This window comes from Bombina bombina, chromosome 6, assembly GCF_027579735.1.
Source record: "Bombina bombina isolate aBomBom1 chromosome 6, aBomBom1.pri, whole genome shotgun sequence".
In the NCBI taxonomy this organism is placed as follows: domain Eukaryota; kingdom Metazoa; phylum Chordata; class Amphibia; order Anura; family Bombinatoridae; genus Bombina; species Bombina bombina.
The window spans coordinates 126081473-126153561 of record NC_069504.1 but is presented as its reverse complement, the minus strand read 5'-3'; positions in this window follow the sequence as shown (position 1 = coordinate 126153561).

Genomic DNA, 72089 nt, shown 5'->3' with positions numbered 1-72089 from the left:
TCAACAGGGTCGCAAGAAGCGTGTGGAAAAACCAAGGCGCAAAATAACTGCCCATGAACTGAGAAAAGTCAAGCGTGCAGCTGCCAAGATGCCACTTGCCACCAGTTTGGCCATATTTCAGAGCTGCAACATCACTGGAGTGTCCAAAAGCACAAGGTGTGCAATACTCAGAGACATGGCCAAGGTAAGAAAGGCTGAAAGACGACCACCACTGAACAAGACACACAAGCTGAAACGTCAAGACTGGGCCAAGAAATATCTCAAGACTGATTTTTCTAAGGTTTTATGGACTGATGAAATGAGAGTGAGTCTTGATGGGCCAGATGGATGGGCCCGTGGCTGGATTGGTAAAGGGCAGAGAGCTCCAGTCCGACTCAGACGCCAGCAAGGTGGAGGTGGAGTACTGGTTTGGGCTGGTATCATCAAAGATGAGCTTGTGGGGCCTTTTCGGGTTGAGGATGGAGTCAAGCTCAACTCCCAGTCCTACTGCCAGTTTCTGGAAGACACCTTCTTCAAGCAGTGATACAGGAAGAAGTCTGCATCCTTCAAGAAAAACATGATTTTCATGCAGGACAATGCTCCATCACACGCGTCCAAGTACTCCACAGCGTGGCTGGCAAGAAAGGGTATAAAAGAAGAAAATCTAATGACATGGCCTCCTTGTTCACCTGATCTGAACCCCATTGAGAACCTGTGGTCCATCATCAAATGTGAGATTTACAAGGAGGGAAAACATTACACCTCTCTGAACAGTGTCTGGGAGGCTGTGGTTGCTGCTGCACGCAATGTTGATAGTGAAAATATCAAAACACTGACAGAATCCATGGATGGCAGGCTTTTGAGTGTCCTTGCAAAGAAAGGTGGCTATATTGGTCACTGATTTGTTTTTGTTTTTGAATGCCAGAAATGTATATTTGTGAATGTTGAGATGTTATATTGGTTTCACTGGTAAAAATAAATAATTGAAATGGGTATATATTTGTTTTTTTGTTAAGTTGCCTAATAATTATGCACAGTAATTGTCACCTGCACACACAGATATCCCCCTAAAATAGCTATAACTAAAAACAAACTAAAAACTACTTCCAAAACTATTCAGCTTTGATATTAATGAGTTTTTTTGGTTCATTGAGAACATGGTTGTTGTTCAATAATAAAAGTAATCCTCAAAAATACAACTTGCCTAATAATTCTGCACTCCCTGTAATACTGCTGTACATAAAATATTAAACTATTCAGTTTCATTAATAAAATGAACAAGTTTGCATTTTTTATGACAAATAGAAATTTAATTTCATATCATGTTCGCTTTTTATTGTACTGAGAGTGCATTTTCCACAAAAACAATAGCCCTTGTTATTCTATTCAATTTTATTTTCTTGAAAATGGGAATTGATGTTTGTAACTATTAATAAATGTTATGTCAATAACAGGACCACCACTAGAAATTTTTAGGCCCCTGACTTAACCATTGATCAGGGCCCCCCCCCCCCCCCTCTTTTGACATGTGCAATTTTTGACCAAGTAACTAAAATATATATGCACTTTATTCTTAAGTGTCTATTTAAACTTGGAAATTTTGTAAAGGTAGTAACATACAAACACACAGACACACTCATACACTGAAACACACACACTCACACATAAGGATTCACATATAGACACTCTAGCAGACACACAAAGAAACACACAAACACACTCAGACACAGACACCCAAACAGACACTCAGCACTTGATTACATTGACCTGCCAAGTAATGAGGTAGACTACAGTTTTGTAAAAAAAAATGGAGATTTAGAAAACAAAATATGGAGTTCTGATTATATTTTTGTAAAGGAAGATGTCAACTAAATGATGACAACAGCATGTAGTAGCTGAAAGGAAGGGCCCTGAACTGCCTAAACAATTATTTATATGTTAAATCGTGGATTGGTGACTTTCGTAAAGGTCTCATTAGTCTCAAAGTCTGTAGAAAGATGTGAATAATCAGTAGTAAGGTCAAAATGTCATAAAAAGGAAGAGACAATGGACACACACACACATAAACTCAAATTTGCACATACACCTAAGGAAACACCGACAGAGACAGCCTCAGAAAACACACAAAGACATACACACAGAGAGAGACAACCACATAAAACACAGAAAGACATACATACACACACCCTCACTGAGACATCCACAGAAAACACACAAAGATATACGCACACCCTTACAGAGACACCCACAGAAAACACACACCCTCACAAAGACATCCACAGAAAACACAGACATACATACATACACACACACACACACTCACAGAGACATCCACAGAAAACACAGACATACACACCCACCCTCACAGAGGCATCCAGAGAAAATACACAAAGGCAAACATAGACACGCCCTTGCAGACACCCATAGAAAAAGCTCAAAGACATATGCACACACCCTCACAGACATCCACAGAAAATGCACAAAGACATACACACCCACCCTCACAGAGAGACCCACAGAAAAAAAATACATACACACTCATAGAGACATAAACCAAAGCACAAAGACATAAACACAAACACCTACAGAAACACTCACAGGAGGAAACATTTATGCACCTTGCATCCCCTAAATCAACAGTGTGTGACATGCATGATAAAAAAAATTGTAGAAATTAAGAGATCACTTTTTAAAGAAACATATTTGTAAATGTGTAAACAAAAAAAATTCTGTGTATTCAAAAGTGTACATTAATGATCTGGGTAGATGGGTAGATGAATAAAAGTACTTTTAAAAGGTTGACATATGTTTGTTTGTTTTTTCCCCATTTTCCCCAACCAAGAGCACCACTTCAAATATAGTGTACAAATGTTCCCATCTGTCAGCTGTACTTATGGATTTTGAAAATGCTGTACTCTATATGGTCTTGGTGGAACCATAAGCTGCGGTATTCATACCATTAGATCTGGTTAAATGCAGGATTTAGGCTTGTTGATATGTATTTCAAAATTAAAGGGACACTGAACCCAATGTTTTTCTTTTGTGATTCAGATAGAGCATGCAATTTAAAGCAACTTTCTAATTTACTCCTATTATCAAATTTTCTTCACTCTTGCTTTTTTTATTTGAAAAAGAAGGCATCTAAGCTATTTTTTTGTTCAGAACCATGGAAAGCACTTGCTTATTGGTGGGTGAATTTATCCACCAATCAGCAAGAACAACCCAGTTTGTTCACCAAAAATGGGCCGGCATCTAAACTTACATTCTTGAATTTCAAATAAAGATACCAAGAGAATAAAGACAATTTTATAATAGGAGTAATTAGAAAGTTGCTTAAAATTGCATGCTCTATCTGAATCACAAAAGAAAAAAATTGGGTTCAGTGTCCTTTTAAGTTAGCTGTAGTGTAAACTGAACAGTTTTAAATTAACCTGCCTCATTTCAAACACTGAGCAATCTTAGTCTGAGAAAAAATCCTATTGGCTGATGCAATCAGCCAATAGGATTGAGCTTGCATTCTATTAACTGTTCCAATCAGCCAATAGAATGCGAGCTCAATCCTATTGGGTGATTGGATCAGCCAATAGGATTGAACTTCAATCCTATTGGCTGACTGCATCAGCCAATAGGATTTTTTCTACCTTAGTTGGATGGGCTGATAGAATTCTATCAGCCAATCGGAATTGAAGGGACGCCATCTTGGATGACGTCACTTAAAGGTACCGTCATTTTTTACAGGTAAAAGAGCTGATTACTTTGGGGCAATGTCCCGCAAAAGGCCCTTTTAAGGGCTATTTGTAATTTAGCGTAGGGTTTTTTTTTTATTATTTTGGGGGGCTTTTTTATTTTATTAGGGGATTAGATTAGGTGTTTTAGTTTAAAATTCTTGTAATTATTTTATTATTTTCTGTAATTTAGTGTGTTTTTTTTCCGTACTTTAGTTTATTTAATTGTAATTAATTGTAGTTAATTTAGGTAATTTATTTAATTATAGTGTAGTGTTAGGCGTAATTGTAACTTAGGTTAGGGTTTATTTTACAGGTAAATTTGTACTTATTTTAACTAGGAAGTTATTAAATAGTTAATAACTATTTAATAACTATTGTACCTAGTTAAAATAAATACAAAGTTGCCTGTAAAATAAAAATTAACCCTGAGATTGCTACATTATAATTTTTAGTTATTTTGTAGCTAGCTTAGGGTTTATTTTACAGGTAAGTATTTAGTTTTAAATAGGAATAATTTATTTAATTGTAGTAATTTTTTTCCGATTATTTTAAATTATATTTAAGTTAGGGGGGGTTAGGGTTAGACTTAGGTTTAGGGGTTAATACATTTAATATAGTGGCGGCGACGTTGGGGGCGGCAGATTAGGGGTTAATAAATGTTGGTAGGTGTCGGCAATGTTAGGGATGGCAGATTAGGGGTTAATAAAATTTAACTAGTGTTTGCGATGCGGGAGTGCGGCGGTTTAGGGGTTAATATATTTATTACAGTGGCGGCGATGTCCGGTCAGCAGATTAGGGGTTAAAACATTTATTTAAGTGTTTGCGATGTGCAGGGGGCCTCGGTTTAGGGGTTAATAGGTAGTTTATGGGTGTTAGTGTACTTTTTATCACTTTAGTTAATAGTTTTATGTTACGGCGTTAGCCCATAAAACTCTTAACTACTGATTTTTAAATGCGGTAGGAGTCTTGACAGGAGAGGGTCTACCGCTCACTTTTTCCAAGACTCGTAATACCGGTGTTAGGAAAATCCCATTGAAAAGATAGGATACGCAATTGACGTAAGTGGATTTGCGGTATGTTAGAGTCGCGGAAAAAAAGTGTGCGGCACACCTGTACCTGCCAGACTCGTAATACCAGCGGGCAATAAAAAGCAGCATTGGGACCTCTCAACGCTGCTTTTTAAGGCTAACGCAAAACTCGTAATCTAGCCGTATGTGTATAAATGTTTGACACTTTGTATTGATCTTTAGTCTGAAGAAGGGGAAGCTTTCCCCGAAATGTCACTGCAAATAAATCTACTTTTGTATTTATGACCAGAGAGTGCTGTCTTCTGTATACTGTATATATATATATATATATATATATATATATATATATATATATATATATATATATATATATATATATATAAAAATAAAAATGCATATCTGCCAAAAGGGCATCTACTATTTGTGTATTGAGGAGGAAACCTTTCTGCAAGGTTTTAAATATAGAATTTCTAAAGCATTGTCAAATAATCATAAATACACTGCTGCTAAAAATTGTTTTTATGGACCCCTGGCCCCAGCATACAACTACTACCACACTGAAGTTACAATCCCAAATTGCACAAAGAAATAAAAAATATTTGCTAAGTAAGTCCTACCTCCTCTGCAAATGAAAGTTATCTGCCGTCTGACTCAGACACACACTGTACAAACAAAGTGCCAAGTCTGTCTCACACTGTGCATAGTGGTTTAGTGCACACTCAGAAATCCTCTCAAATGCTAATTCTTTACTCCTTGTAATAACATTTCCCATGCTCAATTAGCACTCTACCCACTGGTGGCTGCCAAAATAATTTTTTTTTTTTAGTTCTTGCTTCATGGCCCCCCCCTGGCCCATTGGGTTGCTGACATGAGTCACCCCTGTCACCCCCTGATGGCAGCCCTGGTCAACATGAAACACATGATCGCGATATAAACAAGATAATGACCTGTAGTCACACAAACACACAGAGACACACATAAAAAATAATACTACAATAAATAACAGAAAATTACACTATTTGTATTGAATAATCAAACATTTTTATTAGATAGATTTTTAACATATCAAAAAAAATACTTAATACTCGTTGATAATTCAGAAGGGGTTGGAGACTGTCTTATGGAGCAGGGTAGAGAGATCCAGAGCTGAGTATGTGATAACCCAAGCGCTATAGAGACGGCCTAAAGCTCACTACCAGATAAGTCCCCTAGCGGGATATAAAGGATATAAATGAAACAAGGAGGGAGTGAGCGCTAGAACAAGCTTAATAGGCTAAAAAGATGAATGTATGTAAGGAGAGAGTGGACACTAAAGTAGCTAGATGGGCTAAAACGATAAAATGCTGATCTCTACAGTAAAAGATATACAATTGAATAAAATTCATACAGACAAAAACAGGTATAAAACATAGATAGAGATAAAATACCTATCACTAGCATGGATCCATGCAATAGCTAAAATAAGGTATAACAATAGTTCAAATAAAAATAGTAATAAAAGCAATAATAAAACCAATCAGATAAGACTAATAGTCTTGAGAAAGGCCTTAAGATAGGCCGAAACGCGTTGACACAGACATACTGGTGAGCTTATTTTCTTATATTTTAAAGTGTAAAAACTTTATTGCACTATTGTTTGTTTTTGTTTCTTCACAGGTTTGGATCGTTTTTTATATTTTTTTTATATTTTTGTACCAGCTTTTTGTTTTTGTTTTTATTGTTTTCTTGCTGTTATCCACAATACATTTGATATGGAGGTTTTTTCTTTAGAGACGTTGGCCTCTAGTTATCAACGTGTCTACTTACCTGCCATGGCCGGCCCCAATACACCCGCCTAAGCTCGCCTACCATCGCCGCTGCTGACCTGAATACGCTCTCCAAAGTTATCAATAAAGCTGTCAAAAAGCTGCGCACCAAGTACGGGGCGATGAGCAGCGGACTGTGATAGTTATCACTCATCCAATCTCGCTGCTCTTTGGCTTTTTGACAGCTTTATTGACAAGCTATCACTAAGCAACCACACTAAACTACACTGTTCTACCCCCTATACCAGTGCCCCCGGAGCCCCCTGCAACAAAATAAAGTTATTAACCCCTAAACCGCCGCTCCCGGACACTGCCGCAACTATAATAAATGTATTAACCCCTAAACCGCCACTCCCGGAGCCCACCACCACCTACATTATACCTAGTAACCCCTATCCTGCCCCCCCTATACCGCCACCACCTATAATAAATTTATTAACCCCTATCCTGCCTATTGAAGACGCCGCCTGGATGATGACTCCAATCGGATGGAAGACTTCTTCAGCGCCCTTTGGATGATGACTTCTGCCGCTCCGGATGTCTTCTTCTGTTCCATCGGTGGTCGGCTGGCTGAAGACGGCTAAAGGTAGGATGATCTTCAGGGGGGTAGTGTTAGGTTTATTTAAGGGGGGTTTGGGTTAGAGTAGGGGTGTGTGGGTGGTGGGTTTTAATGTTGGGGGGTTGTATTTTTATTTTACAGGCAAAAGAGCTGAATTCTTTGGGGCATGCCCCGCAAAAGGCCCTTTTAAGGGCTGGTAAGGTAATAGAGCTGTTAACTTTTTAATGTAGAATAGGGTAGGGCCTTTTTTATTTTGGGGGGCTTTGTTATTTTATTAGGGGGCTTAGATTAGGTGTAAGTAGCTTAAAATTGTTGTAATATTTTTTAAATGTTTGTAATTTATTTTTTTTATTTTTTGTAACGTAGTTTTTTTTATTTTTTGTACTTTAGTTAGTTTATTGAATTGTATTTAATTGTAGTTATTTGTAGGTAATTTATTTAATTAATTTAATGATAGTGTAGTGTTAGGTTTAATTGTAACTTAGGTTAGGATTTATTTTACAGGTAATTTTGTATTTCTTTTAGCTAGGTAGTTATTAAATAGTTAATAACTATTTAATAACTATTCTAACTAGCTAAAATAAATACAAAGTTACCTGTAAAATAAATATAAATCCTAAAATAGCTACAATGTAATTATCAATTACATTGTAGCTATCTTAGGATTTATTTTACAGGTAAGTATTTAGTTTTAAATAGGAATAATTAATTTAAGTATAGTGTAGTGTTAGGTGTAATTGTAACTTAGGTTAGTTTTTATTTTACAGGTAAAATTCTCTTTATTTTAACTAGGTAGCTATTAAATAGTTAATAACTATTTAATAGCTATTGTACCTAGTTAAAATAAATTGAAAGTTGCCTGTAAAATAAAAATAAATCCTAAGATAGCTACAATATAATTATTATTTATATTGTAGCTATATTAGGGTTTATTTTAAAGGTAAATGTTTAGTTTTAAATAGGATTAATTTAGTTAATAAGAGTTATATTATTTAGATGTATTTAATTAATATTTAAGTTAGGGGGGTGTTAGGGTTAGACTTAGGTTTAGGGGTTAATAATTTTATTATAGTGGCGGCGGTATATGGGGGGCAGGATAGGGGTTAATAAATGTATTATAGGTGGCGACAGTGTAGGGGGGCAGATTAGGGGTTAATAAGTTTAATATAGGTGGCGGCAGGGTCCGGGAGCGGCGGTTTAGGGGTTAAACAATTGATTTTGTTGCGGCGGGGTCCGGTATAGGCAGGATAGGGGTTAATAAATTTATTATAGGTGGTGGCGGTATAGGGGGGGGGGCAGGATAGGGGTTACTAGGTATAATGTAGGTGGCGGCGGGGTCTGGGAGCGGCGGTTTAGGGGTCAACATATTTATTATAGTGGCGGCAGGGTCCGGGAGCGGCGGTTTCGGGGTTAATCAGTTTATTAGGTGGCGGTGGGCTCTGGGAGCGGCGGTTTAGGGGGTAATAACTTTATTTAGTTGCGGCGGTGTAGGGGGGGGGACAGATTAGGGGTGTTTAGACTCGGGGTACATGTTAGGGTGTTAGGTGCATACAGCTCCCATAGGAATCAATGGGATATCGGGCAGCAGCAAACATGAACTTTCGCTATGGTCAGACTCCCATTGATTCCTATGGGATCCGCCGCCTCCAGGTACGCTGGGCCGGAAAAGTGCCGAGCGTACCTGCTAGTTTTTTGATAACTAGCAAAAGTAGTCAGATTGTGCTGAACTTGTGTGCGGAACATCTGGAGTGACGTAAGAATCGATCTGTGTCGGACTGAGTCCGGCGGATCGAAGGTTACGTCACTAAATTCTACTTTTGCCGGTGTGTAGGGCTTGATAACTAAGGCGAATCAGCCTCGCCACAAATACGCTGCGGAATTCCAGCATATTTGAGGTTGACGGCTTGATAACTAGAGGCCTTTGAGTTCTAAATAGCTTGGACTTTATTTTTGAATCATCACCTGTAATTTTTTGGATCACAACTTGTATTTTTTGGATCACGACTTGTATTTTTGGATCGATTTTGTACTTATTTTTGGATCACACTGTATAAAACTATCCATTTTTTCTGCTTTATCACTATTGGATTTTATGTTTTGTTGATATATCACAGTTTATTCACATTTGGTCACTGTTTGTATTTCCACTTGCACTTTGAACTTTTACTCATATTTGGAACTATTTCTTACTTTTGCACTTTTTGGATTTTTATATTTTTGGATGCTTTAGAAATTGGACATTGCTATTATTACCAATTGTATTCATATTTTTTCACTTACTGTTTGGTACCTGTACACTCTTTTTATCGTTTTGACTGTGTATACATGCACCTACATTTGTACTAAGCAAGGGATCTCCTACTTAGTTTACAGAGGATCCCACAGACTTCTTATCTGATTGGTTTTATTATTGCTTTTATTACTATTTTTATTTAAACTATTGTTATACCTTATTTTAGCTATTGCATCGATCCATGCTAGTGATAGGTATTTTATCTCTATCTATGTTTTATACCTGTTTTTGTCTGTATGCATTATATTAAATTGTATATCTTTTACTGTAGAGATCAGCATTTTATCGTTTTAGCCCATCTAGCTACTTTAGTGTCCACTCCCTCCTTACATCCATTCATATTTTTAGCCTATTAAGCTTGTTTTAGTGCTCACTCCCTCCTTGTTTCGTTTAGAGAGATCCAGAGGACAGGAGCAGCACGTGCAAAGTCTTGAAGATGGGAGTGGGACGTAGAGATAACAGGAGTGGAGAGACGTAGATCAGAGGTTTATTGGGAATATTTCATGATGAGAGAGGAAACATAGTTGGGAGTTAGACTGTTGAGTGCTTTGTAAGTTAGGGTTAATACTTTAAATTGTATTCTGGAGTGTATGGGGAGCCAGTGTAGAGAGTGGAGCAGCTGATGTAGATCGGCGACGTAGGTGGATGAGTCGAGCAGAAGAATTCATAATAGATTGGAGGGAGGAGAGGCGGTGTTTTTGAAGGCCATTTAGAAGTATATTGTAATAATCAATGCATGACAAAATGAGGGAATGAATAAGTATTTTTGTTTGTTTTTTGAGTAAGGAAGGGATGAATTCTGGAAATGTTGCGTAGGTGTGAACGGCAGGATTTAGTAAGCACTTGTATATGTGGGTTGAATGTGAGTTCTTCATCAAGTGTAACCCCAAGACAGCGGACCTGGGGTGAGGTGTTGAGAAGAGTCTCCAACCATAATGAATAAGAAGCAGCTCAGTTTTGGACAGATTGAGTTGGAGGTAGTGTGAAGACATCCAAGAGGAAATTGCAGAGAGGCAGTTGGAAATCTGGTTGAGTAAAGAGAGAGAGATATCAGGAGAGGAAAGATAGATTTGGGTATCAGCATATAAGTGGTACTGGAATCCAAAGCAGGCTATACATTTTCCAAGGGAGGATGTATATATAGAGAAAAGCAAGGGACCCAAGACAGAGCCTTGCGGTACTACAACTGAGAGAGGCATAGGATCACAAGATATGTTGTTAAAGGAAACTGAAAACCAGTGTTTTGACAGATATGAGGCAAACCAGGAGAGGGATGTGTCTAGTATGCCAAATGAATGAAGTATTTTTAGGAGGAGAGGATGGTCAACTGTGTCAAAGGCAGCGGACAGGTCAAGAAGAATTAGTAAGAAGTAGTGGCCTTTTGCTTTAGCTGATAAAAGATCATTTGTTACTTTAGTAAGAGTGGTTTCTGTTGAGTGTTTAGGGTGGAAACCAGATTGCAGTGGATCAAGTAAGGAGTTAGTTGTGAGAAATTGAGTTAGCGAATTATAGACCAGTCGTTCCAATAATTTTGAAGCAAAGGGAGGTAAGGAGACCGGTTGATAGTTAGAAGGGGTGGAGGGGTCAAGCGAGGATTGGTAGGATTGACACATGCTTGAAGGTATCAGGAAATGTGCCAGCGGTGAGAGATTGGTTATAAAAATGAGTTAGAGTAGGGGTTAGTGAAGCAGAGAGAGATAGGAGAAATTGTGAAGGAATAGGGTCAAGTGGGCAGATTGTGAGATGAGCCAAGGATAGGAGTACAGAGACTGCCTTCCTCTGTTACAGGAGGGAAGTAGCTTCGAGTTTTGTTAATAGAAGGGGTGGGTAGGATTGCTGGGTTTGAGGAGTGTGAGGTGCAGATATCTTTTCTAATGGTGTCAATTTTATTTTTGAAGTGATCAGCAATAATCTGAGAAGTGAGGTTAGTAGTGGGCGGGGCTGCAGGCGGACGTAAAAGGGAGTCAAAGGTTGAGAATAATTTTCTGGGGTTGGATGTGTGAGATGATACAAGGGAGGAGAAATAGACTTGTTTGGCCAGGCTGAGCGCAGAGTTGTAGGACTTAAGGATGAATTTATAATGCTGGAAATCAACACAGGTACGTTATTTCCTCCACTGCCGTTCAGCAGCCCGTGAACATCGTTGAAAATATCTGGTCTGTTTGGTGTGCCACGGTTGCCGTTGAGTAATTGATGTATGTCAAAGAGTGGAGGGTGTATCTTTGTCAAGTGTTGATTTTAGTGCTGAATTATACTGTAAAGCCACGAGGTTTGGGCAAGAGAGGGATGAAATGTTGGAGAGCAGAGGATTCAGTTGAGTGGAAACGTCTGTGAGATCCAAGTCATTTAAATTACTGCAAGGTAGCAGTTTTTGGGGGGCTTGCAAAGATCTAGTAGCTAGAGTAAGAGAGAAAGTTAGTAGATTGTGGTCAGAGAGAGGAAAGGGGAAGTTAAGGAAGTTGTTAGAAAAAAGAGGGAGGTGGTGTGAGTGCTACCTACTTGGTATTAAGCTTAAGTCCCTATGTAGTCTAGATAATCTCAGAATAAAAACAAAAAAGGTGAAAACAGAGGATGGGACAAGGGCTCTAAAAGGAGCTAACCAAATAAACGGCTAGATTTCGGTAAAAAAATAATTTACAAACATTAGAAAAAGATTACAACAATTTTAAGCTAATTATACCTACTCTAAGCCCCCTAATAAAAAAACAAAGCCCCCCAAAATAAAAAAAATTCCCTACCCTATTCTAAAATAAAAATAGAAAAGCTCTTTTACCTTACCAGCCCTTAAAAGGCATGCCCCAAAGAATTTTGCTCTTTTGCCTGAAAAAAAAACATACAATACCCCCCCAACATTACAACCCACCACCCACATACCCCTAATCTAACCCAAACCCCCCTTAAATAAACCTAACACTACCCCCCTGAAGATCATCCAACCTTATCTTCACCATGCCGGGTGTCACCGATCGGTCCAGAAGAGCCTCCGAAGTCTTCATCCAAGCCCAAGCTGGGGCTGAAGAGGTCCATCATCGGGCTGAAGTCTTGATCCAAGCTGCGGCTGAAGAGGTCCATCATCGGGCAGAAGTCTTCATCCTATCTGGGCAGAAGAGGACATCCGGACCGGTAGACATCTTCATTCAAGCCGCATCTTCTATCTTCATCCATCCGGAGTGGAGCGGAGCCATCTTCTTCTAGCCGACGCGGATCAATCCTCTTCTACAGACGCCGACTCGCCAAATGACGGTTCCTTTAAATGACGTCATCCAAGATGGCGTCCCTAGAATTCCGATTGGCTGATTGGATTCTATCAGCCAATTGGAATTCGAGGGACGCCATCATGGATGACGTCATTTAAAGGAACAGTCATTCGGCGAGTAGGCGTCGGTAGAAGAGGATGTATCCGCGTTAGCTGGAAGAAGATGGCTCCGCTCCGGATGGATGAAGATAGAAAATGCAGCTTGGATGAAGATGTCTACCGGTCCGGATGTCCTTTTCTGCCCGGATAGGATGAAGACTTCAGCCCGATGATGGACCTCTTCAGCCCGATGATGTACCTCTTCAGCCCGATGATGGATCTCTTCAGCCCCCGCTTGGGCTTGGATGAAGACTTTGGAGGCTCTTCTGGACCGATTGGTGATACCCGGCGTGGTGAAGACAAGGTAGGAAGATCTTCAGGGGCTTAGTGTTAGGTTTATTTAAGGGGGGTTTGGGTTAGATTAGGGGTATGTGGGTAGTGGGTTGTAATGTTGTGGGGGTATTGTATGTTTTTTTTTCAGGCAAAAGAGCTGAATTCTTTGGGGCATGCCCCGCAAAAGGCCCTTTTAAGGGCTGGTAAGGTAAAAGAGCTTTTCTATTTGTATTTTAGAATAGGGTAGGGCATTTTTTTTATTTTGGGGGGCTTTGTTATTTTATTAGGGGGCTTAGAGTAGGTGTAATTAGCTTAAAATTGTTGTAATCTTTTTCTAATGTTTGTAAATTATTTTTTTATTTTTTGTAACTTAGTTCTTTTTTTATTTTTTGTACTTTAGTTAGTTTATTTAATTGTATTTATTTGTAGGTATTTTATTTAATTAATTTATTGATAGTGTAGTGTTAGGTTTAATTGTAGATAATTGTAGGTATTTTATTTAATTTATTTATTGAGAGTGTAGTGTTAGGTTTAATTGTAACTTAGGTTAGGATTTATTTTACAGGTAATTTGGTAATTATTTTAACTAGGTAGCTATTAAATAGTTATTAACTATTTAATAGCTATTGTACCTGGTTAAAATAAATACAAAGTTACCTGTAAAATAAATATTAATCCTAAAATAGCTACAATATAATTATAATTTATATTGTAGCTATATTAGGGTTTATTTTACAGGTAAGTATTTAGCTTTAAATAAGAATAATTTATTTAATAAGAGTTTATTTATTTCGTTAGATAAAAATTATATTTAACTTAGGGCGGTGTTAGTGTTAGGGTTAGACTTAGCTTTAGGGGTTAATAAATTTAATAGAGTAGCGGTAAGGTCCGGTCGGCAGATTAGGGGTTAATACTTGAAGTTAGGTGTCGGTGATGTTAGGGAGCGCAGATTAGGGGTTAATACTATTTATTATAGGGTTAGTGAGGCGGATTAGGGGTTAATAAATTTATTATAGTAGCGGCGAGGTCCGGTCGGCAGATTAGGGGTTAATAATTGTAGGTAGGTGACGGCGACGTTGGGGGCGGAAGATTAGGGGTTAATAAATAAAATATAGGGGTCGGCGATGTTAGGGCAGCAGATTAGGGGTACATAGGGATAACATAGGTTGCGGCGGTGTACGGAGCGGCAGATTAAGGGTTAAAAAATATATGCAGGGGTCAGCGATAGCGGGGGTGGCAGATTAGGGGTTAATAAGTGTAAGGTTAGGGGTGTTTAGACTCGGGGTAAATGTTAGGGTGTTAGGTGCAGACTTAGGAAGTGTTTCCCCATAGGAAACAATGGGGCTGCGTTAGGAGCTGAACGCTGCTTTTTTTTCAGCTCAAACGGCCCCATTGTTATACCTCCCTACACTTATGAACTAACACACTCCTTGTTATTACTCCCTACACTTATGAACTAACACACTCCTTGTTATACCTCCCTACACTTATGAACCAACACACTCCTTTTTATACCTCCCTACACACACTTATGAACTTACACACTCCTTGTTATTACTCCCTACACTTATGAACTAACACACTTCTTGTTATACCTCCCTACACTTATGAACTAACACACTCCTTGTTATACCTTCCTAAACTTATGAACTAACACACTCCTTGTTATACCTCCCTACACTTATGAACTAACACACTCCTTGTTATTACTCCCTACACTTATGAACTAACACACTCCTTTTTATACCTCCCTACACTTATAAACTAACACCCTCCTTGTTATACCTCCCTACACTTATAAACCAACACACTCCTTGTTATACCTCCCTACACTTATGAACTAACACACTCCTTGTTATTACTCCCTACACTTATAAACTAACACACTCCTTATTATAACTCCCTACACTTATGTACTAACACACTCCTTGTTATACCTCTCTACACTTATGAACCAACACACTCCTTGTTATACCTCCCTACACTTATAAACCAACACACTCCTTGTTATACCTCCCTACACTTATGAACTAACACACTCCTTGTTATACCTCCCTACACTTATAAACTAACACACTCCTTATTATAACTCCCTACACTTATGTACTAACACACTCCTTGTTATACCTCTCTACACTTATGAACCAACACACTCCTTGTTATACCTCCCTACACTTATGAACTAATACACTCCTTGTTATAACTCCCTACACTTATGAACTAACACACTCCGTGTAATACCTCCCTACACTTATGAACCAACACACTCCTTGTTATACCTCCCTACACTTATGAACTAAACCACTCCTTGTTATAACTCCCTACACTTATGAACTAACACAGCCATCTTCTTCTAGCCGACGCGGATCAATCCTCTTCTACAGACGCCGACTCGCCAAATGACGGTTCCTTTAAATGACGTCATCCAAGATGGCGTCCCTAGAATTCCGATTGGCTGATTGGATTCTATCAGCCAATTGGAATTCGAGGGACGCCATCATGGATGACGTCATTTAAAGGAACAGTCATTCGGCGAGTAGGCGTCGGTAGAAGAGGATGTATCCGCGTTAGCTGGAAGAAGATGGCTCCGCTCCGGATGGATGAAGATAGAAAATGCAGCTTGGATGAAGATGTCTACCGGTCCGGATGTCCTTTTCTGCCCGGATAGGATGAAGACTTCAGCCCGATGATGGACCTCTTCAGCCCGATGATGTACCTCTTCAGCCCGATGATGGATCTCTTCAGCCCCCGCTTGGGCTTGGATGAAGACTTTGGAGGCTCTTCTGGACCGATTGGTGATACCCGGCGTGGTGAAGACAAGGTAGGAAGATCTTCAGGGGCTTAGTGTTAGGTTTATTTAAGGGGGGTTTGGGTTAGATTAGGGGTATGTGGGTAGTGGGTTGTAATGTTGGGGGGGTATTGTATGTTTTTTTTTCAGGCAAAAGAGCTGAATTCTTTGGGGCATGCCCCGCAAAAGGCCCTTTTAAGGGCTGGTAAGGTAAAAGAGCTTTTCTATTTGTATTTTAGAATAGGGTAGGGCATTTTTTTATTTTGGGGGGCTTTGTTATTTTATTAGGGGGCTTAGAGTAGGTGTAATTAGCTTAAAATTGTTGTAATCTTTTTCTAATGTTTGTAAATTATTTTTTTATTTTTTGTAACTTAGTTCTTTTTTTATTTTTTGTACTTTAGTTAGTTTATTTAATTGTATTTATTTGTAGGTATTTTATTTAATTAATTTATTGATAGTGTAGTGTTAGGTTTAATTGTAGATAATTGTAGGTATTTTATTTAATTTATTTATTGAGAGTGTAGTGTTAGGTTTAATTGTAACTTAGGTTAGGATTTATTTTACAGGTAATTTGGTAATTATTTTAACTAGGTAGCTATTAAATAGTTATTAACTATTTAATAGCTATTGTACCTGGTTAAAATAAATACAAAGTTACCTGTAAAATAAATATTAATCCTAAAATAGCTACAATATAATTATAATTTATATTGTAGCTATATTAGGGTTTATTTTACAGGTAAGTATTTAGCTTTAAATAAGAATAATTTATTTAATAAGAGTTTATTTATTTCGTTAGATAAAAATTATATTTAACTTAGGGCGGTGTTAGTGTTAGGGTTAGACTTAGCTTTAGGGGTTAATAAATTTAATAGAGTAGCGGTAAGGTCCGGTCGGCAGATTAGGGGTTAATACTTGAAGTTAGGTGTCGGTGATGTTAGGGAGCGCAGATTAGGGGTTAATACTATTTATTATAGGGTTAGTGAGGCGGATTAGGGGTTAATAAATTTATTATAGTAGCGGCGAGGTCCGGTCGGCAGATTAGGGGTTAATAATTGTAGGTAGGTGGCGGCGACGTTGGGGGCGGAAGATTAGGGGTTAATAAATAAAATATAGGGGTCGGCGATGTTAGGGCAGCAGATTAGGGGTACATAGGGATAACATAGGTTGCGGCGGTGTACGGAGCGGCAGATTAAGGGTTAAAAAATATATGCAGGGGTCAGCGATAGCGGGGGTGGCAGATTAGGGGTTAATAAGTGTAAGGTTAGGGGTGTTTAGACTCGGGGTAAATGTTAGGGTGTTAGGTGCAGACTTAGGAAGTGTTTCCCCATAGGAAACAATGGGGCTGCGTTAGGAGCTGAACGCTGCTTTTTTTTCAGCTCAAACGGCCCCTTTGTTATACCTCCCTACACTTATGAACTAACACACTCCTTGTTATTACTCCCTACACTTATGAACTAACACACTCCTTGTTATACCTCCCTACACTTATGAACCAACACACTCCTTTTTATACCTCCCTACACTTATGAACTTACACACTCCTTGTTATTACTCCCTACACTTATGAACTAACACACTTCTTGTTATACCTCCCTACACTTATGTCTTGTTATACCTACCCTAAACTCTTGTTACCTCCCTACACTTATGAACTAACACACTCCTTGTTATAACTCCCTACACTTATGAACTAACACACTCCTTGTTATACCTCCCTACACTTATTAACTAACACACTCCTTGTTATAACTCCCTACACTTATGAACTAAACTCCTTGTTATACCTCCCTACACTTATGAACTAACACACTTCTTGTTATAACTCCCTACACTTATGAACTAACACACTTGAGAACTACACATGCTGCACTGATCTAACAAGCTAAGGGTATACAATTTAAATTTAATAACAGTCACATGATCCTAATTAGCAAAGGTCATAAATTACAGCAGGATCAAACAAGGCCTGATCAAACAATGCAGATGACACCTTTCTTATCAAAATGGAAGACAGAGAAAATAAACGTCGAGATTACGAGTTTTGCATTATGAGCTGTGCAGTGCTAACAAGCTGTTTTTTCTCACCGCTCACTTACCTACAACTCTGGTATTACTGGTTTTTACAAACCCGGCGTTAAAAGGCAAGAAGTGAGCGTAGAGCAAAATTTAGCTCCACACTGCACTTCAATACCAGTGCTGCTTAAGTCAGCGGTGAGCTGGTTTACGTGCTTGTGCATGATTTCCCCATAGACATCCATGGAGAGAGCCGGCTGAGGAAAAGTCTAACACCTACCAAAAAACAGCGTCAAGCTCAGTAACGCAGCCCCATTGATTCCTATGGGGAAACCAAATTTATGTTTACACCTAACACCCTAACATGAACCCCGAGTCTAAACCCCCCTAATCTTACACTTATTAACCCCTAATCTGCTGCCCCCGACATCACAGACACCTGCATTATATTTATTAACCCCTAATCTGCCACTCCAGACATCGCCGCCACTTACATTATACTTTTTAACCCCTAATCTGCTGCCCCCAACATCGCAGACACCTACATTATATTTATTAACCCCTAATCTGCTGCCCCCAATGTCGCCGCAACCTACCTACACTTATTAACCCCTAATCTGCCGCCCCCAATGTCGCCGCCACTATATTACATTTATAAACCCCTAAACCTAAGCCTAACCCTAACCCTAACCCTAACACCCCCTAATTGAAATATAATTTAAATAAATCTTAATAAAATTACTATCTTTTGCTACATTATTCCTATTTAAAACTAAATACTTACTTATAAAATAAACCCTAAGCTAGCTACAATATAACTAATAGTTACATTGTATCTATCTTAGGTTTTATTTTTATTATACAGGCAAGTTTGTATTTAATTTAACTAGGTAGAATAGTTACTAAATAGTTATTAACTATTTAATAACTACCTAGCTAAAATAAATACAAATTTACCTGTAAAATAAAACCTAACCTATGTTACAATAACACCTAACACTACACTGCAATTAAATAAATTCCCTACATTAAATACAATTAAATAAATTAAATTAGCAAAATCACAACCCCCCCCACTAAATTACAGAAAAAAAACAAATTACAAGATATTTAAACTAATTACAATTAATCTAAGAGCCCTATCAAAATAAAAAAGCCCCCCCAAAGTAAAAAAAAACCCTAGCCTAAACTAAACTACCAATAGCCCTTAAAAGGACCTTTTGCGGGCATTGCCCCAAATAAATCAGCTCTTTTTCCTGTAAAAAAAATACAAACACCCCCCAACAGTAAAACCCACCACCCACACAACCAACCCCCCCCCCTATAAAATACTAACTAAAAACACCTAAGCTCCCCATTGCCCTGAAAAGGGCATTTGGATGGGCATTACCCTTAAAAGGGCATTTAGCTCTATTGTGGCCGAAAGTCCCTAATCTAAAAAAATAAACCCACCCAATACACCCTTAAAAAAATCCTAACACTAACCCCCGAAGATTCACTTACCGGGAGAAGTCTTCATCCAAGCGGCAAGATGTCCTCAACGAAGCTGGCAGAAGTGGTCCTCCAGACGGGCAGAAGTCTTCATCCAAATGGCATCTTCTATCTTCATCCTTCCGGCGGGGAACGGGTCCATCTTCAAGACATCCGACATGGAGCATCCTCTTCAAACGACGTCTTCTTCGTAATGAATATCTCTTTAAGTGACCTCATCCAAGATGGCGTCCCTTAGATTCTGATTGGCTGATAGAATTCTATCAGCCAATCGGAATTAAGGTATAAAAAATCCTAGTAGTGGTCGGAAGAAGAGGATGCTCTGCGCCGGATGTCTTGAAGATGGACCCACTCCGCACTGTCTGGATGAAGACTTCTGCCCGTCTGGAGAACCACTTCTCCCGGCTTCGATGAAGACGTCTCCCGGCTTCATTGGGGACTTCTTGCCGCTTCGTTGAGGACTTCTCCCGGCTTCGTTGAGGATGGATGTCGGCTCTTCAAAACTGTAAGTGGATCTTCAGGGAATAGTGTTAGGTTTTTTTAAAGGGTTTATTGGGTGGGTTTTATTTTTAGGTTAGGGTTTGGGCAGCAATAGTGCTAAATACCCTTTTAAGGGCAATGCCCATCCAAATGCCCTTTTCAGGGCAATGGGGAGCTTAGTTTTTTTTAGTTAGGGTTTTATTTGGGTGGTTGGTTGTGTGGGTGGTGGGTTTTACTGTTGGAGGGGTTGTTTGTATTTTTTTCAGGTAAAAGAGCTGATTTCTTTGGGGCAATGCCCCGCAAGAGGCCCTTTTAAGGGCTATTGGTAGTTTAGTTTAGGCTAGGGTTTTTTTTTATTTTGGGGGGGCTTTTTTATTTTGATAGGGCTATTAGATTAGGTGTAATTAGTTTAAATATCTAGTAATTTGTTTTTTATTTTGTGTAATTTAGTGGGGGGTTTTGTAATTTAGGTATTTGTTTTTAATTTTTTTAATTGTATTTAATTTAAGTCATTTATTTAATTGTAGTGTAAGGTTAGGTGTTAGTGTAACTAAGGTTAGGTTTTATTTTACAGGTAAATTTGTATTTATTTTAGCTAGGTGATTAGTAAATAGATAATAACTATTTAGTAATTATTCTACCTAGTTAAAATAAATACAAACTTGCCTGTAAAATAAAAATAAACCCTAAGCTAAATACAATGTAACTATTAGTTATATTGTAGCTAGCTTAGGGTTTATTTTACAGGTAAGTATTTAGTTTTAAATAGGAATTATTTAGTTATTAATAGTAGGTTTTAATTAGATTTATTTTTAATTATATTTAAGTTAGGGGGTGTTAGGGTTAGACTTAAGTTTAGAGGTTAATAACTTTAGTATAGTGGCGGCGACATTGGGGGCGGCAGATTAGAAGTTAATAAATGTAGGTAGGTGGCGGCGATGTTAGGGGCGAAAGATTAGGGGTTAATAATATTTAACTAGAGTTTGCAAGGCAGGAGTGCGGCGGTTTAGGGGTTAATATGTTTATTATAGTGGCGGAGACATTGGGGGCGGCAGATTAGGGGTTATTAAGTGTAGGTAGGTTGCGGCGACATTGGGGGCAGGAGAGTAGGGGTTAAAAAATGTAGGTAGGTGTTGGCGATGTTGGGGGCAGCAGATTAGGGATTACTAAGTATAATGTAGGCGTCGCGATGTCCGGAGCAGCAGATTAGGGGTTAATAAGTATAATACAGGTGTCGGCGATGTCGGGGGTGGCAGATTAGGGGTTAATAAGTGTAAGATTAGGGGGTTTAGACTCAGGGTTCATGTTAGGGTGCTAGGTGTAAACATAAATTTTGTTTCCCCATAGGAATCAATGGGGCTGCTTTACGGAGCTTTACGCTGCTTTATTGCAGGTGTTAAGCTTTTTTTTAGCTGACTCTCCCCATTGATATCTATGGGGAAATTGTGCATGAGCACGTAAAACCAGCTCACTGCTGACTTAAGCAGCGCTGGTATTGGAGTGCAGTATGGAGCACAATTTTGCTCTACGCTCACTTCTTGCCTTTTAACGCCGGATTATAAAAACCTGTAATACCAGCGCTGTAGGTAAGTGAGCGGTGACAATAATGTGCAAGTTAGTACCGCACCCCTCATAACGCAAAACTCGTAATCTAGCCGATCGTATTTTAAAGGGATCCCGTTTTAGATCTAGGCAGCATTGTTTTTGTTTTCTAAACTGCATTTAAAGAAGCAAGAGGTTTTGTTCTCTTGTTTTGTGATTAATAAGCAAAGTATTAATTGCTGCAATACCTGGTGTCTTGGTGAATAATTTCTCTGGGTGGGTCTTTTATAGCTCCAGGTGATACTCTAGTATAGAAAATGTATTTTTGCAAACTGTGTCTTGAGTGGTGAAATCCCTTGCTTAACTGATCTATATAAATAGTTATTCCCAATGAAATCGAGGGCCAGTAAAGACCACCTCATAGAGACAGCTAACATTATTCAGGGATATGGTTGACTAAATACAAGCACTGACCTGTGCTATTCTGTAGCTCTTGAGGTTGGAATAGGCATTACCGTGCTTTTACTTGGCTGCATGATTTTATGAAGAATGAAAATGTGCAGTTTAATATCAAGACGTAATCTTGCAATAAAACTCGAATACAGGCTGAGGCTAAATAAATCACAAGGGTGTCTCATGCAAACAAACGAAAGCTTATGATCTCATCTGAGATTATTGGAAAATTCACATTGCAAAGGGTTGTGGGAAGACCATTTCAATTTAATTTGCTTCTGACAGCCATTATTGGATTTCTTAGTGGTAAAATACGCTTCTTTTGCTAATAAAAATCAGTTTGTGTATCTACAGAAAATGTTTGATAAATCTAAAAGAATTTTAAGAAAATAACTCAGTTCTGCTGTTCTGATTTTAGATCAATTGAATGTTTTATTTAATTCAAAATGACAAATTATGAATGTCAAAAAAGGTATGGTGTGATAGAAATTGTCAGATATTATGAGATCCCTTACCATTCTCTACTGGTAAAAAAGAAGGAAGAACAGATCATGATTTGAAGATGGAGAGTACGAATCTTGTTCAGTGTCAAAGTAGTAATCGCTTTCCAGAAATCTGTAATAGTAAAGGAATTCAAGTTTTCCAAAGATAAATTTGAACATTGAGGGCTAGGTTATAAGTGGGGCAGTATTTAACACTCCCGCTAACACACTAAGGGCTCGTGCAACACCGCTCCATTAAATTGCTCCATTTTAGTACCAGGTTTCCATTTAAAAAGATAGCGTGTTGCACACAGTTGCTCTTTCCGACTGTACGTAAGTTTGCATTGCCAAGCGATGTAGGATTAGACGAAAAGCACGCCATAACAAGTGCATTGCCATGGTAACCCAACCTTAGTCTATAAAAATAATGGTTTGCGTCTTTACCTGTGATCGCCTCTAGAGAGAAAGACACAGGAGCTAATTGCGCTGGTAGGAGTTTGGTGGTTTGGATAGTTTATTGTGAGTTAGTGGAGAGTTTAAGATTTTTCTTTGATATATTCATATTGTAGGCTCATATAATATTAGGAACACACACACACAGTCATACATTAGCTAATTAACAGACATTAGTTTATACACACAAACACTTTTATTTTATACAAACACATTCACATTTTTTTTTTCAATTTCATTAGCCCCATATCCTCATCTTCCTTTTTTCCCCCTCTTTTATTAACCCCATATCCCACTTCCCATCTCCCCTTTAACTACCCTTCCCTTAACTGTTACATAACTTATTTTCCTCTTATTAATTTATTTATTTATACATGTAGCTTATCCCTTTTTTTCTTTAAATACCATTTTCTCAATTTTTTTTCTAATCTTTTATATTTAGTTTTAATAGTTTATTTATTATTTTTCTTTTTTTCTGAACATTTAGCCTATCCCTTTTTTCTTTAAATACCGTTTTCTCCAATTTATTTCTAATCTTTTATATTTTGTTTTAATAGTTTACTTATTATTTATCTTTTTTTCTGTTTTTTTAACCCATCTCCTTTTTTTTTATTTATTATTTTTATTATTTTTATTAAAATATGTAACTTGGACAAACAAAATATATCCAAGTTACATATCCACAGGTGGGCATAACCACGCGGCAGTCGACCAAGCATATTTTATCAGATATAGGGTACATAAAGAGGAAAGCATCAAATACAGAATTAATGTCCTACTATAATCTGTGGTAAAAGCAGGAATGATTCAGCCCTCTGTGGCAAAAGGACTGTAGTGTTAGGACCAGTCTATATTGGGGCACCTTGTAAGTGGTGACTGGCTAAGCAAAATATGGCCATATTGTGTGACTAAGATCCCAATGTTATTTAAAAAGAATAGTTGTCTCTTGATGTTGTTTGCAGGCATTTTTTTGCAGCAGTTCATAAAATATGTTGTGCTTTTGAAAATGGATGTGCGCCGATACCTTTTTGTTTGTGTAATTACTGGGTCATATTGGCAGCACTCCCAAAGATGTGTATATAAACTTTTTGTAAGGTGTGCTAAACCAAATTTTGTATCTGTATTTAAAAATAATCAAGGAGACTGACCATATCCCATTGGTTTAAGCACCCCACCCAAGCTCAGGTGTGCTCATGACAGTGTAATGGAGTTGTGAATATTAAGCTAGGGAGTCTCATTCTATTATGAAGAGTAAAAGCAGGAATGATTCAGCCCTCTGTGGCAAAGGACTGTAGTGTTAGGATCAGTCTATATTGGGGCACCTTGTAAGTGGTGACTGGCTAAGCAAAATATGGCCAAATTGTGTGACTAAGATCCCAATTTTATTTAAAAAGAATAGTTGTCGCTTGATGTTGTTTGCAGGCATTTTTCTGCAGCAGTTCAAAAAATATGTTGTGCTTTTGAAAATGGATGTGCGCCGATACCTTTTTGTTTGTGTAATTACCGGGTCATATTGGCAGCACTCCCAAAGATGTGTATATAAACTTTTTGTAAGGTGTGCTAAAAACACAAATTTTGTATATATACATATATATATATATATATATATATATATATATATATATACTGTATGTATATATATATATATATATATATATATCAAGCAGGAAACAGCACTCACTGGGCTTAGTTAATGAAAACAATGTTGTTTATTCAGTGACGTTTCTGGGAATGCTCCCCTTCATCAGACCAGAGTTACAATGTGTATACAAAACATTTTTACCCTTCAATGACCCTACCCCTGTGCAGAAAACGCCAAACCGTTTACCAGGGCAACCAGCCTCCAAACAGCAGTTTAAAATATACCAGTGAAACGTTACAAACATATATACAAAGTGATCAAATAGTGATAAACAGTGTTTCAACATATACCATGTAAAAATATAACAACTCCACAGGAGCAGTAACCCTGAATGTATCAAATTGTCAGTGTGCAGCTTCATGTACCCAGCAATAACAACATACACATAAGTACGTTGAAAGTACACAAATCAATATGGCAATATGTGGCTCAGGTGGAAACGGACAATAATCAGGGGAATCACTAACTTGTAGGAATCTACAAAGTCTATGATTAACCGGCCTCACTCATTGCTTTATCTCTATACTGCTACACATAGTTAGCTGCTTGTATTATCCGTACTTCTTAACGCGGTTATTTTCCTACATGACGAGGCATACCAGCCTCTTGTATATAGCATTAGTATTTCTCCTGTACATGATTTACTATTAACCGGCCTCAGCTGGTTTACTACCCAGTGCGTCACACTATGGGGATTTTATATTCATTCCCTTATCTGCCACATAAATGGGGGCTGGTCTGGCTCTACCAATCTGAGCTGTCTGATTATGCACTGAATTTTCCATATTGTGATACGCATGCGCACACGCTACGTGTGTTTGCGCTCACTTTCTCCCATAAATTTTTGGCTGCAGTCGGGCCCCAGTTGATTTAGATTCCTACAAGTTAGTGATTCCCCTGATCATTGTTCATTTCCACTTGAGCCACATATTGCCTGGATACCCGGATAGATGCTGGTCGCCCATAGCCGATTGCAGTACACACCACTTGTTTACGTTATACACATAGCTGTGGCCAGCGCAGCCAGCTGCAAGTTCCCCTGTAGTACACCTGGCTCTTCAGCACATTGTGTTCCCGTTATAAAGGTATGTCACGGACAATTACACAGTGGCTGACGCATACCCTATTGTGCATAAGTTATTCATCTGTTGTAATTACACCCCTGATTAAGAAATGTTTAATCTCTTGGTATCCTATTCTGCTAAGTACTGAGAGTCCGTAGGTCATTGGCACTTTCCTACATTGATTCGTGTACTTTCAATTTAATTATGTGTATGTCGTTATTACTGGGTACATGAAGCTGCACACTGACAATTTAATACATTCAGGGTTACTGCTCCTGCGGAGTTGTTATATGTTTACATGGTATATGTTGATACACTGTTTATCACTATTTGATCACTTTGTATAAATGTTTGTAACGTTTCCCTGGTATATTTTAAACTGCTGTTTGGGGGCTGGTTGCCCTGGCAACCGGTTTGGTGTTTTTTTTTTTGCACAAGGGTAGGGTCATTGAAGGGTATAAATATTCTGTATACACACTGTAACTCTGGTCTGATGAAGGAGAGCATTCCCCGAAATGTCACTGAATAAACAACATTGTTTTCATTAACTAAGCCCAGTGAGGGCTGTTTCCTGCTTGCTGTATCTAATCCACATTCAGCACCCTAGCACCCTGGCATTTAAAGACTGTTTGTGAGAGTGCTCCTTACTCGCTTCCTATATATAAACAGTATGTATATATCTATTTATATGTCTATTTTCTTCTGTTAAGTGTGATCAGTCCACGGGTCATCATTACTTCTGGGATATTACTCCTCCCCAACAGGAAGTGCAAGAGGATTCACCCAGCAGAGCTGCATATAGCTCCTCCCCTCTACGTCACTCCCAGTCATTCTCTTGCACCCAACGACTAGATAGGATGTGTGAGAGGACTATGGTGATTATACTTAGTTTTATATCTTCAATCAAAAGTTTGTTATTTTAAAATAGCACCGGAGTGTGTTATTACCTCTCTGGCAGAGTTTGAAGAAGAATCTACCAGAGTTTTGCTATGATTTTAGCCGGAGTAGTTAAGATCATATTGCTGTTCTCGGCCATCTGAGGAGTGAGGTAAACTTCAGATCAGGGGACAGCGGGCAGATGAATCTGCATAGAGGTATGTAGCAGTTTTTATTTTCTGACAATGGAATTGATGAGAAAATCCTGCCATACCGATATAATGTCATGTATGTATACTTTACACTTCAGTATTCTGGGGAATGGTACTTCACTAGAATTACACTGTAAGAAATACATAAAGCTGTTTAATAACTAGAGATTATGTTTAACGTTTTTGCTGGAATGTAAAATCGTTTTCATTTGCTGAGGTACTGTGTGAATAAATGTTTGGGCACTATTTTTCCACTTGGCAGTTGCTTAATCTGTTTTTCTGACAGTTTCTGTTCTCCCTCACTGCTGTGTGTGGGGGGGAGGGGCCGTTTTTTGGCGCTTTTTCTATGCATCAAATATTTCAGTCAGCAACTCATTGTATTCCCTGCATGATCCGGTTCATCTCTACAGAGCTCAGGGGTCTTCAAACTTATTTTGAGGGAGGTAATTTCTCTCAGCAGAGCTGTGAGAATTATAGTTTGACTGAGATAAAAAACATTTATTCTGTAATTTGTTTCCTGCTTTCAGAATTTGTTATATTTGCTAATGGGATTAAACCTTTGCTAAAGTTGTGTTGTTTACAAGGATTGAGGCTATAACTGTTTCAATTTATTAATTTTCAACTGTCATAGATCTTCTGTGCTTCTTAAAGGCACAGTACATTTTAATATTATTCTAATTGAATTGTATTTCCAAGTTGCAAGTTTATTTGCTAGTGTGTTAAACATGTCTGATTCAGAGGAAGATACCTGTGTCATTTGTTGCAATGCCAAAGTGGAGCCCAATAGAAATTTATGTACTAACTGTATTGATGCTACTTTAAATAAAAGTCAATCTGTACAAATTGAACAAATTTCACCAAACAACGAGGGGAGAGTTATGCCGACTAACTCGCCTCACGTGTCAGTACCTACATCTCCCGCTCAGAGGGAGGTGCGTGATATTGTAGCACCGAGTACATCTGGGCGGCCATTACAAATCACATTACAGGATATGGCTACTGTTATGACTGAGGTTTTGGCTAAATTACCAGAACTAAGAGGTAAGCGTGATCACTCTGGGGTGAGAACAGAGTGCGCTGATAATATTAGGGCCATGTCAGACACTGCGTCACAGGTGGCAGAACATGAGGACGGAGAACTTCATTCTGTGGGTGACGGTTCTGATCCAAACAGACTGGATTCAGATATTTCAAATTTTAAATTTAAACTGGAAAACCTCCGTGTATTACTAGGGGAGGTGTTAGCGGCTCTGAATGATTGTAACACAGTTGCAATACCAGAGAAAATGTGTAGGTTGGATAAATATTTTGCGGGTACCGACGAGTACTGAGGTTTTTCCTATACCTAAGAGACTTACTGAAATTGTTACTAAGGAGTGGGATAGACCCGGTGTGCCGTTCTCACCCCCTCCGATATTTAGAAAAATGTTTCCAATAGACGCCACCACAAGGGACTTATGGCAAACGGTCCCTAAGGTGGAGGGAGCAGTTTCTACCTTAGCTAAGCGTACCACTATCCCGGTGGAGGATAGCTGTGCTTTTTCAGATCCAATGGATAAAAAGTTAGAGGGTTACCTTAAGAAAATGTTTGTTCAACAAGGTTTTATATTGCAACCCCTTGCATGCATTGCGCCGATCACGGCTGCAGCGGCATTCTGGATTGAGTCTCTGGAAGAGAACATTGGTTCAGCTACTCTGGACGACATTACGGACAGGCTTAGAGTCCTTAAACTAGCTAATTCATTCATTTCGGAGGCCGTAGTACATCTTACTAAACTTACGGCGAAGAATTCAGGATTCGCCATTCAGGCACGCAGGGCGCTGTGGCTAAAATCCTGGTCAGCTGATGTTACTTCTAAGTCTAAATTGCTTAATATACCTTTCAAAGGGCAGACCTTATTCGGGCCCGGGTTGAAAGAGATTATCGCTGACATTACAGGAGGTAAAGGCCATGCCCTGCCTCAGGACAAAGCCAAAGCCAAGACTAGACAGTCTAATTTTCGTTCCTTTCGTAATTTCAAAGCAGGAGCAGCATCAACTTCCTCTGCACCAAAACAGGAAGGAGCTGTTGCTCGCTACAGACAAGGCTGGAAACCTAACCAGTCCTGGAACAAGGGCAAGCAGACTAGGAAACCTGCTGCTGCCCCTAAAACAGCATGAATTGAGGGCCCCCGATCCGGGATCGGATCTAGTGGGGGGCAGACTTTCTCTCTTCGCCCAGGCTTGGGCAAGAGATGTTCAGGATCCCTGGGCGCTAGAGATAATATCTCAGGGATACCTTCTGGACTTCAAATACTCTCCTCCAAGAGAGAGATTTCATCTGTCAAGATTGTCAACAATCCAGACAAAGAAAGAGGCGTTTCTACGCTGCGTACAAGAGCTCTTGTTAATGGGAGTAATCCATCCAGTTCCACGATCGGAACAGGGACAGGGGTTTTACTCAAATCTGTTTGTGGTTACCAAAAAAGAGGGAACTTTCAGACCAATCCTGGACTTAAAGATCCTAAACAAATTCCTAAGAGTTCCATCGTTCAAGATGGAGACTATTCGGACAATTTTACCTATGATCCAAGAGGGTCAATACATGACCACTGTAGATTTAAAAGATGCTTACCTTCACATACCGATTCACAAAGATCATTATCGGTACCTAAGGTTTGCCTTCCTAGACAGGCATTACCAGTTTGTGGCTCTTCCATTTGGATTGGCTACAGCTCCAAGAATCTTCACAAAGGTTCTGGGTGCTCTTCTGGCGGTACTAAGACCGCGGGGAATCTCGGTAGCTCCATACCTAGACGACATTCTGATACAAGCTTCAAGCTTTCAAACTGCCAAGTCTCATACAGAGTTAGTGCTGGCATTTCTAAGGTCACATGGATGGAAGGTGAACGAAAAGAAAAGTTCACTCGTTCCACTCACAAGAGTTCCCTTCCTGGGGACTCTTATAGATTCTGTAGAAATGAAGATTTACCTGACAGAGGACAGGCTAACAAGACTTCAAAGTGCTTGCCGCACCCTTCATTCCATTCAACACCCGTCAGTGGCTCAATGCATGGAGGTAATCGGCTTAATGGTAGCGGCAATGGACATAGTACCCTTTGCACGCTTACACCTCAGACCACTGCAACTGTGCATGCTAAGTCAGTGGAATGGGGATTACTCAGACTTATCCCCTTCTCTGAATCTGGATCAAGAGACCAGAAATTCTCTTCTATGGTGGCTTTCTCGGCCACATCTGTCCAGGGGGATGCCATTCAGCAGACCAGACTGGACAATTGTAACAACAGACGCCAGCCTTCTAGGTTGGGGTGCTGTCTGGAATTCTCTGAAGGCTCAGGGACAATGGAGTCAGGAGGAGAGTCTCCTGCCAATAAACATTCTGGAATTGAGAGCAGTTCTCAATGCCCTCCTGGCTTGGCCCCAGTTGACAACTCGGGGGTTCATCAGGTTTCAGTCGGACAACATCACGACTGTAGCTTACATCAACCATCAGGGAGGGACAAGAAGCTCCCTAGCTATGATGGAAGTATCAAAGATAATTTGCTGGGCAGAGTCTCACTCTTGCCACCTGTCAGCAATCCACATCCCGGGAGTGGAGAACTGGGAGGCGGATTTCTTAAGTCGTCAGACTTTTCATCCGGGGGAGTGGGAACTTCATCCGGAGGTCTTTGCCCAAATACTTCGACGTTGGGGCAAACCAGAGATAGATCTCATGGCGTCTCGACAGAACGCCAAGCTTCCTCGTTACGGGTCCAGATCCAGGGATCCAGGAGCAGTCCTGATAGATGCTCTGACAGCACCTTGGGACTTCAGGATGGCTTACGTGTTTCCACCCTTCCCGTTGCTTCCTCGATTGATTGCCAGAATCAAACAAGAGAGAGCATCAGTGATTCTAATAGCACCTGCGTGGCCACGCAGGACTTGGTATGCAGACCTGGTGGACATGTCATCCTGTCCACCTTGGTCTCTACCTCTGAAACAGGACCTTCTGATACAGGGTCCCTTCAAACATCAAAATCTAACTTCTCTGAAGCTGACTGCTTGGAAATTGAACGCTTGATTTTATCAAGACGTGGATTTTCTGAGTCAGTTATTGATACCTTAATACAGGCTAGGAAACCTGTTACCAGAAAGATTTACCATAAGATATGGCGTAAATACCTATATTGGTGTGAATCCAAAGGTTACTCTTGGAGTAAGGTTAGGATTCCTAGGATATTGTCTTTTCTACAAGAAGGTTTAGAAAAGGGTTTATCTGCTAGTTCATTAAAGGGACAGATCTCAGCTCTGTCCATTCTGTTACACAAACGTCTGTCAGAAGTTCCTGACGTCCAGGCTTTTTGTCAGGCTTTGGCCAGAATTAAGCCTGTGTTTAAAACTGTTGCTCCACCATGGAGTTTAAACCTTGTTCTTAATGTTTTACAGGGCGTTCCGTTTGAACCCCTTCATTTCATTGATATAAAGTTGTTATCTTGGAAAGTTCTATTTTTAATGGCTATTTCCTCGGCTCGAAGAGTCTCTGAATTATCAGCCTTACATTGTGATTCTCCTTATTTGATTTTTCATTCGGATAAGGTAGTCCTGCGTACTAAACCTGGGTTCTTACCTAAGGTAGTTACTAACAGGAATATCAATCAAGAGATTGTTGTTCCTTCTTTATGCCCAAATCCTTCTTCAAAGAAGGAACGTCTACTGCACAACCTGGATGTAGTCCGTGCTCTAAAATTTTACTTACAGGCAACTAAGGAATTTCAACAAACGTCTTCTCTGTTTGTCATTTACTCTGGGCAGAGGAGAGGTCAAAAAGCTTCCGCTACCTCTCTTTCTTTTTGGCTTCGTAGCATAATTCGTTTAGCTTATGAGACTGCTGGACAGCAGCCTCCTGAAAGAATTACAGCTCATTCTACTAGAGCTGTGGCTTCCACTTGGGCCTTCAAGAATGAGGCCTCTGTTGAACAGATTTGCAAGGCTGCAACTTGGTCTTCGCTTCATACTTTTTCCAAATTTTACAAATTTGACACTTTTGCTTCTTCGGAGGCTATTTTTGGGAGAAAGGTTCTTCAGGCAGTGGTTCCTTCTGTATAAAGAGCCTGCCTATCCCTCCCGTCATCCGTGTACTTTTGCTTTGGTATTGGTATCCCAGAAGTAATGATGACCCGTGGACTGATCACACTTAACAGAAGAAAACATAATTTATGCTTACCTGATAAATTCCTTTCTTCTGTAGTGTGATCAGTCCACGGCCCGCCCTGTTTTTAAGGCAGGTAAATATTTTTTAATTTATACTCCAGTCACCACTTCACCCTTGGCTTTTCCTTTCTCGTTGGTCCTTGGTCGAATGACTGGGAGTGACGTAGAGGGGAGGAGCTATATGCAGCTCTGCTGGGTGAATCCTCTTGCACTTCCTGTTGGGGAGGAGTAATATCCCAGAAGTAATGATGACCCGTGGACTGATCACACTACAGAAGAAAGGAATTTATCAGGTAAGCATAAATTATGTTTTCTTTTTAAATGTAATATTTTTCATCAGGGTAATTAATCATAACAATTTATGTTTCAGGTTCGGAACATAAGTATGAATCCTCAACAAGACCAGAGGCCAGTGATGTGCCGCAATTCAGTGAGGAGGAAGGGGATGTATTTGAAGAAGGATACTCATATCTGTGTATGCTTGAAGGGGACAAGCAACAGCCACAGGCCTATGAGGTTGGGAATGATCCTAGTCCATCCCCATACTCATCAGGAAAGACATACCATCTGTTAGGGTATGAAGAGCAGCACCAGCTAATGCATCCCCCACAGCAGCAGCAGCCAATGAATCCCCCACAGTAGCATCAGCAGAGGCATCCCCCACAGCAGCATCAGCCGATGCATCCCCCACAGCAGCACCAGCAGATGCATCCCCCACAGTAGCATCAGCAGATGCATCCCCCACAGCAGCACAAGCAGATGCATCCCCCACAGCAGCACCAGCAGCTATATCCCCCACAGCAGTCTTCTATGCAGCACCAACATGTTCCACGACAACTGCAGCATCTGTACTACATGCCACCTCAGGAGCATATCCAGCACCCTCCCATGGCACAACAAATGCCGCCACCACCACCCCGCACCAATGATTGTCCAACATTGGATATTGAGACACCCTCACAGTCCCCAAGAATGAGTGACAACCCTGAGCACAGCCAGGAATATGTGCCTGAAACACCTAACGAGCCACAGCCCCCCCCACGGAATCTAATATTCCCTCAAAGTCCCTGCAGGAGAGATTATTGCAGCACATACAAAGGGAGATGCCCCGAACCAGGCTCCAGCAGAGGCAGGCCATAAGAAGGCAGCAGAGTGAAATGGACATGCTTAATACCACACTTCTCCGCCTGACCGAGGCAGTGGAAAGGCATGTTGAAAGGCCACAAAATCGCTCCTCTCTCACGTCCTCTGTCATCTCCCTGCAGGACCCTAAGTCAAGGGTGGTGCAATCCCAAGCAGCTGTTGGCCGTCCCACGAGACAACCACACTTCCCCACCCCCAGTACCTCTTCTTCCAAAGAAAAGTCCCGCCGCAAGAAATAATCTGGTTCTATTATTATTTATATATTTAATTTTTATTGTTATTGAATTCCATCTCACAACTATGCCACATTTTGAAATTCTAATATATTTCTGAATTATATTTTTTATTCAAATATATTATGAACAGCTGTTTATTTGCTTTACAATAACAGCTTAAAGGGACAGTCAACACCACAATTTTTGTTGTTTAAAAAGAAAGATAATCCCTTTATTACCCATTCCCCAGTTTTACATAACCAACACAGTTATAATAATACAAGTTTTACCTCTGTAATTACCTTGTATCTAAGCTTCTGCTGACTGCCCCTTTATTTGAGTTATTTTGACAGACTTGCTTTTTAGCCAATCATTGCTCACTCCAATGTAACTTCACGTGCATGAGCTCAATGTTATCTATATGAAACACGTGAACTAATGCCCTCTAGTGGTCAAAATGCATTCAGATTAGAGGCATTCTTCAAAGTCTAAGAAATTAGCATATGAACCTCCTAGGTTTAGCTTTCAACTAGGGATACCAAGAGAACAAAGCAAAATTGGTGATAAAAGTAAACTAGGAAGTTGTTTAAAATTACATTCCCTATATAAATCATGAAAGTTTTTTTTGGACTTGACTGTCCCTTTAAATTAATTTTTTACTTTCACATGATGTCAATTAATGTGAATGGGTAGAAGTGTTTGTGTCCTTATTTCAACAATATTAATCCATTCAAGTATACTTGAGGATACGTTTGACATTTTTATACACTATATGCTATTTCACATTAGTCTACTTGCATGTGCAAATAATGTTATGACTAATGTCCCTCTAACAAATGTTAGTTGCTTCTTCAGATGAAGCTAATAAGCATTATCCAGTTGTAGAAAAGTATTATATCAAATAATCATTCATGTTGATATGGCCAAATACATTGTATTTATGCTTATAGTCCTGTGTGGAATGAAATTTGTGAAAAGTCTACATAACATGACTAATACACTCCTTTTTGTCAAGTATATTATAAAATATTTTGAATAATTATAGAAATACATTTCTATTATATATAAGCACTGATGTATGCACAACATATGTGATTGCCATGATATAGAGGTGATATAGGGGCCGAATTATCAAGCTCCGAATAAAGCTTGATGCCCCTGTTTAGGCTCGCCCGAAACAGCAGTTATGAAGCAGGGGTCTAAAGACCGCTGCTCCATAACTTTTCCGCCTGCTCTGAGGCTGCGCACATCAATCCGCCCGATCGTATACGATCAGGCTGATTGACACCCCTGCTAGTGGCCGCGAATCTGCAGGGGGCGGCATTGCACAAGCAGTTCACAAGAACTGCTTGTGTAATGATAAATGCCAAAAGCATATGCCGTCTGCATTTATCGATGTGCGGTGGACATGATACGCTACATTGTATCATGTCCGCTCGCACATTAATAAATAGGCCCCATGGAGGTGATAAATACATTTTAATTGAAATCATATGAACAGACACAGGCTCTCCCTGGGTCCAATGTAATATTGTTTAATTAAATCCATGTTAAAGACAATACTTCAAATATCTTAAAATGAGTATGTCATATTTAGCACTAATGTATATTGCTAAAAGTTCTAAATATTGCAAATGTATTCTCTGCTTGAGCAGACATTATATAACATATATTTTATAAATATTAATAATATGCCACATTTTACTTTAATGTGTTATCATTTTTGTATTAAATAAATATGTTCAAAAAGATTTTCACATTGAAAATTACATATGAATGAGGGTAATTATGTAATAATAAAAGTCATAATTATGATAAAGTGACATAACACAAATATTTGCTTCCATTATTTTGCTAGAACATAAATATTTACAAAGAATTCAACGTTAATTCTTTTATTTCTATTGCTTAATTTTCTTGTTATGCTTTGCTGATGGTTTTATCTAGGTAAGCTCAGAAGCAGCATAGAACCTAGGTTGGAGCTGTTTATTGTTGGCAACATATATATCCTAATTCTCATTGGCTCACCCATGTGCAGAGATTATTATTATATATAATTATATTTTTATATGTATTGAAAATATATATTGCATCCCTGAGCAGAGGTCACGTTTGAAATGGGTAAATATATGCTTGCATCTATTTTTCTATGTACATACATAGTGATATTTCAATAAAAACATAATGCAACATTGCTGCGCTATGTGCTTGCAGGCAGGAATGGCTTTTTGCTGATTCCCTGCATATTCATATAACATCCTACTTATCATCTGTATCTGTATATTGAGATTTTCTTTTCTTTTTTTAACACAAACTGTATTAATCTTTTTGTTTTGAGTGTCAAAATCATAATTTCAAATCTGGTCAATGAACATACATTTTTCTTGAAGGGACAGTGCACTGTAAAATTGTTTTAATTTTTACGTGTTTTTAATTACTTGTCATACCAGCAGCAGAATATTCTTTGAATCCACAACCCATTCAAATGGGCTTAGCTTTCAGGGAAAGCAAATATAATTATCTTTGAATCCACAACCAATTAAAATGGGCTTAGCTTTCATGCAAAGCAAATATAATTATCTTATCATGTTCTATACACACAAATGCTTCTTTATTTTATCTCTGACTGTGTACCAAAGCCGAATTCTAGGGCCCTGATGATCGAAACATCATCAAAGTGGTGATATATACAAGAGGTTTGTATGGCTTGTCTTCATACATAATTATGAAGAATAGCTGGCTGAGTGGCTGCTATTTCTAAAAAAAAGACTTTAATAGGCTACATTTTTATATGATGGCATGCATAAGTGACATGCTAGAGCCCTTCCATGTGGCATGCAGAGGAGTTATTTAACCCCTTAAGGACCTGCCACTTCAGACAAAAACTTGCCAAAAAGACCAGAGTATTTTTACCATTTTTGCCATCACTACATTTAAACAGAAATAAAGCCTTTTTTTTTTAAACCTATCAAGACTATATATTTTTTTTAGTAGACAACCCAAAGTATTGATCTAGGCCCATTTTGGTATATTTCATGCCACCATTTCACCGCTAAATGCAATCAAATAAAAAAAAAAACGTTAACTTTTTCACAATTTTAGGTTTCTCACTGAAATTATTAACAAACAGCTTGTGCAATCATGGCACAAATGGTTGTAAATTCTTCTCTGGGATACCCTTTGTTCAGAAATAGCAGACATATAGGGCTTTGGCATTGCTTTTAGGTAATTAGAAGGCCGCTAAATGCCGCTGCGCACCACACTTATGTTATGCACAGCAGTGAAGCGGTTAAATAGGTAGCTTGTAGGGTTAATTTTAGCTTTAGTGTGGAGCTCAGCCTCCCACCTGACACCCCTGATCCCTCCCTGACCCCTATCAAACAGCTCTCTTCCCTCCCCCACCAATCAAAGGTCACCCCATCTTAAGTACTGGCAGAAAGTGTGCCGGTAAAAAAATAAAAGGTTTTTTTTTTTACTTTTTTTTTAAATTATATATTTTCTGCAGGCTAGTATCCCCTCTTACCTCCCAACCTCCCTGATCCCCCCCAAACAACTCTCTAACCCTCCCCCCTCTACCTATTTGCGGCTATCTTAGGCACTGGCAGCTGACTGCCAGTGCCCAGTTTGCTGCAAAAGAGGCAATTTAAAAAAATAATAATATATATATCTATATTGACAACGAAGAAAATATTCCCAAATTGAAAACTAGTGTGTCTCTACAATTTTACTGTTCCATACCAATGTCGTGGGATCTTCACAAAGGTCAGTTAAATAATAGCGGTATATGCCCCAGCAGGTCTACACAGCAAGCACCCCCAGTAATAAGGAAAAACAGGCATCCACTATTGCGGAATAGAGTGGAACAAACTCACCCTTCTGCCAATATCTTCTCCGATTCTGGACGATTACCTGCTCAAGGCTGTACAAGGTGTACGCTGACAGAGATCCTCCGCTTGGCGTGTAACGCTGCTGATCTTTCTCTGTTTCAAGCGTCCCGGCGCCTAGGCATGACGTCTAAACTGGGGGTGTGTGTGAGGCTGCAAGCCTATTGGCTGAACCGCTCCATAGTGAATCCTTCCTGTGAAGACAATCCGCTTCCAAACTGAAGCATTAAACGCTGAAATGGTAGGAATGGGGATGTCGGACTGAGACTGCAAAGAGGATTCCTTGTAATCCAATGTGTAAATAATAAGAAAAAAGAAGCGCAGCTTCATCCGGTAAAAAAGTTCATCTTTATTGATTTGAATACATGGATAAAATTCCAGCAGCAGCAGGAAACATAGAACAGGGATGAAAGGTCTGACTAGTTTCGGCTATCACGCCGTAATCGTAAACCTGTACATCTTAAAATTGTATTGGTTTAAAAGTACTTTACTATTCTCTGATTGGTTGAATAGAGGGCGTTGTTTGCTAACACATATTAACTCCATGAGTGCTGAAAGGGGTAGTGGGAGCTAGATGGCTATACATACTGAATGTTAATGAGAACTATTTTACATCAGTATATTCTAAAGGTGACAGATAATATTTACAAAAAGGAGAAAGGAGGTTGGAATAGTATCTAGATAATTCATACATCCTATACCTAAACATATATTTAAGATGGTTTTGGTATATATATCCTAATATTAAATTTAATGCTACATAAATAGATGTTATCCCTCTATATATCAAGAGAAAATGTTTGGAAAAAATGTTTCTCTTATCACATATAATTCAAGGGCAAAATTGGTATATACTCATACTCATATCTATAATGCAATACAATACATTGATCTCCACTGACTAGAAGAACCCCCTAAAAATCAAAATAATTCAATACAATTGTCTGAAAGAAACCTATTAGATTTAATCTATTCGTAGATTAGAACACCTCAGAATAACTGCGTGATCATAGTATTTGATTATAGTAGAACTAGTAAAAAACGTGTGGTTTCATTTAAGCCATATCAAGCTCTATAATTCTAGTATCTTAGGGTATCCTGATAGAATTTGTTCTTTCAGTCAGTTCATATCTTATATATATATATAGAGAGGTACTAAACACTGAAAAAGTGCAATGATAATAAACCAAAAATCTAAAGGCCTATACACTGATGTAGGGTGTAAAAGTGACCAATTGTCCTATAGCTAACAATAGTTAGTAACTAAGGACTCTGAGCCATTATGGCCCAAATAAGTATCTAATTACACCAAACCTATAGTCATTTAGAAAATATCAACAGTAATATTTAAGGTGATACAGATTCTTAAAGTACACAATCTATAAAATATATATATAAATTATCAGAGTCATATAAACCCCTATTCTATGATGTGCAGAGTATTATATATGTTTATGGCTTGGAATAATGAAAAGATATTATATATGTATTTGGCATAAACCTAGAAGGAACAGGAATAGACGTAACACAAATAAAAAAGATATCAGTGGCTCCAACTCCTCCAACACATTAGCTAACACTAATGATAATGTCAATGAAAAAACAATTGATGATAAACCCATATATAAACAACAAAAAAAGAGACAACAGAAAAAGAAAAAAGTCACATTTGTGGAAATGGACACCACAGATGACGATCAATCGTCATGGGCGGCGTCCACTTCAGGGGAGGATTATTCTCCTTCAGAAACGGAAATGGAACATACTGATCCAGGTCCAAGTGAGAGTATGCCTACAAATATCCACACTCCCATAGACAATGCCCCTATGGCATTAGAACATGGGGCCAGACCTAAGGTGAAAGCTAAACCTAAAGATCAAGCGCAGGTTTTTCGGCCTGCCATGAAATCACCCAAAGGGGGAGGGAAAGAATTTGTCAAGAAGAGACAACACAGATACACTCTAAGGGAAAAACAGATAAATCGCCCCAAATAAATAGTGTGATTAATCTTTCATCCTACCCACTTGATAAATTTGAAATTAAAGTGCTGAACTATGGGCTTGGATTTTGTCCAGATAATAAATTTAATCTTTTCAATACTATTATTGATGTCAATAGGTTTATCAGAAAACTGACCCTACGCAAACATTTCCGATCTAACACAAATATGGAAATGGAACAGAGTGTACCTGGTCCCACTTCAGGGGCCCAGAGCAATATTGTACCCACATTTCCAGATATTTGTGATATGACGGTACTTGAGGACCTTTACTCAGAATCAAATGAGTCTAATGATTATGTATCTTTACCCTCATTCCCTAAGTTTAAAGAAGCAAGCCAATTTTACCCCATACACAGTAGGGGCCAGGCATTGGAACTCTTTCACAAGCGAGTAGTGGAAGATTTGACTCTACTACATCAATCTAAGAATACTAGCACACATAACCTATCCCTTAAAGAAAAAGAGGCTTTAAGTAAACTCAAAAATAATAAATCCATTGTGATAAAGAACTCTGATAAGGGGGGAAGTGTGGTGGTCCTTGATAAAGACACTTATATTGCTGAAGCACTGAGGCAGCTTGAAGATCCCAATATATACACCACACTTACATCTGATCCAGTGAACAGGTTCCAAAGAGAGCTATATAACCTTTTGGACGATGGTGTAGGATGGGGGTTCATGGATGCGGAGACAATGAAATATCTGTACGTCAGAAATCCGGTTACCCCTATCTTCCACCATCTTCCAAAGGTACATAAGGGATTGACAAATGTAAAGGGGAGACCGATTGTGTCCGGAATAGGCTCCCTCTTGGAGCCTTTATCAGAATGGCTGGACTCAATTTTACAGCCTATAGTTGAGACACTACATAGTCACATCAAGGACACCACACATATTTTGGAAATGTTGGAGCAAGTACACTGGTCCCCTAATTCTAGTTGGTTGACCATTGATGTGGTGGCACTCTATTCGAGTATCCCTAAAGATATGGGATTAAAAGCAATCAGACATTTTTTGGAACCCATCTATGGTACAGATAGTGAAGCTACCAAATATATCTTGAGGGTTACTGTGTTCTTGTTAGAACATAACTATTTCTTGTTTGAAGGGGTCTACTATCTGCAGAGACAAGGGACAGCCATGGGGGCAAAATTTGCCCCCTCTTATGCTAATATCTTCATGGGCTGGCTAGAGAGAACCTTTGTCTACTCAGATAGTGACCCCTTCAGGAAATACATTTTACTGTACAAACGCTTCATAGATGACCTACTAATTGTATGGTCATCAGACAAGATGAACGCAGAGAAGTTTGTACAGTACTTGAACACTAGTGAAAACGGGGTACAATTTACCCATGAATGGAGCAAGTCTTCCATCAATTTCCTAGATGTGACCCTAGTAGGAGATTCAAACACTGGTCGAATCACTTCTAGGTTGTATAGAAAGCCAATTTCTGGCAACACACTCTTGCACCACAAAAGTTCACATCCAAGGCATGTATTTAAGGGAATTGCCAAGGGACAGTTGCTACGTACTAGACGCCTGTGCAGTTCGGACCAGGACTTTTCTGTTGAAAGCAAGAGTATGGTTGACAAACTAGTGGAAAGGGGGTACCGGCCGGAGATGGTCAGAAACGTGGCTAAGGAGGTGGCTGGGGTGGGTAGGCAGGAGGCCCTAAAACATAAATACAAGAGTGACATGGATGATAGAACTATGTTCATCACCAAGTATTCAACAGAGTATGATGAGGTGTGTTCCATCATCAAAAAATATTTTCCTATATTGTACGGGGACAAAGCCTTAAAGGAGGTGGTAACCAAGGGTTTCAAGTGCATATATTCAAAAAATATGACTTTGGGCAATTTATTATCTCCTTCCCTATTACCCCCTACAAAGAAGCCATCTTCTTGGCTTAGTGTCCAAGGAACATACAAATGTGGTGACGGGAGGTGCAAAGCCTGTGATTACCTGGTAGAAGGTAAGGAATTTTATTCCTGTACCACAAACCAAATTTATAAAACCAGCGGACTTATAAAATGTTCAACACCTTATACTATATACTTAATTGAGTGTACACAACATCACCAACAGTATGTTGGTAGAACTAGTCGAGATGTACGTACCCGGATACGGGAACATTTGGGTTACATTAAAAATGAAGTAACATGTTCAGCACTCTCCAGACACTTCATTGAAACACATGCTTGTTTAGTTAATACCTTCAAATGGAGGGCCATTGAAGTAATAAAAAAACCGTTAAGAGGGGGAGACAAGGATACACTCTTAGCCAGACGTGAAACCTTCTGGATTTTTAAATTAAGTACAAGAGTTCCAGATGGATATAACTCGGAGTTCGATTTGATCAATCATTGGCAATAAGCCAATGAACGGGTTATAATTTTATCTGCCCACAGAGCTGTGCCCTTTGTCTATCATTAATATATGAGATTTTTTATTTTATTTTATTTTTCTATCCATTATTACTTTATGTGACCATTTATCCTTATCAGGTCTGTAGTAGTGGCAGTGCTTGCCAACTCCAGCCAACCGTTTACCCTTTACACGTTTTTGGCTGCCAGCGGCCGATATCCCAATATGCAATCACACAACTCTGTGTGCTCACAGAGGTGATGATACCAGTATTGTATAGCTAACTACACACTGTTCACACGTTAGGAGACACACGTGCATAACCACCCCATCTTCGGAGTTTTCTGTCCCTATATACATATATAATATCTTTTCATTATTCCAAGCCATAAACATATATAATACTCTGCACATCATAGAATAGGGGTTTATATGACTCTGATAATTTATATATATATTTTATAGATTGTGTACTTTAAGAATATGTATCACCTTAAATATTACTGTTGATATTTTCTAAATGACTATAGGTTTGGTGTAATTAGATACTTATTTGGGCCATAATGGCTCGGAGTCCTTAGTTACTAACTATTGTTAGCTATAGGACAATTGGTCACTTTTACACCCTACATCAGTGTATAGGCCTTTAGATTTTTGGTTTATTATCATTGCACTTTTTCAGTGTTTAGTACCTCTCTATATATATATATAAGATATGAACTGACTGAAAGAACAAATTCTATCAGGATACCCTAAGATACTAGAATTATAGAGCTTGATATGGCTTAAATGAAACCACACGTTTTTTACTAGTTCTACTATAATCAAATACTATGATCACGCAGTTATTCTGAGGTGTTCTAATCTACGAATAGATTAAATCTAATAGGTTTCTTTCAGACAATTGTATTGAATTATTTTGATTTTTAGGGGGTTCTTCTAGTCAGTGGAGATCAATGTATTGTATTGCATTATAGATATGAGTATGAGTATATACCAATTTTGCCCTTGAATTATATGTGATAAGAGAAACATTTTTTCCAAACATTTTCTCTTGATATATAGAGGGATAACATCTATTTATGTAGCATTAAATTTAATAATAGGATATATATACCAAAACCATCTTAAATATATGTTTAGGTATAGGATGTATGAATTATCTAGATACTATTCCAACCTCCTTTCTCCTTTTTGTAAATATTATCTGTCACCTTTAGAATATACTGATGTAAAATAGTTCTCATTAACATTCAGTATGTATAGCCATCTAGCTCCCACTACCCCTTTCAGCACTCATGGAGTTAATATGTGTTAGCAAACAACGCCCTCTATTCAACCAATCAGAGAATAGTAAAGTACTTTTAAACCAATACAATTTTAAGATGTACAGGTTTACGATTACGGCGTGATAGCCGAAACTAGTCAGACCTTTCATCCCTGTTCTATGTTTCCTGCTGCTGCTGGAATTTTATCCATGTATTCAAATCAATAAAGATGAACTTTTTTACCGGATGAAGCTGCGCTTCTTTTTTCTTATTATATATCTATATTATACTCATTTTTCTGTAGTGTAGCTGCCCCCCACAATACCCAACACCCCCTCCCCCTCCCAGATCCTTTTTTCTCAAACTATCCCACATATGATCCCCCTTTTTTTCCCCTGTATCATGGCCGAGCATTCCCGCCCTCCTCCCGCCTCCTCCAGCGATGGGCTGACAACCACTTCCCTTCTTACGCTCCCACTCACCAACGATCGGTCCCACCACTGTCCGATGCAGAGAGGGCCATGCAGAAATAGTGCAATCTCATAATTTTGAGTGAGATCGCGGCAGAGAGAAGCCCAGGACTGCAGTGATGTACAGGGTACGCGTCGCTAGTCCTTAAGGATAACGACCAGTGTCGCACAGGGTATGGTGCTGGTCGTTAAGGGATTAAGTGCTTGTTGTAATATATTATTGTCATTATCAGATGTTAGCACCAGGCACAGGTGGCACTTCACTAGCAGCAGACACATATGTATCACAGCACAGGCATATAATATCAGCTGCCAGCACAAAGCAGAGGTGGCACTGTAGATGGCAATCGGTCAGCAGGTGACATATAGAAATACTGTGACAGATGTATCAGCACAGTCATATAATAATGTAGATGGAGCTAAGTGGGCTGTGTGTGACCTAGCTAGTAGTACAAATTAGATAAATCCTAATTTATTCTAAGTTCTTGTATTGTCTAGAGTGACATAAGAACATATTCTTGACATACTGTGTATGTATAAAGAAAAAAAACAGTTTTACACAGTTTGCTTAAACAAAGTATAATTTGCACAAGGATGGTGCATAATTTGAGGTTAATTCACTGTTTCCTTCGGGGAGACATACAAATCTCTAAGTGGTGACCCCACGAAGAGCTTTAAGAGAATTCTGGATGACATGATACAGGTCCTGCTTATGAATAACTACATTGACAAAGATACCAGTGTATACATGATGAGATTTTCCTAGAATTCCTATACTATACATGTTGCCAAAAGGGCACAAAAGCTTTGCAGCACCACCAGGAAGACCTATAGTCTCAACTATAGGCTCCCTATTACAACCTATTGCCACATATGTGGATCACATTCTCCAACCTCTTGTCTGTAACTTTCCATCTTTTCTATTGGACTCCTCCACAATGATTAGACAGGTCCTAAAACTGCCACCCGTGGATAGTGATATGATTCTGGTCACACTACATGTGATCAGTCTCTATACTGTGATACCCCACCAAGAGGGGATTGCAGCTGTCAGACGGCAACTTAGCAAATATTCTTATATTGGGCCTCCAGTTGAAGCTATACTTGAAATGCTAAGGATGTGCTTGCAACTGAACTATTTCAGGTTTAAGAGAGGTTACTTCCTACAAATAGCAGGAACGGCGATGGGGTTCAATGTGGCCCCATCGTACGCCAATCTATTCATGGCGGAATTGGAATCTGAGGGTACTAACCTCTTCCAGGATACCAGAATACACCTTTTTAAAAGGTGTATTGATGACCTGTCCTTCTATGGAGGGGAACAAAGGAGAATTTGCTGATCTGGTTTGAAGAATTAAATATGGTCCATCCAACGATCAAATTCAAGATCACTCACAATTGAGAGTCAATTGATTTTTGTGGATCTGAGAATTCCCAAGAAAGACAACAGCCTCATTATTACACTGTACAGTAAAGCTACTGACAAAAACTCTATTTTATGTGCGGCTAGTTGCCATCCGCATAACTTGAAAAAGGCTTTACCCACCTCTCATTTTAAGAGGGTTGCTCACAACAATACAGATGTGAACCTTAAAGCCAAGCTGATGACGGATATGGAAATTAAATTCAGACAAAGAGGATATCATAGTAATGTTCTCAGAAGGAGCAGGGAACTCTCTTAGAAAAACACACAACTTGAACTGTTGGAAACAACGAAGATACCAAAATAGGAGGAAAGAATGATGTTTACCACAACATTTACATTAGGAAAACAAGGCATTGCAGAGACCTTGCGTCATAATTGGTCCCTCCTGACTACGGATAAGGATCTTCCTTTAAAAAACACACAGCCACCAAGAATTGGTTTCCACAGAGCAAGGTCTCTCTGGGACCAATTAATAAAAACTGACCCTATAAATTGCTACACAAATGCCACTTGGCTGAAAATCAAACCTGTTTGCTTCCGTTGCTTAGGCTGTACGTACTGTGGGAGTCTGACCATGGGGAATAAATTTAGCTATCCATACTCCACCAAGAAATTTCAGATCAAGCACAGAGTGACGTGCACTACCAAATACATTATCTATCTACTCCATTGTATATGTGGCATGTTTTATGTCGGGAAGATGGTGGATGACTTAAGAATGAGGATTGCCAACCACTGGTCTGCAATAAGGTCAGCCTTAGAAAAAGGAACATCTGACCTTCTGGTGGCCAGGCACTTCGCAAAGGCAGGACATAGGGTGTCTGACTTGAAGTATATCATCATTGACCATATCCCACCACTCTCTCGTGTTTGTAACAGAGCCAAGATGCTGTTACAAAGGGAGTCCAGATGGATCTACAATTTGGGGACTATGGCCCCACGAGGCCTCAATGTACATCTGGACTGGCACTGTTGTCTATAAGTTTAGCATAACCATACCATAAGTAAAGCTAGTATATTCTAATAAGCTGTCCCCTGTCAGGCACATGTGTGCCGCTCATATAGCTTAGACATATGCGTATATGGTTTTAGGCTCTTAGTCCAGTCTCCATAAGGTCTGTTATGTATGTCTTTCTAATGGCTAGGCTGTTGTTTTTATAGATTAGGGCAATTAAACTGATAGTTTGTATTCCCCTATCCCTTTAGGTCTTACTATAGCTCTAATGTTTTAGACTGCGTGTTTCATAAATGCAGGTTGTTTGAGTATAAGACTAGCCAGGTTATTACAAGTGCAGATCTATTATATAGTGAGTGATCTCCTAGAGAAATATTATTTTCTTATATTTTCTAATCTGCCCATTTCTCTTATGGGCCTTTTTTCATATATGCCCATTTTTTATATGTGCTTATCTCATTATCTCTTCGTATGTGCTTAGACTGTATATTGCCACTATGCCCTTCTTAATCTCTCCCTTAGAACTGTGGTAGCTATGATGTCTATGCAGATGTAAGCACTGCGCTCCTATAGGATTCACTGTCTATGTTTTTATTGCTTATAGATGCTCCTGGCGTGGCGTCCGATTGCCACAATGACAGAGATTGTGACTTGGAGGTCTCCAGGAATGTCGCAATGGTGGCGGGTTCATTTAGATAAAAAGGGTGAGTGTATGTTTGTAAGTTATCACTTGTTTTGAGAACGGGGCGGCCCCGAAACGGCAGCAATTAAATGGATTATGATGTTTAAGACCCTGTGAGTGCCTTCCGATTTATTGAACTGTGTATTTACTTTGAAGCGCACCTAGGGCATTACAGGCTGCTGCCTTTTTTCTATTCACCAGGAGTGCTTTTACCTTCTTGGACTTTGTATACAGGTGGCCCTCATTTTACAACGGTTCAAATTAGACCGTTTCAGCATAACAACCTTTTTTCCAGTCATGTGGCTGCTATTGAAAAGCATTGAGAAGCAGTGCATTTATTAAAATAGCCAGCAGGTGGAGCTGTTCGCTTCCAGCAAAGTGAAGCAAGCTGAAATTAATCAGTTTAACCAGACCTGAGCTATCGAACAGATTTCAAAGGAACAAGATCTTCCTGTCTATAAATCAATCCAGATTGGAATGCATAGAAAGAACTGTTTGCAGAAAAATACAAGTGAAGTCTGTGTTGTGTGATTATGTTATTAGGTTTATAATGCTGTTTAGCAAATGTTTTTGTTCATTTAACTTAGTTTAATTATATATTCTGTGTTGTGTGATTATTTTATTGGGTTTATAATGCTGTTTAGCATTTAAAGTCTTAATTTCAAAGCTTTAAAAATCATGTATAAGGTGTTACTTATGACAATTTTGAGAGGGGCCTGGAACCTCACTTCCCATTGACTTACATTATAAACTGTGTTTCAATTTACAACGACTTCGATTTACAACCATTCCTTCTGGAACCTAACCCCGGCGTAAACTGAGGGCTACCTATATATATATATCTATATATATATATATATATATATATATATATATATATATATATACACTGTGTATATACAGGGAGTGCAGAATTATTAGGCAAATTAGTATTTTGACCACATCATCCTCTTTATGCATGTTGTCTTACTCCAAGCTGTATAGGCTTGAAAGCCTACTACCAATTAAGCATATTAGGTGATGTGCATCTCTGTAATGAGAAGGGGTGTGGTCTAATGACATCAACACCCTATATCAGGTGTGCATAACCCCAGTCCGGAATGGGTGCAAGAACCAAGGGAGATTACAAATAAAAAGTAATACAACACATAGAAACACCCAGCACTCACCAGCTAGCTCACAGCTAAGATAAAATCACAACTGGAAAGGTTAGTCACCGCATCTGGCCAAATGGGAATCACAGCTTTTTTGGAGTGCTATTTAGCACCCAGGGCTGGATGTTGCTGAGTCACAGGATGTGTACCTGATCCGGTCTTGGAGTGCAGTTCCCTTCCATGTTTTGTATTTTCTATGGGTGATTACAGCCACCTGTGCACCCCTTCTTTGTTCTCAGTTTGTTTGGCTCTGTGAGCTCGCATGATGGTGTGCCTGTGTTAGGGACTCAGGCTATGGAAAGGACCTTGACGTGGTGCCTGAGCTTTCCCATTTGGCCAGATGCGGTGACTAACCTTTCCAGTTGTGATTTTATCTTAGCTGTGAGCTAGCTGGTGAGTGCTGGGTGTTTCTATGTGTTATATATATATATATATATATTATTTTGTACACACAATAACCATATTTAAAGATTAGGGAAAAAAAAGAAATGCTCTTTTAGTACATAAATAATGAGCTTAAAGGGACAGTCAACACCAGAATTGTTGTTGTTTAAAAATATAGATAATCCCTTTATTACCCATTACCCAGTTTTGCATAACCCACACTGTTATATTAATATACTTTTTATCTCTGTGATTAACTTGTATCTAAGCATCTTCTGACAGCCCCTTGATCACATGACATTGTATTTATTATCTATTGACTTTCATTCTAGCCAATTAGTGCAGTGTTTGCCACAAGCTACATGCGTGATCACACTGTTATCTATATGGCTGACATGAACTAGCTCTCCACTGTTGTGAAAGCAAATAAAAAAGCATGTGATAAGAGGCGGCCTTCAAGGGCTTAGACATTATCATATGAGTCATCCTAGGCTAGGTTTAGTTTTCAACTAAGCATACCAAGAGAACAAAGCAAAATTGGTGATAAAAGTAAATTGTAAAGTTGTTTAAAATGATATGCCCTATTTGAAACGTGAACTTTTTTTTGGACTTGACTGTCCCTTTAAGGTTAAAATTTAACTTTTAATAATGAGTTAAATAAAATGACTACTTAAATAATAGTGTATAGTGTATTATATAGGTGTGCAGAAAGAAAAAATAAAAAACACAACTCCATTGAGAGAGACTTGTTACACTATTTATGAACAAGTTACAATGTTGCTTGATACATTGGGGCCAAATTATCAAGGGCCGAATGGTCCCTGATCCCCCTGTTTCCATGCGAGCCTTCAGGCTTGATGGAAACAGCAGTTAAGACCACTGCTCCTTAACTGGTCTGCCTGCTCTGAGTGGCGGACAGCAATCAACCCGATCAGATACGATTGGGTTGATTGACACCCCCTGCTAGCGGCCGATTGGCTGTAAATCTGCAGGGGGTGGCATTGCACAAGCAGTTCACTAGAAATGCTTGTGCAATGTAAAATGCCGACAGCATATGCTGTCGGCATTCAGCGATGTCTGTCGGACATGATCCGCTGAGTGAATCATGTCGGACAGACTGTTGATAAATCGGCCCCTTAGTAAGTACAAAAAATAATGCTGAGGGTTTAGGAGGAGTGAAATTATACCATTTTTAAGGAACAGCTCTAACTGGGCTCAGTGCCCAGTTTACCCTGTATTAGGGTAGAGTAACAGTTCAATTACAGGTTATTAACACCCTCCCATCCTTCCCACTATTCGTTAGCAACAATTAACTTTTAAATCTTTAACTTTTTTAGCTTAGAATTTTTAGCCTAAATCAACAGAGTGCAAGTTTAAATATAGAACAGGTGCCCCTGACACGGTCGCGTTTCACTTTACGCTTCCTCAGAGGGGCCGGTGGGCCGTTTGACAGCAGTTTTTGCCGGGTTGAGGAGCCCGCCCACTGGGCATTGATTGGTCGAGCGATGCGGTAGAGGAAATCTGCTATTGGTCAATCGTAATGTCTTTTAGATTTAATGCCGCGGTTACGTTACGAGTTAGTAGTTAACTCTTAGTTGTCCAGAGTGCATGAGTGGATCGCTGGATTCATATATATGGAGAATGGACTACAGCGATGGCTTTTGGCAATATAGCATATTTGAAGTGGATCGGATTGGGATAATTATGTAAAGTAGTGGGGGAGAAAGGAATGTTTTTTACTAATCAATGTATTTGGTTCTTGCTTGCAAATACTATTTAAACTCTTTTGTTGATATTCATTTGTAGGATTCTTTTGTGTATAAATATTATGACTAGATGATCTGACATAAAGTAATAAAGTTAGGCCAGGTTGATATTACAGTGTAATGTGCAAAACATGATCTTTATTATATATATATATATATATATATATATATATGTATATATATATATATATATATATATATATATATATATATATATATATATATATATATATATATATATATGAAATAAATAAAGAATTAATAAAAAACTGAGTGTGAGGGTGAAGGCTGTCTAGTAGTGATGTCGCGAATAGTTCGCCGGCGATGTTCGATCCGCCCCCTATTCGTCATCATTGAGTAAAACTTTGACCCTGTACCTCACAGTCAGCAGACACATTCCAGCCAATCAGCAGCAGACCCTCCCTCCCAGACCCTCCTACCTCCTGGACAGCATCCATTTTAGATTAATTCGGAAGCTGCATTCTTAGTGAGAGGAGGGACAGTGTAGCTGCTGCTGATTTAATAGGGAAATCGATAGCTAGGCTAGTGTATTCAGTGTCCACTACAGTCCTGAAGGACTCATCTGATCTCTGCTGTAAGGACAGAACCCCAAAAAGCCCTTTTTAGGGCTAGAACATCAGTCTGCTTTTTTTTTCCTGTGTAATCTAATTGCAGTTGCCTGCCTGCCAGCGTGTGTGTCAGGCTCACAGCGTATACTGTGCCCACTTGCCCAGTGCCACCACTCATATCTGGTGTAACAGTAGTGTACATTTAAAAAACAACAACACTTTTTTGACTGTGAAATAATAACAGTCAGTTTCCTTCACACGTGTGCGTTTCAGTGCCAGCCAGGGCACAGTGTCACCCCAGTGCAACTCATATCTGGTGTAACAGTAGTGTACATTTAAAAACAACAACACTTTTTTGACTGTGTTAAATAATTGCAGTCAGTTTCCTTCACATATGTGCGTTTCAGTGCCTGCCAGGGCACAGTGTCACCCCAGTGCAACTCATATCTGGTGTAACAGTAGTGTACATTTTAAAAAAACAACACTTTTTTGACTGTGTTAAATAATAGCAGTCAGTTTCCTTCACACGTGTGCGTTTCAGTGCCTGCCAGGGAACAGTGTCACCCCAGTGCAACTCATATCTGGTGTAACAGTAGTGTACATTTAAAAAAAAACAACACTTTTTTGACTGTTAAATAATAGCAGTCAGTTTCCTTCACACAAGTGCGTTTCAGTGCCTGCCAGGGCACAGTGTCACCCCAGTGCAACTCATATCTGGTGTAACAGTAGTGTACATTTAAAAAAACAACAACACTTTTTTGACTGTGAAATAATAGCTGTCAGTTACCTTCACACGTGTGCGTTTCAGTGCCTGCCAGGGCACAGTGTCACCCCAGTGCAACTCATATCTGGTGTAACAGTAGTGTACATTTAAAAAAAAAACAAAACACTTTTTGACTGTTAAATAATAGCAGCCAGTTTCCTTCACACAAGTGCGTTTCAGTGTCTGCCAGGGAACAGTGTCACCCCAGTGCAACTCATATCTGGTGTAACAGTAGTGTACATTTAAAAAAAAAACACTTTTTTTACTGTGTTAAATAATAGCAGTCAGTTTCCTTCACACGTGTGCGTTTCAGTGCCTGCCAGGGCACAGTGTCACCCCAGTGCAACTCATATCTGGTGTAAAAGTAGTGTACATTTAAAAAACAAACAAACACTTTTTTGACTGTGAAATAATAGCAGTCAGTTTCCTTCACATGTGTGCGTTTCAGTGCCTGCCAGGGCACAGTGTCACCCCAGTGCAACTCATATCTGGTGTAACAGTCGTGTACATTTAAAAAAAAAAACACTTTTTTAACTGTGTTAAATAATAGCAGTAAGTTTCCTTCACACGTGTGCGTTTCAGTGCCTGCCTGCCAGGGCACAGTGTCACCCCAGTGCAACTCATATCTGGTGTAACAGTAGTGTACATTTAAAAAAAAATATACAATTTTGACTGTAATAGATTGAATAGCAGTTAGTTATCTGCAAGCGTGTGTGTCAGGCCTACAGCGTCTACTCTGCCAACTTCTGCCAGTGCACAGTGCCACTCATATCTGTTGTCACAGTAGCTTGCACGCATAGTACCACTAATCGAAAAAAAAAAAATGACAGGCAGAGGCAGGCCACCCCGCAGGGGCCGTCGTGTTCGTGGTGCTGTGATTCCCTTTGGCCCTAGAATAATGCCCAGTGTTCAGAGGCCACGTACCCCGAACTCGAACAGTTCTGAGGACATAGTTGACTGGCTAACACAGGACACCCAATCTTCTACAGCTTCCGCTCGGAACCTTGATGCACCATCTTCCTCCAGCTTAGCTTCAGGCACCTCTCAATTTACCACTCGCCCGCCTGCCGCCACCACCAAAACTAGCACCACAGCCGCTTTACTTGATCTGTCAGAGGAGTTATTTACACATAAGTTGGAAGAAATGAGTGATAGTGATGCGCAACCATTATTGCCAGAGGATGTAGATAACAGGGATATGTCTCAGTCAGGCAGCATTACACACATGGACGTACGGTGTGATGATGATGATGTTGTACCCGCTGCTGGAGTTTGGTCTGTCACTGTGAAGCGGGCGTAACCCTTACACTACCTGATCGATACAACATCATACCTGATATTTTAAAGCACGTTATTCCAAACAATTTAGGAATGTTAGGTGATTTATGCCCTATATGGATTAAATTCCAATGAAGAAAAGTTCAGACTGTTACGTAAAAACATTAATTCTTTATTTGATTATTTAAAAGTGGCAAAACACAGCAAACAGAGTAGTGGTGTAGAAGGCGCAGCACAGTATGACTTACGCGTTTCGGATGTAATCCGTAGTCATAGCCTACTGTAGTGTGCTCTACACCTGATTTAAAACATGGTAAAACAAGTGTGATTGGTCCAAATTCTTGAACGCACCCTCTATTTTCCACCAATAACTAACTAGTATTATGTTAACCCTCTATTGTCTAGAGTCTGCATTGTACTATCACGCTATATATTACTACCTTAAATAATGACATAATAGAATAAATTAGTGCACATGCACCTCACAGCAAAACATAACAAATGATTATTAGTGCAACAAATATTAAGTGTTGAATGTTAGTGGTCAAAGCACGGCATAATTAAACCCTATAAAGTCTATAGAAAAAATGCTAGTAAAATGCAATGGACTACCTGAGTCAATACCTATTGTTTATACAGGATACACATATTGTCCGGACACAGACTGTTCCTTTCTGTGCAAGTTCTCTAATCCCAGGAGAGTGTGCATATTGCATTTGGAGTACAGCAGAGTTGGATGTAACACAAGAGGGGACTATTTGACCTACGTCACTGGTGGGGCTACATTGATTTACCGGAGGAGCAAGCAGCTGGAATAAGTTGAGGCGGAGTAAAGATTTCTCTGCCTCGTTCCGGATTGTGCTTCATTGGCCAGGACCAGGCCGCGCCTATTCAGAGGCGTCCGGATCAATCTGCAGCCGCGAATGGCGATCCCCACAAATCCACTTGGTTTGGGTGAGTGAGACTTCTACTGTTTACCCGGAGTTACGGATCATATTAAATCACACTGCGAATCCTGAGAGGTTTATATACTGCACTTTGCACTTTATCCGTTTATTACAATATTAGGCTGCCTTCTATAATCTGGGTTTCTCATTTTCTTATCTGACTTTATGGATTAAAACCAGACTCTGCATCAACTATGTAATTTTCCATGGGAGTTTTGCCATGGATTCCCCTCCGGCATGCCACAGTCCAGGTGTTAGTCCCCTTGAAACAACTTTTCCATCACTATTGTGGCCAGAAAGAGTCCCTGTGTATTTTAAAATTCGCCTGCCTATTGAAGTCTATGGCGGTTCGCCCGGTTCGCCCGTTCGCGACATCACTACTGTCAACAATATGGTGAAAAAAATATAAAAATATAAGCTGATTTAGTAGGTAGTGTGATTTTAAGTGTGAGTGGCATTGTAAAAAAGAAACAATTAGTGAATTTAGTGTTTTGTTATTTATTATAAAAAGGATAACGTGGTCCTTGGATAATAAAGGGACATTACAGTCCTGATAAGGGGGTAATTAGGTGAAAGATGCTTAAAAATTTAAAAATATTCATTAAAAAAAGGGTGAAAAATTCAAATAAATAGAATTTACTGCAATGAAGATGATTAGGTACTGTAGAAGGGAGAAAAACAGGGGGACCGGAAGGGACATAATATTTAAAGGAACACGTTATAATTGTTAAAATCATTTAGACCAAAAGGTTTCACTGTGTTAAAGGGACAGTGTAGTCAAAATTAAACTTTCATGATTCAGATAGGGCATGCAATTTGAAACAACTTTCCAATTGACTTCTATCATTAAATTTGCTTTGTTCCCTTGGTGGTATTTTTGAAAAGCTAAACCCAGGTAGGCTCAAACTGATTTCTAAACCATTGAAAACCGCCTCTTAGCTCAGAGCATTTTGAAAAATTTTCACAGTTAGACAGCACTAGTTTTTGTGTGTCATATAGATAACATTGTGCTCACTCCCGGGGAGTTATGTAGGAGTCTGCACTGATTGGCTAAACTGCATGTCTGTCAAAAGCATTGAGATCAGGGGGAAGTCTGCAGAGGCTTAGATACAAGGCAATCACAGAGGTAAAACATATATTAATAAAACTGTGTTGGTTATGCAAAACTGGGGAATGGGTAATAAAGGGATTATTTATCTTTTTAAACAATAACAATTCTGGTGTAGACTGTCCCTTTAAGTAGATTGATCCATCTACATTCCATTTGTAGTAGTGTTTTTTTCCAGATTGTCCCCTGATGCCTAAACTGGCCTTTTGAATAACTGCATATTTGAGTAGATTGCCATTATGGTTGTGATTTTTATAAAAATGTTTTGCAACACTTGCGACTGTTTTACCATCTTATATATCTTTGGGAGCATTTCCTATAATGCGACAGTGTTAAAATTTGCAAAAATACCTGGCTCCTAGATTTATGGCCTCATGCTCCTTCATTTTGAACATACTTGTAAAACACTGCTTTATCTTTTTTTTTTACATTACCATGTAGTATATAAACTGTAAATGTCTTGTCTAAATCGTAATCATTCTACCATGTTGCCATAACAATATAACAGAAGCATGTATGTATGCATTAATGGGTCTGTATGTGCTTATGTGTATGTAACAGTGTGTATATATGAGTTTATGACAGTGTGTGTATTTATGGGTGTATATATGTCTATGTTTGTATGCATGCAGGTGTTTATGTATGTATGTATGTATGAGTGTGTGTGTATGTATGTATATGTATGTATGAGTGTGTGTGTATGTATATGTATGTATGAGTGTGTGTGTATGTATATGTATGTATGAGTGTGTGTGTATGTATATGTATGTATGTATGAGTGTGTGTGTGTATGTATATGTATGTATGTATGAGTGTGTGTGTGTATGTATATGTATGTATGAGTGTGTGTGTGTATGTATATGTATGTATGAGTGTGTGTGTGTATGTATATGTATGTATGTATGAGTGTGTGTGTGTATGTATATGTATGTATGAGTGTGTGTGTATGTTTATGTATGAGTGTGTGTGTATGTATATGTATGTATGAGTGTGTGTATGTATATGTATGTATGTATGTATGAGTGTGTGTGTATGCATATGTATGTATGAGTATGTATATGTGTGTATGTATATGTATGTATGAGTGTGTGTGTATGTATATGTATGTATGAGTGTGTGTTTATGTGTGTGTGTTGTATGAGTGTGTGTATGTATATGTAAGTATGTACGAGTGTGTGTGTATGTATAGGTATGTTGTATGAGTGTGTGTGTATGTATATGTATGTATGAGTGTGTGTGTATGTATAGGTATGTATGAGTGTGTGTGCATGTATAGGTATGTATGAGTGTATGTTTATATGTGTGTGTTGTATGAGTGTGTGTGTATGTATAGGTATGTATGAGTGTGTGTGTATGTATAGGTATGTATGAGTGTGTGTTTATGTGTGTGTGTTTTATGAGTGTGTGTGTGTGTGTATGTATAGGTATGTATGAGTGTGTGCGTATGTATAGGTATGTATGAGAGTGTGTTTATGTGTGTGTGTTGTATGAGTGTGTGTGTATGTATGAATGTCTGTGTATGTGTATGTGTTTAAGAGTTTATGTTTGTATCTGTGTACATGTGTGTGTATTAGCCCATGCGTCCCTTTTCATATAGATTTTATTATAAATAATGACCAAAATCATAATAACTATATCTTGGCAATCTAGCTAATGAATCAGCAATTGTTTAAGAGCATTTAAAAAAAAAATTCTACCTGTAAAATCCACAACAAATGAATCTCTTTAATGCAGTCCAAAAGAAACTAAGGCTGTCATACTTTAAAAGATATTAAACTGATGACTGATGTCATACTTCTTATTCTCTTTATATTGTAGGAATAGTAATTCCACTATCAAATGAGCTTTGTGGTTTAATATATATTGAGGTCCCTTTTAAGAGAATTTGATGAAAAACTAGTCAGGTAGTCAAACCATTATACATTTGTAAACTGTAAAAGTACTTGTGCTTGCCTATCTTTATCTTATCTATTTTATCATCATCCAACAATTGAACAGCTCAACTCTCAGTGATGACTTCTTGTACTCTTTAAATTGTAGGAAGAATAGTGATTCCACTATCAAAAGTTCTTTGTAGTTTTATATATTGAGGTCTCTTTTAAGGGAATTTGCTGAAAAACTGGTTAGGTAGTCTTCAAATTATTTTCTTTATCTATCTATTTTATTGTCCAAGAGTAGTCCCTTATGATAATTAAGGTTCCATTAAAATGTAATATCAAACTGAAGTTTGTCATGTAACCTAAGTATTAAAATGCTTGGAAATTGATTTATTATACTTGTAATTGTATAAGCTTTATTTATATGCTTACATCTTTTTGATTAAAGAATTATTATGACCTCTCTATGATAATATGTATTACTGTCTATTTCGGTTGCAACTTGAGTTTTTAATCACTGTAACGTCCTTGTCCTTTTTATAAAAAAAAATCAAATAAAAATAAGGCCCAGTTAAACTCAACTGGGCCTAACTTACATCATAATTCATTATATACAGAAATATTGTTATTCCAATATCACAAACAGTATATTGCAGTATATACAATGTTATAATGCTCCACATTTGTGGATTTGTATTTTTTCTAATAAAATGTTGTCCATTATCTAACTTTCGGCTAGATTACGAGTTTTGCGTTATGAGGGGTGCGGTGCTAACTTGCACATTATTGTCACCGCTCACTTCCCTATAGCGCTGGTATTACAGGTTTTGATAAACTTAGCGTTAATAGGCAAGAAGTGAGCGTAGAGCAAAATTGTACTCCATACCGCACTCCAATACCAGTGCTGCTTAAGTCAGTGGTGAGCTGGTTATACGTGCTTGTGCACGATTTCCCCATAGACATCAATGGGGAGAGCCGGCTGAAAAAAAGTCTAACACCTGCAATAAAGCAGCGTAAAGCTCAGTAACGCAGCCCCATTGATTATTACACTTAATAACCCCTAATCTGCCTCCCCGACATCGCCGACACCTACATTATACTTATTAACCCCTAATCTGCCGCTCCCGACATCACGACACCTATATTACACTTATTAACCCCTAATCTGCTGCTCTGGACATCGCTTCCACGATAATAAACATATTAACCCCTAAACCGCAGCACTCCCGCATCACAAACATTAGTTAAATATTATTAACCCCTAATCTGCCGCCCCTAACATCGCCACCACTATACTAAAGTTATTAACCCCTAAACCTAATTCTAACCCTAACCCTAACACCTACTAACTTAACCTTAACCTATTTAAAACTAAATACTTACCTGTAAAATAAACCCTAAGCTAGCTACAATATAACTAATAGTTACATTATATCTAGCTTAGGGTTTATTTTTATTTTACAGGCAAGTTTGTATTTATTTTAACTAGGTAGAATAGTTACTAAATAGTTGTTAACTATTTAATAACTACCTAGCTAAAATAAATACAAATTTACCTGTAAAATAAAACCTAACCTGTCTTACACTAACACCTAACCTTGAACTACAATTAAATAAATTACCTAAATTAAATACAATTAAGTAAATTAAATACAATTACCTAAATTACAAAAAAAACAAACACTAAATTACACAAAATAAAAAACAAATTACAAGATATTCAAACTAATTACACCTAATCTAATAGCCCTATCAAAATAAAAAGCCCCCCCCCCAAAAAATAAACAACCCTAGCCTAAACTAAACTACCAATAGTCCTTAAAAGGGCCTTTTGCTGGGCATTTCCCCAAAGAAATCAGTTCTTTTACCTGTAAAAAAAATTACAAACAACCCCCCAACAGTAAAACCCACCACCCACACAACCAACCCCCCAGATAAAACCCTAACTAAAAAACCTAAGCTCCCCATTGCCCTGAAAAGGGCATTTGGATGGGCATTACCCTTAAAAGGGCATTTAGCTCTTTTGCGGCCCAAAGCCCTAACCTAAAAATAAAACCCACCCAATAAACCCTTAAAAAACCCTTACACTAACCCCCAAAGATCCACTTACAGTTTTGAAGACCGGACATCTATCGTCAACGAAGCTAGGAGAAGTTGTCAACGAAGCGGAAGAAGTCCTCAACGAAGCCGGGAGAAGTCTTCATCCAAGCCAGGAGAAGTGGTCCTCCAGACGGGCAGAAGTCTTCATCCAGACGTTATCTTCTATCTTCATCCATCCGGCGCAGAGCGGGTCCATCTTTAAGACATTCAGCGTGGAGCATCCTCTTCTTACGACGACTCCCGACGAATGAAGGTTCCTTTAAGCCAATAGGATTGAGCTTGCATTCTATTGGCTGATTGGAACAGCCAATAGAATGCAAACTCAATCCTATTGGCTGATTGGATCAGCCAATAGGATTGAAGCTCAATCCTATTGGCTGATTGCGGCAATGTCCGGAGCGGCAGATTATGGGTTAATAAGTGTAATGTAGGTGTCGCCGATGTCGGGGGCGGCAGATTAGCTGTTAATAAGTGTAATGTAGGTGTCAGCAATGTCAGGGACAGCAGATTTGGGGTTAATAAGTATAATGTAGATGTCGGCCATGTTGGGGGCTACAGATTAGGGGTTAATAATATTTAACTAGTGTTTGCGAGGTGGGAGTGTGGCAGTTTAGGGGTTAATATGTTTATTCTAGTGGCGGTGATATCCGGAGCAGCAGATTAGGGGTTAATAATTTTATTTTAGTGTTTGTGATGCGGGAGGGCCTCGGTTTAGGGGTTAATAGGTAGTTTATGGGTGTTAGTATACTTTTTAGCACTTTAGTTATGAGTTTTATGTTACGGCGTTGTAACATAAAACTCATAACTACTGACTACGAATCTTGGCGGTATAGGGTATAACGCTCACTTTTTGGCCTCCCAGGCAGACTCATAATACCGGCGCTATGGAATTCCCATTGAAAAAAGACTTTACGCAAATTGCATAAGTTAATTTGCTTTAAGGCCAAAAAAGTGTTTGGTGCCCCTAAACCTGCAAGACTCGTTATACCAGCGGTAGTGAAAAAGCAGCATTATGAGGCTTAACGCTGCTTTTTCACTCATACCACAAAACTCATAATCTAGCCCATTGTTTTTCTCCCATTTTTTTTTATTTTAAAAACTGTGGGGGCGGGGTCATGGGCGGAGTTGTGGTCAGGATGGGGGCAGGGATAGAGGGCAGGGAGACAGGGGGCCCCATTTTGTCATCTCGCCTCGGGCCCCACAAGGGCTAGAGCTGGCCCTGTCAACAGCCTCTGACAGTGTATTAACGGTTTGCGCTTTCATTGGAAACCTGGTATAATTTATCAATTAATGGCTTCTAATACTTTCTATAGGATGCAAAGATTGAGGTATAACTCGCCATTGGAAGCAGTCGATAAAAAAAATTGCTTCTGACAGCATATTTATCATTTTGCGAGCACACGCAAACCTAATTACTGCTCAATGGAAACAAGCCTTAACTCTTCTAGAAGTAGCTTTTCGTGCACGTCAGGTACCACTCGTATTACAAGTTGAAAATAAACTGTTTTTGCATGAGCGTTAACCTGAAGTGCGCAAAACCCAAACTTAGTATATTGCACAAGCAACACCCTACTTGCGCGCAAACCCGACTTCAAATTCTCAAGTGAGCTAACCCGACATGAAAACATGAATATTTCACATTCCATTGTTCTTCACATAGCAGAATGTGTTCCATTTATTCATAAATACACATTTCTACATATATCTGATGGTATTTTGGTACAATATATACCTATACCTATATATATATATATATATATATATATATATATATATATATATATATATATATATATATACATGTAGTTTTTGAAGAAAAATCTGCAGCACTCCTCAATTTTCTTTTTGTGATTTTTATTACAAGCAAACACACATAGGCGACGTTTCGGGCAGTGCCCTTTCTTAAGCCAAGTGATTACAACAACATTTAAGTCACAAATTTATAGGCAGTGAAAAACTGTGAATACAGGTGAAATCTTTTCATTCATTAAAATTTAAAGAAACGTGGGGGAGCCTGCTCTCAAAGCGGCAAGACATGTCTTAGTGAAGCTCCGTGAGTTTGAGAAGATTTCTACAGATTGCCCATAACAAACTTAAATTTTTTTTCCCCATTACTTTGATAACTTGAGCTTATACACTACTTGAGATTTGATATACTCTGAGAGCGGATAATTTGACCATGTTTTGGCCTATGTTCTCTGAGACGGCTGTGTGACAATCTTCCCACAGACCTGGAAACCATTTTACAAACTTGCGATTACGCAGTAAGATAAACTCGCAAACTGAGCCTTGTGGGGATTACAGAACACAGGTTCAGGGATGCCGCATATTAACCCCCCCATTTCCGGGGTTATGGTATCCTGTACAGGGATAATTCCTAAAAGCTAATTCACCTAGAGAAGCATTAGAACCACCTAGCAGAAAAAAATGGAGCTGATTCCAAATTATACTGAAGCCCCGATTATTCTCCTATTGGAGGATCATTACAGGAAACTCCACTTCATGATTAAACAATGTTTAAGAGCTGATAGGCCTTATGTTACTGAAGGTGGTGAGGACCTACCAAGCAATACATTAGGGCGATCACGCATATCCCTGCACATAAAGAGGGCCATTCATGGAGAAGAGCCTTTGATTCCGGCTCCTCACCTGGCAGGAGCGATCACTTATCAAGTGGGGACCTACTCTGGACCTACTCTCTGGATCTACTCTCCTATTTTCCCCACTGGAGTGCAGCACTGTTGGAACTATGGATAAATGAGCCAGCGGGCTCCTTGAACAGAGCCCCAGGACCTCTCATGGCAGAATATCCGATACCCTCGAAGTGTGGAGAGGTGGATTTCAGACGCTCTTTTTTTATTGAGATAACCTCTGGAGGGGAGCTAAAGATAGTTACGCACTTTTACCTCCCACAGAGTTACCCCTTCATATTCAGAACCATGTTGGTAAGACTCTGTAATTTGTCAAGAAAAGTGGGGATAGGTTAGATCCCTTAGATGAGTCTGTGCTACCCTTTAGGGATGGGCGAAATTCAAATTCGAATGTCACATTCAAATTCAAATAGTATTTCTAGTCTAATACTGTGTTTTTTAAATGATATATTCGAATTTGAATGTGACATTCAAATTTGAATGTGACATTCAAATTCGAATGTGACATTCAAATTCAAAATAGTATTTCTAGTTTACAACTGTGTTTAATAAATGTGATATTCGATTCAAATGTGATATTCGATTTGAATGTGATATTCGATTTGAATGTGACATTCAAATTCGAAATAGTATTTCTAATCTAATACTGTGTTTTATAAATGTAATATTCAAATTCGAATGTGATATTCGATTCAAATGTGATATTCGATTCAAATGTGAAATTCGAATTCGAAATAGTGTTTCTAGTCTACAATTGGGTTTTATAAATGTAATATTCGAATTCGCATGTGACATTTGAAAACTGTAAATAACATTCAAAAATCAAATTTTTAAGAATATTCGTTCTTATCAACATTCTATTATGTAAATCGAATTTCTACAATAACATTCGTTCTAACATTCAAATTCGAATATAAACACATTCGCCCACCCCTACTACCCTTATATTCATCAGCCCACACAGAACACTTAATATGAAAAGGACCTCTCCCTATCTGGTGTACTGTTGATGTTAGAAGCAATATTTATTTTTATGCACATGAATCCTAGTAGTGTAAATGAAAGTCTATTAATGACGACGTTAGGCCTGATAATTGGAGAGTTACTCAGATTGTTGACAAAGTTAGGAAACTAGTTTTTTATTATTACTCTGTGTAGCTATGCTACTATATTCTGATTGTAAGTTTGTAAGCTTCAGGTGTTACATTTTTAGTGAGGAGTATAATAACCACTTGATGATACTACCCTCCATACCAGTTCTAGGGGATCGAATCATCTACTATACATACACATGTGGTACCTATAGACACATTTAAAACAGTATCCAGTTTCCTGTCAATACCACAACACTGTTAAGAAATAGATATGTCAGTATCTGGTTATGTTACAAGGCTTAGAATACTTTAGATTCCATACTGTATACTTCATTGAGGTTGGAAAATACCAGTAGCTTCACCTAACTTTTACTTTGTGCCCTAATATGTTGTGCCAACTAGGTAACAATACTTTTACATGTGTACTCTATTAACACCCCTAAAATTAAGAATGAGATCCTACTATCCTATGGACATCATAGGTACTTATATATGTACATGAATCACAGTAATGATAATTGTGAACCTATTCATCACAATGTTAGGTCTGATAATTGAAGAGTAACTCAGATTGTTGACAATGTTAGGAAACTAATTTTTTTATATTTTTTTATTATTATTATTACTCTGTGTTGCTATGCTACTATATGCTGATTATAGGTTTGGAAGTTTCATATATTCTATTTTTTAGTTAGGAGTATAATAACCACTTGATGATACTAACCTCCATATCAGCTCTAGGGGAGTGAATAATTTAATTGTACATATACATATGTTACCCATAGACATATTTAAAGCAAGCATGATACCCTATTGCTCTATATGATACAGTGCTGCTAGGCAAGACCCTATGAATGGGATTTTATGCACCTCATTTCCTGTCCATACTACAACATAGTTAGGAAATGAGTATCTCAGTATCTGGCTACATTAATGCCCTAATATACAATATCTAAAATACTTTAGAACCCATGCAGGATACTTTATTGGGGTAGGAAAACACCAGTATTTGCGCCTAGCTCTTCCATTTTACAAACTTGCGATTACGCAGTAAGATAAACTCGCAAAACGGAGCCTTGTGGGGATTACAGAACACAGGTTCAGGGCTGCCGCATATTAACCCCCCCATTTCCGGGGTTATGGTATCCTGTACAGGGATAATTCCTAAAAGCTAATTCACCTAGAGAAGCATTAGAACCACCTAGCAGAAAAAAATGGAGCTGATTCCAAATTATACTGAAGCCCCGATTATTCTCCTATTGGAGGATCATTACAGGAAACTCCACTTCATGATTAAACAATGTTTAAGAGCTGATAGGCCTTATGTTACTGAAGGTGGTGAGGACCTACCAAGCAATACATTAGGGTGATCACGCATATCCCTGCACATAAAGAGGGCCATTCATGGAGAAGAGCCTTTGATTCCGGCTCCTCACCTGGCAGGAGCGATCACTTATCAAGTGGGGACCTACTCTGGACCTACTCTCTGGATCTACTCTCCTATTTTCCCCACTGGAGTGCAGCACTGTCGGAACTATGGATAAATGAGCCAGCGGGCTCCTTGAACAGAGCCCCAGGACCTCTCATGGCAGAATATCCGATACCCTCGAAGTGTGGAGAGGTGGATTTCAGACGCTCTTTTTTTTATTGAGATAACCTCTGGAGGGGAGCTAAAGATAGTTACGCACTTTTACCTCCCACAGAGTTACCCCTTCATATTCAGAACCATGTTGGTAAGACTCTGTAATTTGTCAAGAAAAGTGGGGATAGGTTAGATCCCTTAGATGAGTCTGTGCTACCCTTTAGGGATGGGCGAAATTCAAATTCGAATGTCACATTCAAATTCAAATAGTATTTCTAGTCTAATACTGTGTTTTTTAAATGATATATTCGAATTTGAATGTGACATTCAAATTTGAATGTGACATTCAAATTCGAATGTGACATTCAAATTCAAAATAGTATTTCTAGTTTACAACTGTGTTTAATAAATGTGATATTCGATTCAAATGTGATATTCGATTTGAATGTGATATTTGATTTGAATGTGACATTCAAATTCGAAATAGTATTTCTAATCTAATACTGTTTTTTATAAATGTAATATTCAAATTCGAATGTGATATTCGATTCAAATGTGATATTCGATTCAAATGTGAAATTCGAATTCGAAATAGTGTTTCTAGTCTACAATTGTGTTTTATAAATGTAATATTCGAATTCGCATGTGACATTTGAAAACTGTAAATAACATTCAAAAATCAAATTTTTAAGAATATTCGTTCTTATCAACATTCTATTATGTAAATCGAATTTCTACAATAACATTCGTTCTAACATTCAAATTCGAATATAAACACATTCGCCCACCCCTACTACCCTTATATTCATCAGCCCACACAGAACACTTAATATGAAAAGGACCTCTCCCTATCTGGTGTACTGTTGATGTTAGAAGCAATATTTATTTTTATGCACATGAATCCTAGTAGTGTAAATGAAAGTCTATTAATGACGACGTTAGGCCTGATAATTGGAGAGTTACTCAGATTGTTGACAAAGTTAGGAAACTAGTTTTTTATTATTACTCTGTGTAGCTATGCTACTATATTCTGATTGTAAGTTTGTAAGCTTCAGGTGTTACATTTTTAGTGAGGAGTATAATAACCACTTGATGATACTACCCTCCATACCAGTTCTAGGGGATCGAATCATCTACTATACATACACATGTGGTACCTATAGACACATTTAAAACAGTATCCAGTTTCCTGTCAATACCACAACACTGTTAAGAAATAGATATGTCAGTATCTGGTTATGTTACAAGGCTTAGAATACTTTAGATTCCATACTGTATACTTCATTGAGGTTGGAAAATACCAGTAGCTTCACCTAACTTTTACTTTGTGCCCTAATATGTTGTGCCAACTAGGTAACAATACTTTTACATGTGTACTCTATTAACACCCCTAAAATTAAGAATGAGATCCTACTATCCTATGGACATCATAGGTACTTATATATGTACATGAATCACAGTAATGATAATTGTGAACCTATTCATCACAATGTTAGGTCTGATAATTGAAGAGTAACTCAGATTGTTGACAATGTTAGGAAACTAATTTTTTTATATATTTTTATTATTATTATTACTCTGTGTTGCTATGCTACTATATGCTGATTATAGGTTTGGAAGTTTCATATATTCTATTTTTTAGTGAGGAGTATAATAACCACTTGATGATACTAACCTCCATATCAGCTCTAGGGGAGTGAATAATTTAATTGTACATATACATATGTTACCCATAGACTTATTTAAAGCAAGCATGATACCCTATTGCTCTATATGATACAGTGCTGCTAGGCAAGACCCTATGAATGGGATTTTATGCACCTCATTTCCTGTCCATACTACAACATAGTTAGGAAATGAGTATCTCAGTATCTGGCTACATTAATGCCCTAATATACAATATCTAAAATACTTTAGAACCCATGCAGGATACTTTATTGGGGTAGGAAAACACCAGTATTTGCGCCTAGCTCTTCCATTTTACAAACTTGCGATTACGCAGTAAGATAAACTCGCAAACTGAGCCTTGTGGGGATTACAGAACACAGGTTCAGGGCTGCCGCATATTAACCCCCCCATTTCCGGGGTTATGGTATCCTGTACAGGGATAATTCCTAAAAGCTAATTCACCTAGAGAAGCATTAGAACCACCTAGCAGAAAAAAATGGAGCTGATTCCAAATTATGCTGAAGCCCCGATTATTCTCCTATTGGAGGATCATTACAGGAAACTCCACTTCATGATTAAACAATGTTTAAGAGCTGATAGGCCTTATGTTACTGAAGGTGGTGAGGACCTACCAAGCAATACATTAGGGCGATCACGCATATCCCTGCACATAAAGAGGGCCATTCATGGAGAAGAGCCTTTGATTCCGGCTCCTCACCTGGCAGGAGCGATCACTTATCAAGTGGGGACCTACTCTGGACCTACTCTCTGGATCTACTCTCCTATTTTCCCCACTGGAGTGCAGCACTGTCGGAACTATGGATAAATGAGCCAGCGGGCTCCTTGAACAGAGCCCCAGGACCTCTCATGGCAGAATATCCGATACCCTCGAAGTGTGGAGAGGTGGATTTCAGACGCTCTTTTTTTTATTGAGATAACCTCTGGAGGGGAGCTAAAGATAGTTACGCACTTTTACCTCCCACAGAGTTACCCCTTCATATTCAGAACCATGTTGGTAAGACTCTGTAATTTGTCAAGAAAAGTGGGGATAGGTTAGATCCCTTAGATGAGTCTGTGCTACCCTTTAGGGATGGGCGAAATTCAAATTTGAATGTCACATTCAAATTCAAATAGTATTTCTAGTCTAATACTGTGTTTTTTAAATGATATATTCGAATTTGAATGTGACATTTAAATTTGAATGTGACATTCAAATTCGAATGTGACATTCAAATTCAAAATAGTATTTCTAGTTTACAACTGTGTTTAATAAATGTGATATTCGATTCAAATGTGATATTCGATTTGAATGTGATATTCGATTTGAATGTGACATTCAAATTCGAAATAGTATTTCTAATCTAATACTGTGTTTTATAAATGTAATATTCAAATTCGAATGTGATATTCGATTCAAATGTGATATTCGATTCAAATGTGAAATTCGAATTCGAAATAGTGTTTCTAGTCTACAATTGTGTTTTATAAATGTAATATTCGAATTCGCATGTGACATTTGAAAACTGTAAATAACATTCAAAAATCAAATTTTTAAGAATATTCGTTCTTATCAACATTCTATTATGTAAATCGAATTTCTACAATAACATTCGTTCTAACATTCAAATTCGAATATAAACACATTCGCCCACCCCTACTACCCTTATATTCATCAGCCCACACAGAACACTTAATATGAAAAGGACCTCTCCCTATCTGGTGTACTGTTGATGTTAGAAGCAATATTTATTTTTATGCACATGAATCCTAGTAGTGTAAATGAAAGTCTATTAATGACGACGTTAGGCCTGATAATTGGAGAGTTACTCAGATTGTTGACAAAGTTAGGAAACTAGTTTTTTATTATTACTCTGTGTAGCTATGCTACTATATTCTGATTGTAAGTTTGTAAGCTTCAGGTGTTACATTTTTAGTGAGGAGTATAATAACCACTTGATGATACTACCCTCCATACCAGTTCTAGGGGATCGAATCATCTACTATACATACACATGTGGTACCTATAGACACATTTAAAACAGTATCCAGTTTCCTGTCAATACCACAACACTGTTAAGAAATAGATATGTCAGTATCTGGTTATGTTACAAGGCTTAGAATACTTTAGATTCCATACTGTATACTTCATTGAGGTTGGAAAATACCAGTAGCTTCACCTAACTTTTACTTTGTGCCCTAATATGTTGTGCCAACTAGGTAACAATACTTTTACATGTGTACTCTATTAACACCCCTAAAATTAAGAATGAGATCCTACTATCCTATGGACATCATAGGTACTTATATATGTACATGAATCACAGTAATGATAATTGTGAACCTATTCATCACAATGTTAGGTCTGATAATTGAAGAGTAACTCAGATTGTTGACAATGTTAGGAAACTAATTTTTTTATATTTTTTTATTATTATTATTACTCTGTGTTGCTATGCTACTATATGCTGATTATAGGTTTGGAAGTTTCATATATTCTATTTTTTAGTGAGGAGTATAATAACCACTTGATGATACTAACCTCCATATCAGCTCTAGGGGAGTGAATAATTTAATTGTACATATACATATGTTACCCATAGACATATTTAAAGCAAGCATGATACCCTATTGCTCTATATGATACAGTGCTGCTAGGCAAGACCCTATGAATGGGATTTTATGCACCTCATTTCCTGTCCATACTACAACATAGTTAGGAAATGAGTATCTCAGTATCTGGCTACATTAATGCCCTAATATACAATATCTAAAATACTTTAGAACCCATGCAGGATACTTTATTGGGGTAGGAAAACACCAGTATCTGCGCCTAGCTCTTCCTTTGTGCCCTAATATAACGTGCCAGCTAGGTAATATTACCTTTAAATGTGTACTCTATTAACACCCCAAAGGATCCTACTACCGTATGGATATTATAGTCACTAAGCAGATAGGAATAACTTTTGCTTTGTCCCTTGCGGCCGGAGGGACAAGGTAATCTTAGCTTAAATTACTGCTTGAGAGTAATAAATTAGAAACCTCCTATCAATTCAATCACTTAATATGCTGGTTAGATAGAAACCATTAAAGAGTGGGATATACTGAACTTTTCACATTGTATAGGTTATATTTTGAATGTACATCAGTAAGCTACATAGGTCAATAGAAAGGTACTGCCAAGGGCCAAAATAGTCTTACCCCTACATATATTCCTTATCCCCACCAATTGGAGGGACACACTAGCCCCTTAGGGACATATTTATCAAGCTCTGTATGGAGCTTGATGCCCCGTGTTTCTGGTGAGCCTTCAGGCACTGAGGGGCAGGAGGACAGACATCACCAGAAATCAACCTGATCGAAAACTAGCGAATCTGCAGGGGGCGGCATTGCACCAGCAGTTCACAAGAACTGCTGGTGCAATCATAAATGCCGAGAGCGTATGCTGCTCGCACAATGATAATTCGGCCCCATAGTCTAGAGCTAGCCGTTACTTTACATTGTGGCTTCATTGCTTCTCTGATGGAAGTGGACAGCCCTTCCTTTGTTACTACTTATCTACTTATCTAATTAATGTTTGTTATATTTTTCTAATATTATCTTTTGCATTTTACAAGTGACGTTAAACTGTTTTACATTACCAAGCCCGAAAGTGGCTATAGACCAAGCTAACTTGCCTCCATTATTTTTTTATTTTATTTACTGTGACATGTGGGTCCAAAAGTGGCCTATTAATACTTTAGGAGGTATATATTAATTTAAAAAGAGAGGTTTCAATTATATTTGCCTATTTTTTATTTGTATGAAGTTCGTTATTTTTATGCTGTGAGAATTGTACTTATATTTGTATTTATTTTTTTATTTTTTTTTAGTCATGGCACACTCTCGGCTAGATTACGAGTCTTGCGTTATGAGTAAAAAAGCAGCGTTAAGCCTCATAACGCTGCTTTTTTACTACCGCTGGTATTAAGAGTCTTGCAGATTTAGGGACACCGCACACTTTTTTGGCCTTACCACAAATCAACTTACGCAAATTGCATAAAGTCTTTTTTATATGGGACTTCCATAGCGCTGGTATTACGAGTTTGTCCTGGGAGGCCAAAAAGTGAGCGGTACACCCTATCCCATCAAGATTCGTAACGCATTCTAAAGTCAGTAGTTATGAGTTTTACATTACAAAGCTGTAGCATAAAACTTATAACTAAAGTGCTAAAAAGTACACTAACACCCATAAACTACCTATTAACCCCTAAACCGAGGCCCTCCCGCATCGCAAACACTAAAATAAAATGATTAACCCCTAATCTGCCGCACCCGACATCGCCGCCACTAAAATAAACATATTAACCCCTAAAACGCCGTAATCCCGCCTCGCAAACATTAGTTAAATATTATTAACCCCTAATCTGCTGTCCCTAACATCACCGCCACCTATCTACATTTATTAACCCCTAATCTTCCGCCCCAACGTCGCTGCCACTATACTATATTTATTAACCCCTAAACCTAAGTCTAACCCTAACACCCCCTAACTTAAATATAATTAAAATAAATCTAAATCAAACCTACAATTAATAACTAAATAATTCATATTTAAAACTAAATACTTACCTGTAAAATAAGAAGTGTAACAATTCGGTGAAAGTGCGCTGGCAGCAACAGGGGATTAATATATAACTATTAAAAAAGAAAAATGCTATCTAGAATCAAATTCTGTTTAAAAGAATGAATATATCAATTTGTAGATAAAATATATAAACATTTATTATAATAAACACAGAATGTTCAATATTACAAATCTATGACCGGTCATATTGTCAGGAACCACCTAATTGACATACTGTCACTTTAACTTTCTACATCATGTGATCAGCACATCCTATTTAAGCTTACCTGTGTCCATCAATCATTGCTAGGTAATTTGATACTACTGAGAATCTTCACTCTAGCCACACTTTGGATCAGCACAGACTGAACTCTGAATCCTCATTAATTGTTCCTGGGATCTCAGCTCTCTAATCCCCTCAGCGGTTCACCATTCTGCCAGCACTATTTGGTAACGTGTTATTTTTTATTTTCTCTCACCACCAACTGCAAGTTCTTTTCTCACACAGTACTGCATCTGTACACATTGGAGTGTGTTACGTCACTCTGCAGAGTGACACAGTGATCTCAAACTCAGACTCAGGACTTCCTGTAGCCACGCAGCCTGTCAGCACTAGCAGCACCAGAGGACAGAATCTATGTACGGTACGGAGTTCATTCAAATAACACATCCTTACATTTTACTGGCATATATAAGACTTTTACTACTTGCTGATGTATTGCTACTTTTGCCTGATATTCAGTTACTTTAAATTGGAGATTGTTTCTCTTTTACTGATTCATACCAATGCTGCACACTTACTCACCACTGCCATCTACTGCTGCTAACTTACAGGAATCTTATTGCTTGCTATTCCATTTAACAAATTGTGTTATACATATATGTACCAGCTTACTCAATGCTACATTTTGCTCAATATTAGGAATTCCATTCTGGGCCTTTGAATTACTTATTTCCCCTTTTGTATTCCATAGCTATAGTTTAGATTTAGTTAGTGTAGGAATGTCCCCTGTGTGTAGGTACTAATAAGTACTGTTCCACTACCTTTGACCTATGTTGGTCACCCTCATGTCTATGAGCAAACCAGGGTTTATTCTTGTAATAAAACCCGAAGTGGGGTGTGAGACTGAGCGGTTATTCATATATATATGTATGCATATAAGGGTGTTGTACTGATTCCTCACATATTACCTAGCCATTAAATTGTTCACCCTCTCTACATATATATATTCTCTTTCACAGAAAATGGATGTAGCAGAATTGACTAACCGTGTTGGAACTCTCGCACAAAATATGGATCTCATGATCCAGGGGTTGAGAGAAATGCAAGCAGAAAATCTGGAGCTGCGTAAATTTATACGCGATCAAGCACAGCAAAAACCTGTTACTGCTGAAGCCCCACCTCCTGAGCCTATACCTTGTCCTCCTGACAAATTCTCTGGTGAAAGATCACAATTTCGTGATTTTAAAAACTCTTGCACACTTTACTTCTCCTTAAAACCACGTAGTTACCCGACTGATCGAATAAAAGTTCTCACAGTCATCTCATATTTGAGGGGTGAACCAAAGAGTTGGGCGAATACTTATTATGAGACTGACGATCCAATACTAGATTCTCTAGAGTCCTTTTTCTCAGCTATGTCTCTTCTATATGAGGACCATGATAAGCAGACAACTGCAGAAACAGCTATTAGGTCCTTGAAACAAGGCCGGCGTCCCGTTGAAGAATATATAGCTGAGTTTAAAAGGTGGGCTCCGGATACTTTGTGGAACACCCCAGCCTTAAAAAACCAATTTCGCATCGGTTTATCCGACTTATTAAAAGATGAACTTGCCCGTATAGACATGCCTGATAACCTTGAGAATTTAATGACTCTCACGATTAATATAGACCGTCGCCTCAGAGAAAGGAAGCATGAAAGGGGCACATCAGACCTATTCCAAAGGAAACCATACAGCTCTAGTTCTATTAGTACTCCTAAAAACCAGGATGAATCTATGGATATAGCTTTTGTTCGTGGGCCTCTTAAGCCAGAGGAAAAGACTAGATGCCGGTTAAACAACTTGTGCCTTTATTGTGCCTCCAAGGACCACACCGTAAAGGAATGCCCAACCCTGCAAAAGTCAAGAAAGGGTAAGCATGAAAGGTTTAATCCTGAGCTTAAGCATAAAAATGTTTCAAATAACACTTCACATTTTAATCATTCTGTTTCTCTGCAGTGGGATCATCAGGTGGTATCCACGGTAGCAGTGATTGATTCAGGAGCCACAAACAGCTTTATAGATTCCACTTTTGTGCACTTGTATAATATTCCACTAATAAAGAAAACTGTTTCACTCGCAATACATGTTGTGGATGGGTCTTTAATTAATTCAGGTCCTATATCGCATCACACTCGACCTATACAGTTAACTTTTCC